This window comes from Coffea arabica, chromosome 11c (assembly GCF_036785885.1).
Source record: "Coffea arabica cultivar ET-39 chromosome 11c, Coffea Arabica ET-39 HiFi, whole genome shotgun sequence".
Classification (NCBI taxonomy): Eukaryota; Viridiplantae; Streptophyta; class Magnoliopsida; order Gentianales; family Rubiaceae; genus Coffea; species Coffea arabica.
This window is the reverse complement of record NC_092330.1, coordinates 39625936-39696499: the sequence shown is the minus strand read 5'-3', so window position 1 is coordinate 39696499 and position 70564 is coordinate 39625936. Positions and strand designations below refer to the sequence as shown.

Genomic DNA, 70564 nt, shown 5'->3' with positions numbered 1-70564 from the left:
ATCCAAACAAACCAATAATGAAATAGAAACACGTGATTAGTTCTTTCTTTTAAGGGAATATTTTGAAATATTCCATTGTGGCAACGACTATTGCCTCAGAAGTCACTTGTATGTACGTAGGGTTCTTTTATTGTTGGGATGTTTTGGGAAAATTTTCTTTTGCTAATCTAGATTAGGATGTGATATATCAACTTGTAATTATTCTAATTGAAAGAATAGTTAAATTGGATCCAACTTATGTAGTATATTATTATTCATAGTGTAAGAAAGTTTTTCTTATAAGAAAAAGACGTAATTAATGCGGTTCACTAGTGAAGTACCTAGTAAATTTATTACCTTGGCTCTGCTATTTAGTCAACCTACTCTTTTAGTTTCCTTATGCTTTATGCATGTATTTTTCTTTCCTTTAAGGATGGCAAAATTGACTTTTTGTAAGTGCGCACCATGCTCTTTCAGCTTTGTTTGGATTGTGATTTATTTGCCAAAATATATTTGTTTACATTATCATTACAATTTTCAACACACATTTTTATCTTCCCAATTACCTTTTTATCTCACATACATCACATCACAAAAAGTGCTACAGTAAAAATATCTCTAATAATTCACAATCCAAACAAAAGTATTAATTGGCTCTTGCTAATTGTTACTAGTGTGTGACAAGGGGAAAAAAAAAAAGGGACATCAAATGCTGAAGAAAATTAATCATACAACAATAAATCGAGTCATTTGAAAGAATTTCGCAAGGTAGTCTTTTCCTCTATTAGATTTTTTTACCACTTGCTTATTCCTTAATTGTATATGTAATCATCATGTTTACAGTCTCGTCTTTCCAAATATTTATATTGCATTTTCTTTGAAGGTTTTGGAAACAATCAAGAGACCAGTGTAATGTGGTGTTGTGTGCAAAGATTGGTCTTCTTCGAGTTTGGCACCACAATAAAAAGCTATTTCCAATTTTTGTAGAAACACTTCTTTTACAAAAAATAATTTGTAAATGAGCAGGCATTTTGTTTAGATTTAGATTTTTCTCTCCAAATTCATAAAATCCCTTCTTCACTGTTTATTTGTGCTGCACATTTATTGCCAATCTTGTTCAAAGCAAACTTTTGATGATATGTGCCTCTACCCCGTTATTTGCTTTGAAACTTGATCCCTTGAAAACATGACCCAGTATCTGGGGGCGTACTATAAAGGACTACCATGCAATAATAACATAATGCAGTACAAATCACAGGCATACAAATTTAAAGTTAGAAATTTTGATTTAACCAGATGAGTTTATGGCAATCAAACCAGATGAGTTTATGGCATCAAGAGATTTTCCTTCTAAAAATGTATACAGGCATATGATTTGCCAATTGTATATATGATAAGTTTGTTGGGTTGACTCGTACTTATAGAATTGGCATCTACTTTTAGACCATTTTAGCAAATATACAGTTGCATGTCAAATACTTATTATGGCTATCATGACATGTTACCTAAATATATAAATGATGTCATATTAAAGACTTTAGTTGTTAAAATACATTACGTATATAAACAGGTACTGGCAGATCAAAGATGTGGTTGCAGTGATACACTACTTAAGTAAACAAATAATGGCCTCTAAAGATTGTGATTGTTGTAATAAGCTAAGACATCGTAATTACTGTAATATGCTACGAGATTGTAATTGTTAATATATGCTAAGTAAGAGAGGGGAGAAAAATGTAAGAGATGAGAAATGGATCATTCTGATTAAAATCTTTCATGACATGCAAATCCAATTAAATGCACAATTACAACAACATCCATAAAAATTTACTAATGATAATACGGTCTATCTAACGAGTGTTTGTAGGGCATTCGTTAAAATATATTTCAAGTATTATATTTTTGAAAAAATATAAGATTAATTAGGTAGAATAAATAAATACAACAAATGGTAGGTAAGATTGAATAGGGAAATTATACAAATACAATAGAAGACAATAATGGTTAGTATGTGTATATGTATAATAGGTTAAATGAATGTTAGATATGTTAACAAGTGCTCTAAAACATTCATTAGAAAAACCCTTGATGATATATATGACAAGTTAGGTGAAAATTAATCGTGTTAACGAGTGTCCTAAGTATACTTGTTGAAAAACCCTTAATAATAGGTGAATACTATGTGTTGCTTTTATTTTTCCGATCATGATGATCTCCTTTTCACTTGTGTACCATTTTCCATGATATCTACTTAGACTTCAATATGAATTTTACACAATTGTGCTCATTAATATAACATTTACTTTTGAGTTTGAACAAATAATAGTGTTTTAAGAAGTGGAAGATACATTAATGAAAAACATGTAAAGTCCTACTTAAATCTATTAATTGAAGCTCGTGAGTTCACCGTTTTTCTTTGTATGTAAGCTACTAACGTTTGGATACCACAATTCGCAAAAAAAAAAAAAAAACTTAAATATATTATTTTACTCGTATTATAAGTATAATATATAATAATCTCTTTATCTCGTATATATCATATAATAAAAAATGTTATAATATTATTTCAGATACGTTTTTCAAATTATCTCCTGTCCAATTGTTTTCATTTGAGAAAGTACTGAGAATTAAAAAGAAAAATTTTAGTGGAAAGTTGTGGCAAGTTTGGAAACGAAAGAGGCAAATCACAAACCTTGCAGGAGGTGAATGTAATATCTAGTTTCATCTGTCCTTATCAGCATATTTTAATCTGTTCATGCAGGCGGTGCCTTCTGCGGGAGATCTCATCGGATTTCACACCAATCCTTAACCTAAAAAATTTCGGATTAGTTTAAATAAAAATCTACTATTTACATATCCTAGGCAAAACGACTAGTTCTAATCGTCAAAACCTCGAGCGGCTGAAATAGAGGGAAAGTTTTGTACGCGCCACAGAAACTCGAAACGTGGAGGGTTATCATGTGATTTGATTCACGCACCGACTTGGTTAGGTCGGCCGATCTTGGACCATGGGTTTAATGCGACTCTGTGCTGTTGCGCTTTCTATCTTTGTGCCTCCCAATGAGATATTTTTTTTGACCAACTGAGATTTAAAAAATAATAACAATAATCAACATCCAGGTACACTAGTGTCTTATGAGTTGTTTAATTTTAAGGGTATTTTTTAAACTATTAAGACTTTGTTTGGATTGTATTTTTTTGATTTTTTTGTACAAAAATTATTATAGTAATTGAATACATGTAAGGTAAGGTATAAAAATAATTTAAAAATATGTTAACGGAAAACAAAATAATTTATCTTTAAAAAAATTACAATCCAAACACATTCTAAACATCTTTTTACGTCTAGATGTAACATGAGATGAGATGCAAAGTTGATTGAAAAATATATTGTGTAAATTTTTCGTTGAATATATATTTATGAAAAGCATGTCCTAACATATAATGCCCGGTTTACAAGTGTGTGTAGTTAGTAAAATTATTTTTTATCCTTTTAATCACATTTTGATCCCACACACACATTAAATATCAAAAAGTGCTATAACAATCTCCTATCCAAACACGCTCGTCTCTCCTATTATTGTTTGTTACTTCAAAATATTACTAATTCTAGAGTTTGTCAAGAAAATGTGAGTTGTTTTTTCAATCATCATATTTTGTGTTTAGAACCAATACATAAATGATAAATATTATATCTACTGATACTCTATTCATTATCAATATTAAATGACAATCTGAATTTGAAATTGAAATTTTACGTATAAATTAATATTACTAATAATATATATATTTGTTAGTATATGTAAGATTAATCGATTAAAAATTGTGATAAAGAAATATTTGGAAGAATAAGTTGCTAAAAATAGGTTTCGATATATATATATCCATCGCCAACTTGTGCGTTATATGCAGGCAGATTGAAAAGAAACGTGTACGTCGAACAAGGATGTGAAAACAAATTCAGAGTAATAGCCTTTCTACATGTTATCAACTTGTGGGTGGTTGTAAATAATTTAATTGCCTTTCTAGCTGTTAATTCTTGTCGTACGTGGACGGTGAACTTGGCTCATGAATCAGAAACTACTCCTCTCTCTAAAGAGAATTAACAAGTTGCCTAATTGTGTATGCCACAAACACATAACCACAATTTGTTCAGTTGAATTACACAGGTCACAGAACACAGACTTGCTGTTGATGTACAAAATTAAAGCTCTTTAAGATGTACAAATATGAATTACTTAACACCAATACCCCATGGTAGATTTGATTTGCAGGCGAGTGCGTGTTTGGATAGTGGGTTATTTGAGATAATTTTTTAGAGAAAATATTATATCATATTTTTTATGTAATATACGTGAAATAAAAATATAATTAAAAAATATATTGATAATGTAAACACATAAATTGTTTAGTGTCATTGCAGGTGAAATGTGTAGAATTAGATGTATAAAGCCATGACCAACCTAAAAACATTTAAAACTTGAATTTCTTGAGCACAAAAGAGGTTAAGACCCTTAATATATTTGGCACTCTCCTTTAATATAATCCTCGGTCCAAAGCCTTTATTTTATTTCATTTTGCCTAAATGATGCAAAAATGGAATCCAGCTTTCTGAGTCCATCTTGACCCTGTTGATGAACAGACAATCAAATTCGATAAGCTTAAGGTTAAGTCAAGCTCATCTCTACGTTATAATCTGTAACGTGTCGAGTTTTAATTATTTGGCTGCAAAATTTTCCGTGCTCAGCAATATGATCGAAATGTACTCGGCAGTCCGGGGTCGATATGACTAGAAGCTTCGAAATGGATGATTTGAACGAATTTGAATCGGGTAAAATCCGTAATGAATGTAAGTGAATCAATTTATTTATATTAATTTAATTAGATAAATATAAATGAAAAAGTTAGAAAATAAATTGGGTAACCTAATTACTCATTTATAATTCATTTATTTTAATTTTTTGTAAATTCATTTTTACAAACTAAGTTATCAATTTATACAATCATTTGCATCTATCATTAGCTTTAAATATTTACTTATAATGCTCAATAAACCTAATTATCAATTTTTTCCATATATACTCTATGTCGCAAAATTACATACTATTTAATAATTAAGCAATAAGAACATAAAAATTTGAACTAAGTACTGTAAAAGTTAACATAAAAATTTAATCCAAAAAATTTGAACTTCTAACATGTTTTCTTGTAGGAGAAGTACGAAAAGAGGTTAAAACTTGTCATAAATTGATAATGCTGAAAAATGAGCAAACTAAGATAAAAAAAAAATGATAAGATAAAACCAACAAATAATAATAATAATGAAACAAAAGTAGTTAACATTATGACAAAACGAAAAATTTGAAAAAAAAAAAAGAATAGACGAAAATAGGAGGTTTGGAGGAAGGCAATTTTAAATGGGTTTGATGAGTTATCTAATAATACCCATTTATTAAATAAGTATTATTGAATAACTCATTTATATCCATATGCCAAAAATTTAAGATATTCATACCAATCTATTTATGGACGGATATGAGTAAATTTAGTTAAATGAATTTGTTTGACAGCTATAAGTATGACTGACAAGTTTATCAAGAACTGCCAGAATCTTGGTGAAATTGGAAAGCCCATACTGGAAAAGTTTCAAAAGAAAAGATCAATCATACTTGAACAACTCATTGATTTATTTTGTTTTAAAGCCAATTTTAGACATGAACAATTGATTTCAGCTTGGAAAGACGGACCTGAGAAACTGCCAATTGTTACGTTTTTGGCACGTCATAGCGCACTCCGTTTGCTTGTTTTTTTTTTTTTTTTTTTTTTTACTTTTCCAACTCCAATTAAGGCCCGTAACGTCCATCTATATTCATTCGCCCTGACATTAACGTAAACCGACTCTGTTGAAACCTCTCTTTTTTTCACCTTTGTTTCTTGACACTCTTGTAATGCTCGGACCTTATTATAATATTTCAATACTAGGGATCAGATATTTTTCAACCATCAGCTGCCATTGAAGTTCCAATGCTCCGTGTTAAAGTTTCTTGCATACCAAATACTAGTTGCTCACCATTTTCTACCTAAAATAGTAGAAGCAGGAAATTAAAAACAATCACTCGCCGTCTCCTCGGACTCTTTTCTTCCCTATTTTGGATATGTAACCATTCTCACTATTTTACCTTTCATACATCAAATCGTTACAGCATATTTTTTTTTTATAAAAACCCTAAAAAAAAAAAAAAAAATCCAAAACGGGTTCTTATACATAATAACCCTATAGACTGGTTAAAAATGCCAAACGTTTCATTAACATTTGCTTGTTTGGTTCGATGTCACATTGTGAACGTAGCATTAACCAATAAGAAGTGTATGGTTGAAACTTGAAAGCAATAGCAGTAGTTTTATGAAGAAGGCAACAACAAACTGTAACTTGTTTTCGGCGTCTTTTAATACATGCATACGGTCCAGCCGCTTGATATGTGAAGCAGCTGGCCGCGGTGCATTATTTATTTTTCTTCCAGCGTAGGTTGTTAAATAATTTAAATGTGCAATGAAATTATTTTTCATGTACAACCATAATTGTTTCTTATATTTCGTATGCGTCAATAACTAAAACCGTGCAAACATGTCTATATATGTCCACGGCAAAGTACAAACACAGCCACACACACAGTCTTCGCCAGCTTCATGCCGTACACTGGAGTAGAAGAGCAGACTCAATTGCGTCCTTTTATATTCTGGACCAGCTTGAGTATTTTTCTTCTGCCCTAGACCAAAACACACAGCAATATTGACTTTTGGCGGGAAAATTAGAGTCAAAGCGTGAGACGATTGGAACCTATATATATATCTATCATGATTTGGAACTTATATATTTTCTTCTCTTCACCTAATCATAGAAGTTGTTGCTTCAATTTTTGCTTCCTCTATAGGAGAAGGAGCTAGCACATGGCATTTATTACTTGGGTAAAAATTCTAATTTCCTCAGCTCAAGAATGTCCTTGTTACAAGAGTTATTAATTTAGTCTTTTCTATAAAGCACATGACAAGAGTTATTTTGTGTCTACATTTAAAAGTTCTTCCACTGGCAATGGAAATGAAGGCCCAAATTTGAAATGCTCAAAGTGATTTTCTTGAAATTCTTTGTTTGGATACCATATTATTTCTAATAATATTTTACGTGTATCATAAACACATTTCTCAACTCATCTTTTTATATTTTTAATCACTCTTTTTTTTAATCTCACATACATCGCATCACAAAAAGTGATACAGTAATTATTTCAAATAATATTTTAAATAACACTCTATCCAAATTGATTTGAGTAAAATCTGCTCTAAAAACATAACAATAATATGTCAACAACAAACTCAGAGAAAGAACAGCAATCTGTAATCTTTGCTCTTTTTTTTTTTTTTTCCTTTTGGGGTTTCGAAAAAGTATAAAAGTATACCACCAATGCATTAAACAACTCAAAGGCCTTGTTATTTTTGGCCAAGTTTATCTGTTACAAATTTTTAACAATTCTAACTATTATAATTTCAAAAAAATTTCTTAAAATTTTTAAACTATACACTTCAAAATATTCAAAAGTTTGCACACTCTAAAAAATTTTTCTACAACTTCTACAACAAGTTTAAGTAAAATTTTAGATTAACATTCAAAAAAAAAAAATTTGACTTAGTCAAACCAAACTAAAATATTTCTTACACATCGGCTGCTAACGTGCTTGAACTGACATGACAGCTGAGACTCAAAACGCTCCCAACACCCCCATTCGTTGACATAACTTTGTGTAAATCCAAGATCCCCTGATTCAATATAAGAGAGTTAGATTGGAACATGATGAGTATGCAAATATTATAGAGTTAAGATTGGAACATGATAAGTATTGGCTTATTCAACGCTAATCTAATCTAATTTTACAATGGGCGGGTGTCAAATTACGATCAAATCGGGTGCAGATCTGTTTCGGACCCCACCAAACACAAACGGTTTGGACTTGCTCGCTGGTGACCCGAAAGAACATGTCCTGCTGCCTTCCTTCCTGGAAAGTTCATATTGCCATTTGCCCAAAAGGCCACAAGACGTGGACTAGCAGCTAAATTGATAAGCCTCATTGGCACCAGCCAAGACTGAAGAGTCCTCAGGCAAATTGCATTCGCAGTAACTTCGTCAAGATTGATTGTTGTTTCTGACTTTTTTGTGGACCTTATGGAATTTAAAATGCCTTGAGGTCTTTTTCACCAGCTTTGGTCCCATACTTGTTACATCTGTTAGATAACTATCAGACTCTATATATATGTTGCTTACGACTCATGAGAAATTGTTTTTGAGTTTTCAAACATGCGTGTCATATTAATTGACCAAGTGTTTTTTTTTTTTTTTTTTTGCTTCTTGTATTTTCCGTTGTGCATGTGTGTAAAAGGAATGGGCGATTCTGAGCATGCTTGCGTGGTAGCCGTGCTGCCGTGAATGTAAAAGGGTTTTTATCTACACGTACTTGAGGGATTTGAAAATTCCCTGCTCAATTAGGAATAATGATAATAATAGTCCCTTAAAAATAGACATGAGTTTTGAGAAGGACAAAAATTATTGTGCAGACGGATTAAGATACTTCTCATTTGATTGCTATTTTTATGAGTTTTTTTTAATATAGAAAAAATATACTGTAGCAATTTGATATATGTAAGATAAAAAGGTGATTGAGAAATGTGTTAGTGAAAAATGTAAAAATTTTTTTTACAGAAAATCACAATCAAAATATTACAGTAGTACTACTTGACTAGGGAAAAGATTGATTTCAAAATACTGATTGAAGTGGGTCCTGGAAATTGTTTTTGGAGGAAAATGCTTGAAAGAGCATAAATCTTGCTCTCCGTTGCTCTAGATTTGACAAAATTTGATTATAGAGAATAATTAGAATCAATAAAAGTTATTTTTTGGGTGATTATAAATTTTATTTTATTTTTTGGTTATTAAAAAAAATCTACAATTAGAATACAAAAATAATTCAACACATCGGAAAAATCGATTAACCAAACTCAAAATATATAATCAATTAAAATAATTAATCGAGAACAAGCCCAAAGTCTCACATGTCTTGTAATTGTATTGGGCAACTAATTGTGTTTTACTCCCAAACCTCATCACGAACTTTTGAGGTGGAAAAGAAAATACAGTATTATTCTAAAAGTAGCATTCTCTTGCGTTTTGTTGCTTTCAGCAGAAGAGGAGGGAAAATCGAGTGCAAAGGTGCAAGTGAAATTGTCTTTAGCTAAGTTTCAACCTTTCACTTATTAAGAAAAAAAGATCTTGGAAGGGTTGAGTTGGATGTTCCTGTAAGTTTCAAGATCATTCACTTATTAAAAAAAAAAAAAACCTTCGTAATAGATCTAAGTTTGTTTTGGATGATGAAATCTTTAAAGCTTTTTTTTTTTTTTTTAATATAAAAGTTCGTATACTCGTTTATGGTGATACAATTTCTCTATTTTCTAAACAACCTTTTTAAGATATCCGGCATCTCTCCTAACTTATTACTATTTTTTTTTGTGGAATGGTTTATCATCTTGGAACCTGTTACTTGTTCCCTCGTAAATATAAGAAAGCACATGAGATTCATGAAAGAGCAATCGAAACCAGCATTCTTGACACACGCAAGACTTGTACGTGTCAGCTTAATCGAAAACAGGTAGTGTGTTTGGATTGTAAGTTATTTAAGATAATTTTGTGAAAAAGTATCTTAATATTTTTTGATATGATGTATGTGAGATAAAAAGGTGACTGAAAAATGTGTTGATTATGCAAACAAATTAATGTGTGTAAATAAGATGTAAATAAAGTGAAATAATTGGCAATCCAAACACATAGTTGGTGAAATTTTTGAAGAAAGTTAATGGTATTGAATGTTACGGGACAGGAAAAAAAAATTGAATGTTTCAAATTGCAAATCCATGGCTCTTGACTTGATATACTCTAAGCGACATTTACCTACTCTGGTAGGTTGCGCCTTGTGAATCTCAAAATTGAAATCCTTTGTCTACTTGAAGGGAAAACTTTTTTTTGTTTTGTTTTGTTCTCAAATATTCCAATGATTTTCCTCAAATTTGACATGGTAGGTAGTTTGTGGACTAATATTTGTAGTTGGAAGCAGTAGTTTGCACTGAAAGAGTGCACAAGCACGTAACAATTTCGCAATGGATTTATTTGAAAGAAACTTTTTGTGCAACTTGTTTCTGATTCGAGCTAGTTTAGGTCGGAATTTTTGAGGGTTTTTTTTAAAAAATAAAAATATTGTAATAACGTAATATATATGAAGTGAAAAGATAATTAAAAAAAAATGCATCAAGAGAATATTTTAAAATTTTTTTCCAGAAAAAAAAGGAGTTATCCAAATGAGCACCTTTCTTTCAGCTGAATTGATGCGGAGGATGTGCAAGAGAGAGTTTTAAATGGGCATAGAACATATTCCTAGACCAATCAGCAAGAAAACAGAGGAATAATTGGCGGATTATTTCATTGGAGGTCTTGCAATTAGCTAACCACCGGTCAATTTGTTGCTAAATACTTGTCTCGGAATAGTACGTAGATTCATTTGTTCACAGTCTTTGTCATTTTTGCTGTTAACACGTTTTTCTTTTATTTTGGTTTGCTTAATGACTACTACTACTACTATGACTCTGGGATGATTTTTGACCATACAAGGTTGAACCTTATTATACACTACTATCCTCTCCCTCCTTTGATATTTATACAAAATTTATGGGTCCGTTTGGATTAGCTGTTTTTGGGGTTGTTTTTCAAAAACAATACTGTAGCATTTCGTTTTTGAAATACAAGTCCGTTTGGATTAGTTGTTTTTGGGGTTGTTTTTCAAAAACTATATGACAAACTTTTACTGTAGATGTTTTTTGGATTATTTTTAGAGGTATTTTTAAAACATATTTTTGAGTATTTTATAATTTATAATTTATATATTTTTATATTTATATACATTTATGCATTTATAATACATTTATAAATAAATATATTTATATATTTATATAAAAATATATCAATATATTATAAATGTATTATATTATACATAATACATAATATAAATATATTTATAAATATATAAATGTATATTATTATAAATGTATAAATTATAAATGAATATTATATAAATGTAAAAATTATAAATTATAAATTTTATATAAATATATATTTATGCATTTATAATACATTTATAAATATTTATAATTAAATATATTTATATATTTATATAAAAATATATAAATGTATTATATTATATCTAATACATAATATAAATATATTTAGAAATGTATAAGTGTATATTATTATAAATATATAAATTATAAATGAATATTATATAAATGTATAAATTAATATATCATAAATATATATTAATATTATGTATAAATGTATTAATATAATTAATATAAATATATAAATGTATTAATATTATGTATAAATGTAAAATTAATATAATGTATATTAATATAAATGTGTAAATGTATTATATTATATATAATACATAATATAAATGTAAATTATAAATATACATAAATATATATATTATGTATAAATGTACATTTATATAAATGTATAATCTATATAATATATATTATATTATATTATATATAATTTTGTAATATATATTTTTTGTATAAATATATTATAAATATATAAACATATACATTAAATAAATAAATTATATATAATTTGAATATATAAATATATTATTTATAAATATTTAATATATATAATATACATTAATATTAATTATAAATATTTGAATATTAATAAATATGGTGTTTATATAATATTTCAATTTGTAATATTTATTGTATATTTCATTATATAAATATTTATATAATATATAAATATATAATATAAAATTTTGCAATTTGTATAATATACATAATATTGTATATATATAATATAATATACATAATATACATTTATACATTATTACATATTATGTATATTATATATTATACATAACTTTATTATACATTATTATACACAATAATGTACATAATAATGAAAGTACATTAATAATATATATATTATAATATAATGTACATAATATATTATGTATAAATATTTATACATTTATGTATACAATATTACATATTATGTATATTATATTATATTATGTATAATATTAATGTATGTAAATATTTATATAATATATAATATATAACATATATAACATATAAATATATAATTTTCAATTTGTATATTTCAATTTATATATTCAATTTACATATTTCAATTTATATATTTCAATTTATATTATATTAATATAAATTGAAATATACATATTAAATTTGTATATTTGGAGTTGTTTTTGATATAATGTTTGGATATGGGTGTTTTTGGAATTATTTTTGAAATACACATTTACTGTAGCATTTGGAATGTGAAAAACAGTTTTTCAAAAACAGGTGCAAAAACAAGGAATCCAAACGAACCCTATGTTGTTGAACCAGATAATATAATAATATTACTACTTCATACACTTACCTGACCTCCCTTATTGTCATCTTCAAATTAGAAATGGCTTTGTTTGGATATCAAATTTTTTTAAATAATATTTCGCTTGCACCATCATAAACATATTTCCTGATTCATCATTTTATATTCTCAATTTACGTTTTTATCTCACATACATCATATCGGAGAAAGTGTTACAGTAATTATTTCAAATAATCTTTCAAATAATGCAAAGAACAGCAAATATAGAGGTATCTATCGGCAAATTGAGAGGAGCAACAATGCATATCCCAAAAACAATGAACAAACTTTTTTTTTTTTTTTTTTCTGGTTTTATGTTTGAAGTGCAATTATTATTAGTTTTCAAGGAATGCATGAGTTCATCACGGTAGTGTAAAATCAAGAATTGGTAGGTTGCTTGCAGATTTGACAAAAGATATTATTGCGGCATGTTATAGTACCATCTGTCTATAATTAGACATGGGATGACTGTAATCATGCCGGGCAGTGATTAATTTTGATTTGCGTCCCTGCTGTTGCTTTCGTTGAATCTGTCTAGGCATTTTCAAAGCTTTCCGAACCGTCCTCCTCCTTTTTTTTTTTTTTAATCTTTTGCTGATTTCTCAAAATGGGGCCATGAGCTCCATCTTTAGTAAAAGCTCAAATGGGCATCTTTCTTTTGTGAAAAAGAAAAATTTGCTTGCATAGACCAAAAAGAAAAATCCATTCGTCAAATCCAAACCAAATGGTAACCAACTAGCTCTTGCCAGTTGCCAGTTGCCACTTGATCCGGTTGTCAATTTTGTCATGCTGACACGACTTAATATTATACTAATTCATCACATGACTCAGCCCCTAGTCGTCGTTGTTCCGGTCTTTCTAGTTTTTTTTCTTGAACTGAAAATGAAAAGTCCACCACCAGAGCTTGGCAATGGTATTTGATTGATTGAGGGCGCCAGGCGGGGATGGATGAGGGCGTCAAGGGTTAGGCCTTATTACAGTACATAATACGACAAGCACATGTTTTGGTGGGGGGGATGATCGCAGAGTTTTACTAACAAACTTCTTCATCTGGAAAGAGACCTCCTCCTCCTCAACTCAGTCATCCTTAATTTGCGTAAGCACCACCCTTCATTGAATACAAATGACTTGTTCCTTTTCCGAGAATAGTTTGGGACAAAACCACTCGAATTTGAATGGTCAAGGAAGGCCTATTAAGATCTTTCTTTCTATGAGATTCAGAGTTTAAATCCATCATGCGTTTAATAATTAAAAAAAAAAGCGATCAAAACGTTACTTAAAAAATAACTGAAAAAAAAAATATAGGAGGCGAGGAGTCATCTTTCACTTCATTTCTATCAAATATGGTTGAGCGCGGTATAGTCTCTAAAATCTTTTTTTTTTTTTTTCTTTCAAAATATGAGAATCAGCAGTGAACTTCACTGACTTCTTGAATAAAAATACTATCATCGTTTTTTATGATTTATGTTTTTGTTACCTTTTGGTCCATAATTTTGGAGCCCAGAATGGTTGATACAGAGTTCAACGTTATTCTGCCTGAAAGACTTGTCCAAATTCTCAACTGTTTATTTACGATGATAAATAAATTATTGATTGCTGGAAAAATCCCTATTGATCAAAGGTGACAGGATAGGGGATGAAGGGAGTCATTTTTTAGGCTTTAAACTTGACCCAACATGATTCGAACGTCTGTGGCTCCGATAGCCAGTAGGATTCCTCAGCAATGGCCGCCTCTGGGCCAGGAAGCAGGTAACAGCCCAAATCAGTTGACAAGCAAAGAGAAGTTTCACACCCATTTCCTTTGTCACGGCTCCTCAATCACTTCCATCCATAGCAGTATGACGTTTTCCCATTAAAATGGAATTCATATGGCTTCTCTAGAAGAAAAGCAGCACGTGCATTGAACCTAACCATGATAAATGTTGCGTTAATAAGGAGGATAATGAATGTTTATTAGTGCTGCAAGAATTACACAATAGTCTATTCCCTGCTGACTTATCTTTATCCTCTTAAAAGGCGAAAACTTTCAATATTCCAATACCTACAACTTGGACCACAACAAGCTTTGAAGGAATCAACAAAATTACCCCTATTGGACTCGATGGGAGACAGCTGATGCAAGAAATTATATTCTGACGATTTTTAGTAAAGAAAGAGTAAATAAGACAGCAAGATTCTAAATGTCTTGAATGTTGCTTTACATCCCTTTCAAAAGGTGACACCACCCCATTTTCTGGGTACTAACAAAATGGTGATCAAGAAGAAGGGTCAGCTGACTCAGCTGCAGCTGCATTTTTCTTTGCAAAATATTCCGCAGCACGAGCTAGGTTCTTGGCAACTGATGGTTTCACCCACTTCTTTCTGCCAGGGAGAACCATTAAAGAACAGCCAGCAGCTTCAAGCTTCCCTTTTGCCGATGCTGAAAAGGCGCGTGCTTTGAAGCTCAGCTTCACGCTAAGCTCTCCATCACCCAAGATCTGAAACAAGGACATGTATTAGCAAATGATATACTTCAAAGGTTCCCACAGCGCTCAAGACATTGTCACAAACAGGGTCACATTCCTTTTGCTAGCAGCTAATGAAAATCAATCTGCAACTATTAAAGTCTGCTGCTTTTCATACCAAGAAGTCCACTTATAGTCTCCACTCTCATAAATAGGAAGGCTAAACATAAATTTTCTTATCTCATTCCACATTTATACAGATTATGACATGTAAGGATTAAGGCCTCTTTAAATGGTATTACAACCATGGTTCAAAGGCGCGGTCGCAGTTGCGGTCGCGGCTTGGACCGTTCCACATCGGTCTCGACATATCGGTCGCGGTCTCGGCGAGACGCGAATTTGTGAAATATTTAATATTCTAAAAATTGTAAAAAATATGATAAACAAAAATAATTAAAAAATTAGTAAAAATAATAAAAATTTAAGTTGACTCGGGATGACTCGGTGTGATTCGGCCATTTCAACCCTTCATGGTGACGTCTCGGCCTGTTACGTATCTCGGAAACATTTCGTCGCGGTCTCGTCTCGGACTAGGCCGAGACGGAGACGACTCGGCCGAGTCGTCGAACCATGATTACAACAGATGGTCAAAGGTTAATTAGAATCAAGGCCTCTTCGAAATTTATGGCTACATAATTCTTCCCAAAGCAGTCCAATCATAGGGCCAACTCTCACGATCATGAAAGAAACAAACAAGCGTAAGATCAATTTTGATGCAATATTTATTGCCAAATATCAACGACTTCATGTTTGTGACTTTGCTCCTTTCTCAATTGTTCAGAACGTGCATTAAACACTAGGGTATGGTAAGAAGAGAAAATTCTAAATAATGAACCAACACTTCAAGACCTTGCAGTATATATGTCGCAAATATAACGGAGCATTCGAATTACTATCTGATAGGTGTGTCAACTGTCTTTGCAAACTCCAGCTGAAACTCAATTTATTCTAATGTGTGACCAATTGCCTAACCAAGTTCGTTTGCCCAGGACAAGAATCTGCTCCAAAATTTGCAAATTCAGCATACAACAAATAAGGCATCCTAAGTACGCAAATTTCGAACTCAGAAGAATCTAAAGAAGGTTAACATGACAGGAGCTGCTAGTCCTTAAGTTTTTACAAGTTGAACTAATCATCAAGGTACAACTTGAATGTTTCTTTTGGTGTGTAAATGTAAACCAGAATTCCCTAGCTCAAAAGGCAAACGCTTTTGAGTTAATAAATGCATTAATGCAACAACAGTAGCCATTTTGCCAGAATCTCAGATCCAAAAAAGCAAGGAAACCTACCATGTTATGATATTTTTTGTGCAACATTTTATGATTTCTCCCATTTAGCAAAGACAATCAAAATACTGGGTAACAACACTTCACGTGACATGTACAATCACCTTATTGCTCTGAACTAGTATTTTGCCAGTTATTCAGGACATTTAGATTGTTGTGACCTACACATAAGCTGACTCATGGGCTGCATGTCGAAATTAAGTGGCCATTCGGAAGAAAACAACTCTTCTAGAATCTCTTTCTTACATGCAATCTTTTTTGCCAATTAATTTGCTGGGTCAAGTTTCCAAAAGCCTCATCTAAAGAAAACATATCCACAAAATGTCGCTAAACTAAATTGTGGTATTTAAGTATTATCGTACCTTCAAAGGAAGCCTCCTTTCTCTTCCTGATGGGTTGATTAGACCCTTCTTCTTCAATGACTCTAGGGATACCTCTTCTCCCTCTTGGAATCCTGCATCCTCTATGTCTTTCAGATTTACTGGGACATATTTTGGTAGTCCAGCATGCATACCTTCATTTAGGTGAAAATTACAAACCTTAGTAATAAAACTGGAAGCAGTACAACAAGGCACATAGAAGGACAAGAAGAAGAAGAACCTAATTAAAGATCAAGCATCCAATGACCTGTTTCTTGATCTCAACACCAAAAAGAATAGAAAACTATGCATCAAACATACAAAAGTTGAAAGGTGATGCCAAAAAGATGAAAGGTGAAACTAAACATCATAAAGATGATGCCAAAAACACATGCAAGTTCAGTTTGGTTACCAAGCATGAAAGGTTCAAGTAAGATGACTTCCCAACTCTCATTTCATTACAACATAAAAAAAATCTTCTGCTTCTGCCAAGCTATTGAACATCAGTTACAAGCTGTGATCCTACACTAGTTAGAGATGAAGTTTTTACGAGCATGAAGCTTAACCTAAATAACCCACTCGCTACATTAAGTTTTGAAGTATTTAAACCTTGTCCAGATTCAGGATCTACAGTTGTAAGTCCACTAACACTAATATTTGTTGCATTCATGCCCACAGAAGAATAACAAGTACAGGATTAACCACATGAATCCCATTTTTGCACTCTGTTTGACGTACAGAATCTATCAGGTTAATCAGTTTGAAGTTCTATAACTCAATTCTCAGACCAAGCCAAGTCCTTGTCAAGCAAATATACATGACATCTATACTTGAACTCCATGGATAAATTCTACAAAAGTCATGCTGCTGAATAAGACAAATATGATCGAGTAAAACACATTTTCACAAACACAGAATATACAAATTGCTTCCGAAAAGGTGAACTCCATCCATAGTCTCCTGCAAAAGTAAACATGAAGCTAAAGTTCACAAAATCATTCAAAAGCTTCCAACTTTACAAATGGCCATCAAATAACCGATATGAAACTACAAGATAAACCTTTCTTGGTAACATTAATAAAAAAAAAAAAAGAAACAAGAAACTTCAATGAATCACCTCCAGCAATGCCTCTAAGCTTAGGAATCCTTCGGTACAACGGCATTTGACCGCCTTCGAACCCCTTTCGGACACCTGGACCAGACCTTGATTTCTGACCCCTCATCCCAAATCCACAGCTACCCCCTTGCCCAGCAGAGTGACCTCTACCCTTTCTCTTCGCTTTCTTTGTAGACCCAGGTTGAGGACCTAAATTATTCAACCGAAATCGAAAGCTAGAGATACCAGAAGCAGCTTGAATTGAAGAAGAAGAAGAGTCCGCATAAGCTTTGTTCAACACTATCAATGGTGCTCTTTGCTTAGTCCCAGTTTTATCAGTAATTCTTACACTAGACGGAAAAACAAAACTTGGGTTTGCCTTAAAATTTCTCACATTCCCCTGTAAATATTTCAAAATGAGCAACAAGAAGAAAAAAGGGATTCTTGATTTTTGTCTAAAGTACTAAAGAAATTGACAAGAAGTACAATTTTGATTAGGAATTGTCTTAGAAAGGATGAATACGAATTGAGATATATGGGGGGCAGAGTATTGTTTACCTTGAATGGCGAAGAGGGATGGTGGTGGACGGCTGATGAAGTTCTTGTAGGAGTTGGGGAGGAGAGGGAGAGGAGAGCAGCCATGGAGAGGCTTGTTTTAGCTCAGTTTATCCTAAATGTTTTCCTAGCGGATAGGGGTCAATGTCTTTTCACTCCGGCTCCGGCTGAGAAAGGTTAGCCATTTTGTATTTTGACCTTTTTGAGTTTTGTGTAATTAAACTTGTTTAATTTTGTTTTGGGAAAATTGCACAAATCATCCCTCACATATTAACAATGTAAAAATTTAGTCCCTAAGAATGAAAACAAGCATTTTTAGTCCATTATAAACAAAAAATGATCAATTTTGATCCCTGTTAGCTTTTTCGTGTGAATTCTTGACGGACCCAGTCATGTGAACATCACGTGACCAACTTTTGAGGGACAAAAAGGGCAAGTCACTCGGATCTTGACCAAAATGTAGAGGACCAGTATCTTTCTTCCTTCAAAGCATTTCAAATCCCTAAATTTCTTTGAAATTGTCATGGGAGAACCACCAAACTGTAGCTGCGGTATACCAGCCACAGTGAAGATTTCGTGGACAGCTAAGAATCCAGGAAAGAAATTCTATGGATGTGCCTATTATGAAGTAAGTTTTTAATTCAGAATATTTTGTTTTCCTTTTTTGGAGAATCTGAGCTCCGTTCTCCATGACTAGCATAATAATGGCGGAGGCGGCCGTGGGTACTTCAAATGGCATGAAACCAGCGGCTATGAGAGGTGCAATAAACTGGTGAGGCACACATAAAGGTTAACAAAGAAGGTGAAAGATTTGGAGATTGATGTGGAGAAAAGAAAACTCAAAGAGCGCAGAATGAATATGATACTATTTATGGTCATTGTTGCTGTAATCTATCAATGGCTTTAGAAGAGTAATTTGGACGAAATTGACATGCCTAATGCTGGCAATGACCTCAACCTCGTGCATGAAAGTGGCATCCCCGAAAGCAGAACAATTCTTGAACCTCTTCAATGCCGCTTCAGAGCCATCAGGCAATACACCCTTGTACACATTCCCATACCCTCCTCTTCCAATTATGTTCTTCCTCGAAAAATTCTTGGTGGCAGCCTTAATTTTATCAAGTGTGAACCTAACTAAATTAGTGCTCCCACTTATTGAATCCAACCTAGAAGCGGCGGGGCCAGAACCTGAGTTTGCCTGGCTTAATTTCCATCTTTCGCTGGCTTTTATTTTCCTTTTCCTTCTTTGACGGCAGAACCAAAGCCCAGAGTAATTTGGCACTAGCAATGCCCCTTTTATCCCTCAAAAGTTGGTCACATAATGTTCACATGACTGGGTCCGTCAAGAATTCACACGAAAAAGCTAACAGGGACCAAATTTGATCATTTTTTGTTTGTAATGGACTAAAAATGCTCGTTTTCGTTCTCAGGGACTAAATTTTCACATCGTTAATATGTGAGGAATGATTTGTACAATTTTCCCTTTTGTTTTGATTATGAATGAGAAAAAAAGATGATACCAGCATATGGTTAGAATTTTTGTCATATTGAAAAAATTTGAGTCATGTGACGAGATATAACAAACTTTATCAAAGTGATAATCCACTATAAAATTAAGGTGTTAACTGTTTAAATACCCAATTTTGATATGAATTTGAAGTATGAAATACACACACACATATTAGCTTATATTTTTTTCTTCATAGATAAATGTAAGAAGTACATCCAATATATATGATCCTTGTGTTGAAAAAAAAATGATCCTTGTGTTGAATGTCAAAAATAAAATGAAGATAAATTTGAGTTATGATTTTCTGGTGCTTTAAACTACTTTTAAGAATCATACTTAATTGTCTCTAATCTGAACAAGTTAAGCCAAGTGTAACGGGAAGGGTAAAACAACAAAGGATAATAATTAACAATTTTTTTGTAATAAAAAATCAATTTCAAATTACCAATTATAATATAGCCATTGCACATCCTGCTTAGAGATACATTTATGTTGTGATATATTGCACTAATATCTCATTTCCTCTTAAATTTTTTAATTGAAATGACTGCTCTAAATTTTGTTTAAAGATTTGATCCTCAAGTAATTAATAGTAAAAGAGGAACTCAATGTTTGCATGCTGAGTTGAGGTGATCCAAATGGTGTGGATGCATGTGAGATTCACCCAACTCTTGGGGTAAGTGATAAATATTGACATCTTTCACTTCTATTTCTTGGCTGCTATATTAGGATATAGTGTAAATGGTACAAATTGTTTGTCTCTCTATGCTTGAGATTTTTTTTTTAAAAGAATTTATTCTTGAGTTAATTATAGAGCAATCAGCTGAACAGAAGAATTCGTATTCAACGATAATTTGCAATTCAAAGTAAAGGGTAGAAAATCAAGATGCAATCTTGCAAGAACATAAAATGAAATTAAAATTCTATCCCACAGAAATTATGTTCTGTGTGCACAGTCTATTACCTATACACAACAGATGTGATACATGAGAGTCGATCTATGGCTAACAATGGCGATAATGCTTTGCCAGCTACGACCGTGCCGAAAGGAAAAATCACCATGAGGCAAAAATCGTTGTCTGTTTATTTCTTCTTGTGATTTCTGAACCTTGAATCTTGGTTTTTGATTAACAAATGTTTTATGGTCAGTTACAGGGATTTTTCTTTTTTGATCAGAAGTCTACAGTTCTTTAAAGATGCAGAGGAGCTTCAATATAAGAGCAGCAGTTATCCAGAAGTTATTGAGCCAGCAGCTGTTGGTGTAGTGACTGGCAAGGCGTGGTTGCAATCTCCAACTTTTTCAAGAGCATTCTTGTGATCAGTGTTTGCTTCCTTGCTCTTTCCCCATAGAAGAATATACATACCAATTATAACAAGAATGGATCCCAAAATGCTGTCCAAAAACACGTACCAAAATCATTAGCAAAGAATAAAAATTGCCATGATTCTGAGGATTTATCACTAGTATGACATGGTCCTCCTAGGTATATTAGCCTGGTTCCATGTAAATAATGCTTCTTTAGGATGTCCATTTACATTCTTTTTTAGTATGATACACTCAATAGATTTTCAAGATCATATCTTTTCTTCCTTTTTTAGTATGATACAATCAATAGGCTTTCAAGATTATATCTTTTCTTTCACAGAGAGAGAAAGAGAGAGAGAGAGAGAATGAAAAAAGAAAAAAAGGAAAAGAAGTGGTGAAAATGTTAATTTGTTTGACCGTTAGTTTTAACGGGAACACTTTGATTCAAATTATGAGGGGTTATATGTAGCTTTTAAACTTGGAGGGGACAAGTGATAAAGTGCCAAACTACTAGGGGTAAAAGGTAATTTTTAGTAATACTAATGGCTAATGTTTGGTAAACTACCGGGGGTTATATATTGGTTTTACTTTTGGTAATACTAATGGCTTTTCTTTTTCCCCTTTTATGTATGATAATACAAGAACCACTTTTGAGAACTGATACAATGGTATATTGATCTGGAAATTCTTGACAAGAAAAAAAAGGGAGAAATGGGACTTGAGACCGATTTACCTTCCAAGATTTATCTGTTCATGAAGTAAGGAGACATCAAAGATAGCAACAAAGATTTGTAGGAAAGGACTAAATGCTGCAGTGAAAACAGGCCCCCTTTGTTTTACACACCATGACATGCTTACGTAGCCCAGACCTGATCCCACGATTCCCTGTATAGAATTAACAGCGATTGGCTTGTTTAGTTCTGCAATTCCTTCCTGATAGTTACATAAAGCTCAAAGAATGAATCAATAAGCAAAGAAACGAAAGTAACTAGAGGGTTCTTCAGAAATCAGAAGTTTGATAGTACATAACTTGCTTTTACCCCCTGCTTAAAACTACATGTTGATTAAAAACTACAAGATATGTTGATTAAAAACAGGTTCAATGCATGCTTACAGCATAAATGATAGTAAAAATCTGTAATGGTCCTTTGAGGGTCCAAGAATTGGGTCTTTCGACGGCAACACATAAGAGGGCTGATTGGATAGCACTGAAGAAACACAAAAGAGCTGTGCTGCAATACTGATAGGGGTAAGATTTTCCAATCCAAGACTGAATGAGAAACCATGAAGCCCACACGATGCCACCCAACGCAAGAAATATGGAACCAATAACCCAATTTTCGGTATCATGCTTGGCTTTCTGGAGCATTGCAGGGGATGATTTAGGCGCATTGATCACTGGCATTCCTTTGTACAGGATTAGAACTAAGGCTCCTCCAACACAAACTATTGTGCCCAGCACCTTTGCTCTTCCACTTGAAATTTTCAAGTTAACTTTCTCCTGCCTGCAAGATTTTGTGTAATTGATACATAATTCATAATTGGAGAGCCATCTAAAAGATTTGCTTACAAGTTACCTAAGTGGCAGGGCCAACATAAATGTAATCACTGGCACCACGTTAATGAAAGCGCAAGTGTATGTTGGTGACGTATATTTAAGCCCAACAAGGAAGAAGTATTGAGTAAGGGTTGCCCTGCAAACAACTCATTTCAATAACTGTCTGACATGAATTATACATAGGTAATTTTATCGTAAGCTATGGTGCCAAAATCGAGTAATTATGGCACAATACTTAAAACAGACTATGGCACTAACCCGAGTAGTCCACTGAAAAAAAGGCTGCATAATATGCCACAAGTGAGATGTTTCCAGCATTTCCTGCGATAAGAGTACTATATTTTACAACACATCGTACTTCTGTTGGAATAAAAAGTATATTTATTCTCAAGTCTAATTTGGATTGAGCTCAGCCAAATTTGGCGTGAGAAAAAGGCATTACTGCTCTAAACAGAAATATATTCAGTACTTGTCTCTGTACCTTTCCCAGAAACAGACAATGGGGATCAAGAAAATAGCAGAGATGGATTGCCTGTAAGTGATAAAGAGCAAATGGCTCATTCCCTGATTCAGGGCCTTCTTGAGTGATATGTTAACAATGGCCGAGGCAAAACTAACGCCCACCATCGCAACCACCGGTTTCCACTGATCAAAACAATCCCTTTTGGCCATTGCATAGATTAACTCTTGTCAATACTGAGAATATTATTTACTTAACAAGCTAATATAATGAAGTTCCCTGAAACATTTAGAATATGAAAATCAAATTCTCCTTATCAGATCAAATCTTGGAAACCTACTGTGCAATTTTATACTATTTTTAGCAACTATTCCCCCCCTTGGATTGGATCATTCCCATTTGATGGACATATGGAATCACAGAAGCTCATATTCCATCCGTCATCTACTCATGTCCTTACAGATGTTTCGTGCATTTTTTCACGTTTAGTTCTAATTTGTCCATCATGATTGAGAAGACTCTCGAGTCTGTCAAGTTCTTTTTTACACCGATTAATTATAGTGAATGGCAAGTACACTTTTCTTATGCATGGCATCTAATGCTCTTGGCCATGCAGACTAGTTCACTGTTTCTGCATATTTTTGGAAAGAACAATATGTCTAATCTCAAAACGCCAGGAGCTTCATTTCCCCCATATGAAATTAGCGGTGCCACTAAACGTAGCAAGGAAAAAGTGATTAAAAACATATTATCTTGTGGTGATGTTGACGAATATGGTGATTCCAAAACTATAGAAGCACATTAAACATGCAGCAGTATAACAATAACAATGGCGAGAACAGAAAGTGAGTTATTAATGAAATGGACAGTATATTTACATAATTAACAATTACAGCGGATTTTTGAAAATGGTTGACAGAATATTCTAATAAAATGGAAATAAATTAAGAGCAAGGAAGGAATATGGGAGATAAGCCATTTTTCAAAAAGTAGAGAAAATATTGGCAAAATTTGATAAGAATCTCGTGTCATTGGAGCTAGAGGTGCGAGCTCGAGGTCTAATTCGATTTGATTTGCCTTGCTCAAACTCAATCAAATCTAGCTCAAATGGATCTCAAGTGATATAAATTAGCTCTTTTTCAAAATGTAAAGAATATATTGGCAGAATTTGAAAAGAATCTCAAGTTAGTGGAGCTAGAGGTGTCAGCTTGAGCTCGAGATTGATTTGATTTGCCTAGCTCAAACTCGATCAAATCTAGCTCAAATGGATTTCAAGTAATGTAAATTTATATACATATTTATGTATATATTCTCTCCTCCATAAAAAATGTCATGTTTCTTTATTTTGGAATATCCTAAAATGCTTGTTATATTTAGGATTAATTTTTTTTATACTGACAGATAGACGCTGTCAGCGTTGAATAAATGACAACTATGCAAAACTTGAGTATGAAATTTAACTTTTGAACATATGTTAATGTCATGGATTCAAAGGTGATAGTATATATACAGTCAATATATATGGAATTTACTAATTACTAAAGTCAAAGTTATTTTTGATATTTTCTTCCAATCTTATCTTCTATTTTTTCTACATTTCATATTAAATTTAAACTTGAAATTTGAATTTTTGAGAGCAACTTTGGGAATAAATCCACAAATCTCCCCATCAAACCAATGTTTTTAAAAAATTGAAATCCCGAAATGTGATAAATAATTTGGGATAGAGGAAGTACACACACAAAAAATTAGTCTTACATATACTAATAATGTACGCATTAGCGGATATAGACACACGCATATTTTACAATCTTTCATGCTACATATGTTAAACTCAAATTCAAACTAGTCAAGCTACTTAAGCTGTTCGAATTTGGATAAAAAATTAGTCAACCTGTGTTTGATTTCAAACTTTGACGAGAAAACTCTTGAGTAACTCGATTTAGTTTCACTCATTCACACCCCAAACTCGAGGTCAAATACGGCATGCCCCAACTCCCACCCTTGGAGCGCGAGAACACTCTTTAGCTACGCTCCAGCTTGGGCTCAGTAACTTGTGAAGCATGGGCTCAAACATGTGGGCCCAGTGAGGAATTGTTCAGCACTTTTGTTGCCTTGACATGGCGAACGGTGGTTTGGGCTTGTATGGGAAGCCTGAGTTGTCTCTCGGTGCGATCTCTCAGCCCTCAGGCTTTCTGCCTTTGAACCGAAAACGAATTTTCCAAGGAAACTGGAGCTTTTGCTGATTCGTTAGACCAATTAAAGAGGGAAAAGAATCCCAGATTTCCTTTTTGTGGAAATTGGTGCACTCGAACCTTTAAAAAATTTTAAAAATTTTCTTTGGTTGTTCAAAGCTAGTGATACTGCCAGAGCAGAAATTTTGCTGCCAGAACTGTTTGACACAAAAACCTCAAATTGCCTTAAACTGGTCAATAGTCATATCTCCCTAGCTAGCCATATTGATCTCTGTCTTGTTTTATTCAATTGTGAAGTTTGATACCAAATGAACATGACCAAAATATCCCAAAAGGAATATCCACAGCAATTTATCCATCTCATCCATTTGCTTCGAATTTTATCATGGCAGTAAACATTTCCATTGTCGTTTGTTTCTAAAAAATTCTTAAATTAGAGAATGGCAATTCTAGCAACATATGTCGTGTACCCTCGACCAGGTTTTCTTGCCCAAACAAATTCATCATTCATTTATAAAGCCATAGATCCAGCAATGGTTGGAGAATTGGTTTTACTATTTTGGGACCAAAGTGTTTGATATCGTCCGATAAACTGTTTATAGTTGTAAGAAATCAAATATCATCAATGTATGCACTTCGTGTGTAACGTTCTCCTTTCTTGAACCCTTAACTAAAACTTGTAAGGAGAAGTCAAAGATGGCAACAAAAACTTAGCACGGTGAATAAAAATGGTCCTCTTTGTTTGGCACACCATGACATGCCCACGTAGCACAGACCTGCTCCCACAATTCCCCGAGATTTAATCAAAAGCTGCTTGTTTGATTCTGAAATTTATTCATCTTTCTTTACATAAAAGGGAAAAAAAAAAAGAATGCAAAAGTAAAGAAAAATTTCTCCTTTTCTTTGTCTCTCTTCCACATTTTTACACTAGTTATCTAATTATCTGCAACTATGAAAGCAGCAAAAGAAAAAAAATAGAAGAAAAACAGTTTGAAGGGTTAATCACAAAAACTCCCTTTAAGGTTTGGTCAAAATTGTAGTTTACCCGGTAACATTTATTTCTTCTCATTTCATCTTTATTTCAATCCACATCATCAAGTTGACTATTGAAGCATTTGAATTGACAAAATATCACTCATTGTAACCATTTAAAATTTGTGATGAAAATGCCCTTCTACATGATTTATAAGGAAAGACCCCATAACATTTTTTGGATGTTCAAATTATAAGTTTTTGTTTTTACTATAGAACAATTATTTTTTAATCTTTTAAATAAAACAAATTAAAGTAGTAATATTCTTTTTCTGCTTAGAATCGTCATGCATATAATTACTTTAAGTAGGTAGATGCCGAACTTTGTGAAAAAGGAATAGAAATATGTGTTGTACTGTAATCAAGGAAGAAAAGTACGTGATATGTTGCAAAATTTATCTTCATATATAAGATATAATGCATATGTGTGACTAGATTTGGTCGTGACCAGATCATGGGAGAGAGGAAATATGAGTGTGGGATGAGGGAAAGAGAGAATAGGAGGATGGTGGGGTAGAGAAGAAGAGAGCAAAAAAGAAGAGGGGAAGAGAAAGGAGAAGGATGTGGGAGAAAAGAGGGGAAGTGAAGCAAGGGGTGGAAGGAGAAAGTGGAAAAGAGAAAAGGAGGAGGGAGGGGATGGTGGAAGAGTAGGGGTGGCAATGAGACCGGTTACCCGCCCTGCGGGGGACTATTAGGGCGGGGGCCGGGGGGGAATTTTTCCCCCCCGTTTAGAAACCTTCCTCCGTCCCGCCACTCGTTTGAAACAAAAAATATATATATATATATGTATATAATTATATATATCATGATATTATCAATTATACTACTAATTATGCATGTTTATTAATAAAAATTATTAATTATTTATACTAAATTTATTAATACATTTATATTAAATTCCTAACTACACTTAATACAATAACACTTTTTTTCTAAAAAAATACAATAATAATTTAGTGATTGTATTTGTATCAAAAGTAAAAACTTGATTATTTTAATTATATTTTTTATCATATTAGATTGTATTCAAATAACTTTTGTTTAATTATTTTTATAAGTTTCAATTGTGAAGTTACAATGAATAATAATTTGGTGATGTGTTGATATTTTAGTACTTGATTATTTGCTCAAATTTAATTATAATAAATTATATAATAATTTTTTTTAACCCCACGGGGAAAACGGGGCGGGGTAATTAATAGGCAATGGGGCGGAGAACGAGGGGAAGGATCCCCCGTCCCACCCCACCCTACCCTACCCCATTGCCACCCCTATGGAAGAGGTACTAGGAAATAAGAGGAAGGGTGGTGCGAGTGTGCATAGCAGCTGCAATGGAAGTAGAAAGGATGAGGAAGAGTGGTGGTGAAAAAAGAAAGACATGTGTGTCTTTGGGTATTTTGAAAGTTTTAAAAATAGAACTTAGACTGTTTTAACAAATAAATGTAGATAGAATTTTAACAAAACTTTGTCTTCTAAAAACAGGCCTAAAATCATGTGCCAAATAGACCTTACACTTTTCTTAAAAACTAGTAATTGAGAACCCTCTAAATGAATGCTTATTGAGCACCAATTAGCTAAACTGTTTAATAATTTTCTTATCAAAAAGCATTTTCAAAGGGTTAATTACATTTACCTCCCATGAGGTTTAACCAAATTACCATTTACTCCCTGAAATTTAGACAAACTACAAAAAGGTCCCTCAAATTGAAAGATGTATAACAGATACACCCCTCCTGTTAGTCTGTTGCTGTTGATTGTTAAGATTATAATGATGCCATCATACAAATTTAATGAAATGCGTAGATTGCCCCTAAACCCATAACCTTCCCCTTCCCTTCGTTGCTTTTCTTCAAAACCTAACCTACTCCATTTACCACCGTTGACATAACTATGGCAACAAAATCATCGACATATATTATCGATACCCACTTTCATGATCATTTTCTTGGTGAGCACGTTTTCACTGTCAAAATCATAATAAATTTATAGAAATTTAATTGCCTTCATCTCTATTATTCCCATAACAACCATCCTTTTAACTCCGTTATAAGCAGAGAAAAAACGCATTTGATAATATCAAACCCAATGACCAACTACAGATATAACCTAGAGTTGAAAAAATGATTATTTGGAACTCTAAATACCCGCATGAATCAAGTCAGATCCTGGTTGATAACCGTTAATTCCTCACTGCCAATTTGAGTGAGTTTGAGATTTTACTCGTCTCTGGATTGGTCGATGTGATTGTGGTAGTTGTAGAGAAGGGAAATACAAAAAACAAGATTATTGGCCGACAAAGGGTTACAGACTTGTAGAGACTCTTTTGTGGTGGATTGAGTGAACCTTTACATAGCTTCTATAAATTTTCTTTCATCGCTCAATTGTCGGTTTCCTTTTGTCACTCTACTTTTTTTTTTCATTCCTTTCTTTGCTTTTCACATTTTAATTTCTTTTTTGTTTTCTAGGCTTTCCTTCTTTCTTCATTTTCTTTCTTTTGTTCCTTTATGCACATATTTTTATCAAATTTGATTATTACATGCTTGGTTTTATTTTTTTCTTTTATACTGGTTAAAAATTGTTTTATTTAAGTAGCAAACTCTTAGTTTAATTTGTTATTATTGAAACCATCTTCGATTTTTTAACGGTAAGTTTTCTCTAACTACAAGTTTTTACAGAGAGGGTAAATATGACATTTTACTGCTTCTATTTAAGTGTCTTTGACGAGGTTACTTAAAAAGGAGGTACTTGTAATATTACCACACCACAGACATTTAATGGTAGTTTGGTCAAACCACAAAGGAGGTAGATGTAATTAACCCTTAAAAATTTGATGGAAATCAATAAGGGTTATTCAGACTTTAGGCTATTTCCATTACTTATAAGTGACAGAAGTTAGTGTGGGGGAGGAATCTGTTATTTGGTCAAATCTCAGGGATCGATTCGTTATTTGGTCAAACCTTAAGGGAGGTGAATGTAATTAACCCTTATAATTTAGCAACTAAAATCATGCTTAGAGGACAGCTATTTTCGTGGGATATATTCTTTGATCGAATTATATACACTTGTGATATATTGCACTAAGATCTTCATTTTCTGCTAACTTCCTTATTCAAATAACTGCTCTTGATTTTTTTTTTTTGAAAAAAAATTGATCATCAATTAATTAATGATGAAAGAGGAATTAAAAAGTTAATCTTTTCATGCCAAGTTGAGGGTTGATCCAAATTGTGTGGATGCATTTGAAATTCATTTATTTTATATCTGGGGTCCGATAAATATTCATATTTTTCTCTTCTATTTCATGGGTGCTGTTTAAGGAAATAGTAGTGTAATACAACGATCCATATTGTTTCTTTGTTTTAGAAGGGATTTAGACACCAAATCCGCAAATTCTCCGTGGTTGATTTAATTCTAGAGAAATTAAAAATGAATGCAAGAACTTTTGTGGTGGAGCCACAATTTGCATTTCAAAGTAGTGTGCAGAAAATTAGAGATATGCAATCTTCCAAGAGTATAATATGGAAATTGGTCTTGTTTGAATTGCTATTTTCTAAGACAATTTTTACATTTTTTTAAACACATTTCTCAATCATCTTTCTATTTTACATATATCAAACCGTTATAGTACATTTTTCTACCAAAACTCCAAAAAAAATTCTGTCCCACAAGTATTCTTTTTAGAGAATCTATTACATGCATACAACAGATGCAAAGTATCAAAGGCAATCTACGGCCAACAATGGAGATAATTCTTTGGCAGCTATAGTCTTGCCCAAAAAAAGAAAAAAAAAAGGAAAAAACACGATGGTGAAAAAATCATTATTGTTTCTTTATTTCTTCTTGTGATTTCTGAACCTTGAATCTTGGTTTCTGATCAAGAAATCTTTTGTATCCACGTAGATTTCCTCCTTTGATGGAAAATACCAAAATATACTGTCTCTTTACCAAATGTTGTCAGTTACTGGGATTTTTTTTTGGGGGTAAAAATTTCATGAGAAACCTACAATTCTTCAAAGATGCAGAGGAGCTTCAATATAAGACTTTAGTTATACAGAAGTTGTTGATCCGGCATCTATCGGCGTAGTGACTGACAAGGCGTGGTTGGTATCTCCAACTTTTTCTTGAACATTCCTGTTATCAGGCTCAAGGTCTCCTTCCTTGCTTTTTCCCCACAGGAGTACATACATACCAACGACAACAAGAACGGATCCCAGAATGCTGTCCAAAAACAAATGTTAAAATCATTAGCAAAGATCAAAATTATATTACGCTTCTTTTTAGCATATTATGCTTCTTTATGATTCCGAGGATGCATCACTAGCATGATATGATCCTTTGCAGGTACTTTAGCGTTGTTCCATATAAATTGTGCTTCTTTTTAGCATGTCGACTTATGCTCATGATTCAACTTTTTTGTTTTTCGGTTTTCTTCTTGTAATACTTTTGTGTTTCTTTATGTGTGATATTACATGATCCACTTTTCAGAACTGATACAATGGCATATATTGATCTGGAAATTCGTGACAAGGAAAAAGGAGTAATGAAACTTCAGACACAGGATTACCTTCCAAGATTTATCTGTTCATGAAGTAATGAGACATCGAAGATAGCAGCAAAAATTTGTATGAAAGGGCTAAATGCTGCAGTGAAAACAGGCCCCCGTTGTTTGACGCACCATGACATGCATACATAGCACAGACCTGATCCTACAGCTCCCTGTGCAGAATCACAACAACTAGTTTAGTTTCGTCTCAAATTCCTTTACTTTTGATTACATAAAGCGAAACTTAGTAGGCAAAGAAATGAAACTAGCTAGAGCGTTCTCCTCAGAAATCAACAGTTGATGTGAAAATCTCATAGCTGGACATTCTTTCTTTGAAGAGTTAAATGATCGCAACAGCAGGAGGATGGGTATTACTGTTTCTCCCCTGTTTAAAATCACAAATAGTGTTGATGAAGAACAGCTTGAATGTTCACTTACAGCGTAAACGATACTAGAAATCTGTAATGGTCCTTTGAGGGTCCAAGAATTCGGTCTTTCGATGATAGCACATAAGATGGCTGATTGGACAGCACTGCAGAAAGACAGCATGGCTGTGCTAGAATACTGATAAGGGTAATACTTTCCAATCCTAGCTTGAATTAGAAACCATGAAGCCCATAGAATGCCACCCAAAGCAAGAATTATCGAACCAATAACCCATTTTGCTGTGTCATGCTTGGCTTTCTGGAGCATTACAGGGGATGATTTAGGCGCGTTAATCACTGGCAATCCTTTGTACAGAATTAGAACTAAGGCTCCTCCAACACAAATTAGTGTGCCCAACACCTTTGCTCTTCCACTCGTGTTTTTCAAGTTAACTTTTTCCTGCCTGCAAGATTTTGCATAATAGATAAATTGTTCACTGTTGGAGAGCGATCCAAATGATGTGCTTAAAACTTACCTAAGTGGCAGGGCCAGGATGAATGTAAAAACTGGCGCCATATTAATGAAAGCACAAGTGTATGTTGCTGATGTATATTTAAGCCCGACAAGGAAGAAATATTGAGTAAGCGTGGCCCTGAGAAGTGCAAACAAGTTATTTCAAGAACTCATTCTTAGATGAATTATAAAAAGATTCACTTTATCCTAGAGCCAAAATCAAATAATTATACATGGCAAGATACTAAAGAAATGGGAGTGCGGGACACATATTATGGCACTAACCCAAGTAGTCCACCGAAAAAAAGACGACATAATATGCCACCTGTGAGATTGTTCCAGCATTTCCTGCAATAAGAGTACAATATTTCCGTATGTGATAATTCTGATGGAAGAAAAGTTTCTGGGTTCTAAAGTCTAATTTGAATTGAGCTCAGCCAATTTTGGCAAGAGAAAAAGCATTAATATTCTAAACACAGATATACTCGAGTTTTTTCCTCAGTACCTTTCCCAGAAATGGGCAAGGGGGGTCAAGAAAATGGTGGAGATGGACTGCCTGTAAGTGACGATGAGCAAATGGCTCATTCCCTGATTCAGAGCTTTCTTGAGACATATGTTAACAATAGCCAAAGCAAAACAAACGCCAAACATTGCAGCCACTGGTTTCCATTGATCAACACAATCCCTTTTGTCCATCGCCTCTGGTAAATGCTAAGAAGATTATTTGCTTGACAAACTTTTATAATGGTGTTCCCTGAAACATTTAGAATACGAAAATCTAATTCCCCTTATCAGATCAAATCTTGGATCAATTGACGGTGCAACGTTTTGCTTTTGCCCCTTTTAGTTGGATCATTTCCATTTACTAGATATATGGAACCACTGGATCTCATATTCCATGCATCATCATCCTATGACCTCACAGTCTTTTGCGCATTTTTTCCACATTTAATTCTGAGTTGTCTACAATGATTGATAAGACTCTCGATTCCTTCCATTTTTTTTTTCAATTAAAATTTGGAAATGACCAATCAGGCATACCTTTTCTTATGCAGGGCATCTAATGCTCTTTGGCCATGCAGACCAGTTCTCTGTTTCTGCACATTTCTGGAACCGGAATTAAGAATAATATGCCTTATCTCAAAAGTTGCAATTATCAGCGCTAGGAGCTTCTTGCCACATATAAATATCAGCGCTACTAATCCAAGCAAGGGAACAATGATTAAAATTACAGGATTGCACTAAACATGCAATAGCACATCAAATAACAATGGCGCCGTGAACAGAAAGTGAGGAGTATATTTGCCTTAGTGACAATTACAGCGGCTTTTTGAAAATGGTTGACAGAATAGTCTAGTAAAATGTAAATCGATTAAGAGCAAGGAAGGATCATGGGAGATAAGTTCATATTTGAAAAAGCAGAGGAAATACTTTTTATTCAGGTTTGTGGCCTGTGGAAGACAAAAACAATGGCCAAGCTGGAGCTTTTGTTCATTCGTAGACCGTTTGAGAGGGAAATGAAGATGGTTTGAAGGAATTCCTGATTTTCTTTTTGTTCAATTGGTGTATTCAGCCTTTAAGAAATTCAAAAAAAAAAAAAAATCTTTAAGATAGTTCGAGCATATGCCAATCAGAGGTGTGATGCCAAATAAACATGACCCAAAAAAAATTCCGGCAACAATATATGGTACACTAAAATTTCTGGCCGAAACAAATTCATCATTCATGGCCCAGTAACGGTTTGCAGTTGTAAAAAATCCAATATCATCAATGTATGCATTTCGTCTGTAACATTCTCCTTTCTTGAACCCTTAACCAGGACCGTGCGAACTGGATATAAATGGAAAGTTTTATCATAGCTGCCTGTTGAAAAGCTTCTAAAATCTCATGCTTGTACAATTTTTATATAAATTACAAACTCACAATCTGTATCTACACAAAACTTTCCTTTTCTACCAAGATATCATCACATGGTAGAAGTAGCAATCCTGTATTTTTTTCCACCCAAAAGTTCTGTATTTTCCACTTCTTTTTTTTTTTAATCGACAAATATCTGCTGCATTCTGTAGTTTTCACTTGTACATTCAACACCGTTGCTGTAGTATGCAGAGGATATTTTTCTAACAAAAACAGAGTCCTTTCATTTCATGCAGAATTTGTTGAGCTGACAGCAGTTGGTGTAGTGACTGGCACAGAATTTGTTGGGCTGACAGCAGTTGGTGCAGTGACTGGCAAGGTGCGATCGCAATCTCCGTCTTTTTCTTGATTTGCTGGCGGAACATTCTTGTGAAGGTCTATTTCATTGCCTTTTCCCCACAGAAGAGTATACATTCCAATAACAACCAAAATGGATCCCAGAATGCTGTTCAAAACAAGTATGACGAATTATATGAGAGAAGAAAAAAAAATTGCCGGTGATCGCGAGGGAAAATCTCGATGTGACATGCTGCTGGCAGGTATGATTAACCTATATGTTAAATTTTTCGTGCAAATTAGGCCTTCTGATTTCGGAATGTTCTTGTGTCTGTTTGTGTTTGAGATTGAAAAATCACAAGTAGAACAAACAATTCAGGAGATGTAGATTACCTTCCGAGGCCTATCTGTTCATGAAGCAAGGGGGCATCAAAGATGATCACAAAAACTTGTATGAGAGGGCTAAATGCTGATGTAAAAACAGGTCCTCTTTCTTTCACACACCATGACATTCCCACATAGCCTAGACCTGATCCCACGATTCCCTGAGGATTCAGAAAAAATAGCTTGATTGATTCTGAAATTTATCTGTGTTTGTTTACATGCAAGAAGGAAAAGAAAGAATGCAAAGGCCAAGAAAAAGAACCTATGTTTCTGTGTCTCTCTTCCTTGTTTTACTAGTTGTTTTTAACGGTGAAAACAGCTAAAAAACATTGAAGGAAAAAAGAAAAAAGAAAGAAAGAGTTGAATCTACTTACCGCGAATATGAGACTCGATATCTGAATTGATCCTTTGAGAGCCCATGAAATGTGTCTGTCAATGACAAGACACAGAATGCCTGACTGGATGGCGCTGAAGAAGGAAAACATGGCCGTGCTAGAATATTGATAGGGGTACATGTTGCCAATCCGAGCTTGCATCACAAACCATGAAGCCCACAAAAAATTACCTATAGGTGGAAATGTGGAACCAATTATGCTAGCCCAATTTATCCTCCCATTCTTTGCTTTCTCAAGCAAAATGGGTGGTGATTTAGGAGCATTCAATACAATCCTTCCTTTGTATAGTATCAGAACTAAAGCTCCTCCAACACAGATTAGTGTGCCTAACACCTTAACCCTTCCACTTTTCTTTTTCATGTCCAATTTCTCCTGCCTGCAAGAGATTAATCTTAGTGACATATGCAGTTGAGAGATTAGGGGTACAAAAAATTGTAGTCTTGTGAATTTTGTGCTTGAACTCACCGAAGCAGCAGTGCCAAAACAAATGTAAATACAGGGATCATATTGCTGAAAGCAGCAGAATATGTTGCTGATGTATATTTGAGTCCAGTGAGGAAGACATATTGAGTAAGTGTGACCCTGCAAACAACTTGATCAATTCAAAAATTGATTCTTTTGCTTGAATGGTAACAAATTATAGAAAAAAAAAAAGTAAATTTATCCAATTTTGTCTGTAAAAGATTGGCCTGAGATATATAGCTAGGACAACTGATACAAATTATTAATGCCACTTACCCTACCAGTGCATTGCAAAATAGACCACACAATATGACAGCTGTGATATTCTTCCAGTATTTCCTGCAACAAAGTAAATTAGGATTTATCAGCTCACCCAAATTTGGCGATAGAAATGAAAATAGTGGAACTTGAAATAGAGAAAAATGTTATATTCATATTGGTACCTCTCCCGGAAATAGGCAATGGGGACCAAGAAAATAAGGGAGATGGATTGCCTGTAAGTGACAATTAGCAAATTGCTCATGCCCTCAGTCAGTACCTTCTTCATAGCTACATTAACGACTGCAAAAGCAAAATAAACTCCCAGCATTGCAGCCACAGGTTTCCACTCATTAAACACCATTTTAGTCATTGATGAAAATGACAAAGAAGAATCAGTATCGCTAGCTTATATGACTGACTTCCCTGGAACGCGATGAATTTAAATATCAAATTGCCCTTATCAGATGTGCAATATTACTTTTTAATCCCTTTTGCTGGATCATAATGAACCAGCGAGTTCATATTCCATGCATCATCCTTTTGTAACGCAACAGTTTTGATGCGTTCTTTTCACATTCCATTGTTCCCTTTCCATGATATTTGAGCGGTTCCCTAGCCTTCTTTGTACATTAACAATTTACTTAAGAATAATTTGCGTCAATGTGGGAATTTCTTGAAAGTATATTGGAATTGACCAAACGAAAATAACTTTTTGTTGCGCATGGCATCTAATACTACTTCTTTTGGAAATTGGGACCTCTTCTGTTCTTCTGCGCCCATTTTCTTTTTCGATATTGGAAATAAAGAACATTGTGTCTAATCTCAAAAGTTCCTTACAACTACCATGTGTTGGAGCTCCAGCAAAAGGAAAATAGTAAAATACATGTGTGGGTTCCGTCTGTAACAGTTGGAGAATATGGGCTATAGCTTCAGGATTCTGTAGGAGCCTGAGCTGTGTCTTTTGGTCTGAGGAGACAGCATCCATTGTTACGAAAATTCGGTCAGAGGACATGTAATGGGCTTGGCCTGATGTGTTATAGTTTACTGAGGTTCAGTTAGAGGCTGTTGCACTGGGCTTGGCCTGATTTAGAACCGTAATGTTGAAAGCCCAAATGGAAAAGAAAGAAAGCGGGGAAAAGTAAAAACCAAAAAAGAGCAAAGAAATAAAAGAAATTCAGCGTGAAGAGATTAAAATGAGTAAAAAGAAAAACTCAAGCGATGCTCTGTTTAAACAGTTGAGCGTAGTTAGACGCTCTGTCAAATTTTGTAGCAAAACCGCACTTTTGCTCATTTGATGGATCTTTTTTTTTGGAGGCAGGTAAAGTGAAAGAATTCCCGAAGAGAGATGATCCATTGACCTTTAAAGAAATTGAACGGTTCCCTTTCATCGCCCAAAAGGAAATACCAACATGAAGTTTGAATACCAAATAAAGTTGGTCCTTCAAAACTCTTTATTTTTTTTTGGAAACTAATTATGAAGAAATGGTCGTTATGAAAATCATCGAAGAATTCTCCACATATGCATTAAATCTTATGAAGAAATATTGCTTAGAGAATAATTTGCTAATTTCAAAGAAAAATGTAGGGTACATACGTATAACAAATTTGGAATTCTACCAATTTCGTCGTCATCAAGATCTGCATTTGTTTTCTGATGATTAAATAAGGGATCGTGCTGCAGTGACGACAAGTCGCCTCACGAAATACTGAAATAATGCTAGTTAATTACTGGTAGTTGTCTAAATTACCCACCTTTAGCAACAATTTTGGTCCTTTAGCGTCTTTTCTGATTCCATTAAAATAATGATTATAAATTCTATGTAAGTTTTTTTTTTTTTAACTAAAATGGCTGGTTTGTTCACTAAGCTAGTAACTTTAATCATTCATCAAATTTACCAGTTTATTTATAAAACTTACCATTTTTCAACAAAAACTTACCATAATTTGAATCAAACTTACTAATTATAATTGTTCTAACTTTCTTAAGTAAAATGGTAAGTTTGTGAAATAAAGTAGTAAGTTTGGACAATTCACCAATTTACCATTTTATTTGTAAAACTGATGGCTCCGCTTGGATTAGCTGTTTTTGGAGGTGTTTTTTAAAAACTTTATTGTAGTTTTGTATATGAAAAACTTTTACTATAGATGGCTCCGTTTGGATTTGAGAGCTTTTCAAAAACTTATTTTTCATCTACAATGTTACAGTAAAAATTTTACAAAAATAACTTCAAAAACTTTTTCAACAAATGCTTACTATTATTGAATTAAACTTACTAATTATAAAGTAGTAAGTTTCGTTGAAGAAGTAGTAACGTTTGATATTTAAAGAGTAAATTAATTTCAGATCACACTTATAATATACCAATTTTATTACCAAAGTTACCATATTACCACCTGATGTTACTTTGAATATTGGAAACCTAAATGAACAGTAGTGCAATTGTTACTGCGGATACCAATTTTGGATGTAGAAACCACTATTAACCGGTTGTACCAGTATTTTAATGTAAAATATTCACAAGTTATTGTAACGATGGGCACTATAGCATCATCCCAGTACTTCTCCTTGTGTTTTCTAGCTCTTCTTCTAACTTGTAGCGTGCTCAATTCTCCCCCACCATCCCCCTCCTCCCCCAACGGGCGACCGGCTGCATTATTCCCCCCCACCACACAAACCCCCAGTCCAATCGATCAAGTCATTCCACAACGTTACATTTAGGAATACAAGTTCAGTTTAGGTTCGCCTATTTGATCCGTTTGCGATATATGTTACTATTTCGAGTTGGGGAACCTGAAATTCTGATTCCACCATTCAACATAAGAAAACGACTCCTTTTTGAGAGCAGTTAATATTGTCTTTATTTTTCTTATAAGTTGCAACTGTACTGAAATGAAAATCCTTGACAAGATTCATATGTATCCTTGTGATGGAAACACTTCAATGATAAATGGGAAAGTCAGGATACTGCATTTGATACCAAGAGGCCCTAGGCTTCCTGTACGCATCATAGTATCTATTCTGCAGCATGCATGCTCGATCTCCTACAAATGATGCCAGTTTATTATGACTAGACAGCATGAGTTAGAGGCAAGGCTTCCGGCCCCCCTCCTCTTTTTGTCTTGACTGCCTCCAGAGTATGAATGTCATCTTCTGCAGCCGAGGACCCTTGTGATTTGTGAAGTTAGACCGACTGATTAATTTAAGAAACGAAAATTGATGTTTATTCCATCTTGTCTTGTACGATATAGGATTTTTTGTTGATAGATTTAGCTCTTTAAACCGGACCATGAAAATCATTATCATTTCAAAAGTTGTTAAAACTATTGAAGGTACATCTCTTTTTCTAAACGTTTGAAATGCCAAAAGTTGTACTTAAAAAGCACTTCAAGGTCACTTAAATTAGCTTTTTTTTTTGGTTTTTTGTAAAGTAGTTTTTAACTTCAAACCTTGACTATAATCGAGAGATTATATGCCATTTTCACATTTTGGGGTTCAACAATTAGAAGTACTAATTGCATGAGAAAATCGAGATACAATGGCATTTAGTGTAGAAACTAAAAGACTAGACTGTTGAAATCGATGTTCTTCACTGCAGTATCTACCATATTTTAAAACCTTTTCCAACTTTCACTCTTTACCGCACAAAATTCAAATGAGAAAATCTCAACAATGGATTTTTTAAAAAAAATTTTCCAAACAACTCTTGATAAACACTCCCCCGACTATACACGAAGTATAAATGCAAGTTGGCTTATACACATGCAACAATTCACTATATCATTGGACATGAGACTAGTAAAGATCCTCCAGCTAGGGCAATAAACCTAGCAGGTAAGGCCAACACTTCCACCTTAGAATGCACACAAATACTTGAGAGGCCACGTCCCTCTCAATATCTCTCTCCCGCTCAGTCCTAACCAAATGACAGCACCAGCCCCAAGCCTTGCTGATCCCTCCTCTCAATCCTATTCCTCTATCCATCTCCCACACTCCTTTTTAAAGTCACGAGACTCTCTGTTCCTCTCTCTCACTCTCTCTCTCTCACATATCTATATGCTTTTTCAATTGGAAAGAAATGTATCAAGAAAGGGTGGCAGTAGAACTGCGAGAGAGATTTTTATAAGCTCCTTTCTTCATCATCACTCAACAACTCAACTACCCCTTCTCTCTACATTTCAGTCCCAAACTGAAGTCTTATAATTCCCCAAGTTTTAGTTATTATCCCTTCATCTGTAGAACAATTTTTTAACCTCATATTTCCTTCTGTCCTTCTCTGTCGGTCGGTGCCATGTAGGTTTCCAACACACACACTCACACTCACACACAAGAACAACAACATTCACACATACATACTTTTTTCCGTTTATCTTCTTCCTTATGTCTTGTTTCTTTAAGCAAATTTTGCATTTTTGTTATTTCTTGCCCTTTATTTGTATTTTCCAGGAGATCAGAAGAAAACCCGCTAGACCTCAACAACTTACCAGAGGATTATAGTAAAGATGGCAAGCAAGTCATAGAAGACAGCTCTTCATATGCTGCTGGTACATCACTTTGTCTAGTGTACTATTTGAATGTCCCTCACTCATGAGTTCATATATCATCATCTTTTCCTCCCCCAACTCAAAAATAAAGATGGTTGTCAAAGAGAATAAGATCTTTCCGTGATTTTAACTTGAAGTAATCAACGAGAATCAGCTAAACCTTTTCCTTTCCCTTCTGTTACATTTAAAACAAAATATTACACTTTTGGATTTCCTTAAACCATTCCTGACTTCTTTGCTTTTGTGTAAAAAGAGTCTAAAGACATGATAAATTTTTTTTTTAATGGAATGCCCTTTTTTCCCTACTGCGATTCAAGACTTCTTTTTTCTTACTACTTTCTTCTATCTGTTGATGATTTTGGACTTGATCGCAGAGCCTAGCTAGCTAGGTGGAAGTTTTTTCTTTCTGTTGTTCTTTTTTTTTTTTGGTTTTTTTTTTCTTTTCAATTAATAGTTGAATTCATCTTGTGCTGCTTAGTGGCCTTAGGGTTGTCTATGGTGGTTTAGTAAGGTACAAAAGAATGGTCTCATCAAGGTTTCTTGAATTGGCATTTTTGCAGCAGGCTATAGGAGAAAGAAAAGCGGCGCTAAGGATGGAAAAGATGACAGTGGGAAGGTCTACGAATGTAGGTTTTGCTCCCTCAAGTTCTGCAAGTCTCAAGCTCTTGGGGGACACATGAATCGTCACCGCCAGGGCAAGTCTTTTCAATTTATTCCCACTTAATTTTTTTTTATATCTAATTGCCAGTAATAAGTTCCATATATAAGAAGTATATTTATTTATCCGTTTGTTCCAAATTCCAACCAAGACTGATGGAGTAAGAATTAAAGTGAAGTCTTGAGTCAGTTGACATTATTAAATTTGTTTAACTTGGACAGAGTAAATTCCTCCAATGATTTTCCATGAAACGAAGTCATGTCAATCTTGTTTTCCACGAAAAAACAGAAAATTTTAAGAGGGAATTTTTTTTGCTGAAATTCTTGGTGGGGTTTGGGTTTGTTTCATTCAGCAAAATTTTGATCTGATATGATTTGATGTTTTGTTGTATATTTGTTCGTCAGAGAGGGAGACAGAAACACTGAACCGGGCTCGTCAGCTGGTCTTCAATAACGATCCCTTATTAGGACAAGGACCTCATCACCACCACCACCACCACCTAGGGTATGTATGCTCTTCTTGCTGTGCCACTGCCATCTGTCTAGTCTTTTCTTTTCTCCTCAGTTTTCCCTAAGATTACTTTCATTGATAGACACAGATTTTGATGAGGTTATGTATACCACCTAAAAATTGCAAGTTTTAATGTTTTTGGCACCAAAACATTTGATCCTTTTAGGCCCTCATGATAAATCCCACTTTCATAGTCAAATGGTGTCTTTCTTTCTTTTTTTCCATTTTTTACTAGGGCTTTTAGTCCACCTAGTATAAAAAAGTTTTCAGCTGATGCAACTACTTTTCTTGGCACCAAAACCTTTCTAGGCAAAGGGGCTATTTTTATAATTTACTTCTTTGAGACGGACTCTTGATAGCTTTAGCGTTGTTCTATTCTTGATCATTTTCATCATACATGTACGAATGAGCGTGTAATATATAATAAGCAGCCAGCCAATGCAACAAGGAGGCTTTCATCAAACCGCGAATTTAAGTGATCCAACAATGCCATTTCGATCAGTCTACCCAACAAGGCTATTCTCGGGTTCCACCCCCACCTTGCTTCCACAAGGGCAACCATCACCTCAGTCACCCTACATGTATTCATCGCCTTCCCGGCTCGTTCCCTTTCCATCCCAGTTTCCAGCCGTGAACGACTACTTCGTCGGCCATGTCGTCCAGGGGGGAAACGCTGCTTACTCAAGCTGCAGTCCTAACCAAGCAGAAATTACTGGTAACAACTACACTTGCATTGGTGCACCGGTTATAGGGCACGCATTTAATGGAAGCATCACCCGAGGGAGTAGTACTACTGATCATCATGCCTCAGGAGGAGGAGGAGTTGGTGCTGATGATGTTGGTGGGGGTCGTAGTAGAGAAATGACACTGTATAATAATCATGACGAAGGATTAAATTGGGGACGGAGCGGCAGCTGCACAGGAGGAGCAGGAGGGACGACACAGAAACGTTTGGATCCTTCATTGATCAATCGGTTTCAAGATGGATTCTAGTAGTAATTAGTATTAGCTAGAGTTGTTATTGGTATCGGTTTTTTTTTTTTTTTTTTTTTTGGGGTGAAGTGACAGTGGTCTGGCTGACAAACCACTCAGACAAGAGCGAAGGAGAATCCCAACAAACTGACAATGGAGGGGTCGGGGAGAAAGAGAGAAGTTTTGGTTTTTCTACAGGTCTGGAAACAGCTTTAAAAGAGCTAGGACTTATGCTCGCAAGATGGTTTGGCTGGAAGCTAGGTGGGACTTGGGGAGGGATTGGCTGGATGAGAGACTTTGGGAGGATTGTCTTGGAATGTAAGGTTAGACCATACTAGAACGAATTGTCTGTAGAATGGGAACTAGACATGAGGAGAATTGCTCGTGCAAATGAGACTGGGACTTGGATTTGAACTGAAAGTAAACAAAAACCCTTTTGCTTTTCGTTCCATGCATGAGATTTGTTCTTGCTTAAACACAGACTCTCTCTCTCTCTCATGTTTAGTGGCTTTCATCATCTATGTGGATCTTCTATTGACGGTAATTAGTAATTACTAGCATTTAAACATGAAGCCCTATCTGAAATCCACAATATGCAATTCAAGTTCTCATGATATAAATTTCATTCATTTCTAAAGCAATTTGGTGCTAATTATCATTCCATTATTAAGTCTAGCTTTTTGCAAATGATTGTGAAGATGTCCCAGGGAATTTTTTTTCCAATATCTTTCTCCATTTTACCTCTTCATTTTTAACATTAAAGAGTTTTATTTCTATGCTTAATTGGAGCTCAAGTCAAGAGCTATAACTTTTGGAAGTATGAATTCTTTTTGAAAACTCACTTGCCGATTCTACAGAAACATTTACGTTAATATATGATCATAATCGAAATCTTTAAAAGAGATAGCAAGTATCCAAAGAAAATAAACCATGCTATTCACAAGGTTGTAACGGCAGTAAGGCGTTTCTATCAAAGAGTTTAAAATTAACATTTTGGATAACTGTTTTTAACATTTTCGGATGTGACTTCTTGATAATAATTCTCCAAGAATTTTCGATTGAGTTGACTAAATGATGAAAAAAACACAATGCATACTTAATTCATATCTAGGATTTTTTTTCAGTCCTTATTGTGATTTAACATATCACATGAACTTGTAAGAGAAATATATTTTTACACCAACAAGTATATACACTATTCAATGATTGTTTTTGTTTAGAAACTTGTAGAAGCAATTTTGACCAAGCAATTTTCTTGATCTTGTATAATAGATCAATTACGATGGGAAGGGATATTAGCCTCATTAACAACTAATTCTAAGAGGGCTTATTTATATTAATTTATTCCCATTTATAGGGTGTGTTCACTTATGCATATACGGTTTATAGTATATGTACCCCTCCCATTTGAGATGAAGAAAATTATTATTTAGCTTAAGAAACTGCAAATAAATCAAATATCACCAAGAAAGTAAATATATGACTAAAAGCTCAGTTACGACGGACAATTATTCTATCTCTTGGGAAAAGCATTTCTAAGTGCCCAAGTACAATTTCTATTACATTATAAAATCTCAAATACAAGTGTTCAAAAGATGACCAAGAGAAAAACTAATGAGTTATAATGAGCTGTTACTGTAACATTTCCCGAAACTCCACTATTCCATATAAAGTGATGCAAAGGTTCCTTAAAGCTTATAAAGGTAGTTTAATTCGCTAATAAGGCCCCAGTTTTCTAGTAATGTTAGAGAAAAAGGATATGATGGACAATGCTAGATTTTGGGTTGCAGCTACACACCACAGAAGTGTAGTTTATGATCTAACAATACATTTGTTCCTGTGTTACTTTTTGTATACTAATCACTATGGCTCTTACAGAAAATGGAGAAAGATTATTGAATATGGTTTAACTCGGAAGAAAAGCAGATGAAAAGGTATGATTCTTCTCTTTTCTCCAATGAAGCATTGTAATTTGCGTTTCTTGATAGCAGTCCCTTGGTTTTACACCCTCTATTAAACTCTTCATAGTCTCATTTGGCAAGTGAGGATGTTTATGATTTTTTTTTTATTCTCAAATTTCTAATGTTTTAAATACTTTCAGAGGTTTATGATCAGTTTACAGAAATCGTCGTCGGACCAAATAAAAAAAATTAAATGGGGGTATAACAATTAAGACAACTGACCTAGCTATTCACCCTTTGCTCTTGTGTTTGATGAAACCAAAAATCAATAACAGTACTGCTGAACGATGTCCATGTCGATGTCTTCTAACCCAGAGTTCACTCCAGGCCTAGCTAGCTTGATGCTTTAAAGTTTAAACCGCAGTCATCAGACTCCATTGGTTGGTCATTGATATAATCAAACAAAGACCCGGATACATTTGCGGACAAATATTTTTCGGCTAAAAGCTGCATCAGTTTTTTTTTTTTCCCCTTGGTTAATGAGAATCAATCACTGAGAACAGCTATCTAGCTAGAAGTGCCAAAACTAGGATCCAAGTGTGCTTGAGCCCAGAAGATGGACTCTAATTGGCAGGTCAACTCTTATAGAGCTGTTAATTAACAAAGACATATGGAAGTAAAAACCTAACACTAGCTCTAACATGACTTGTGAACTCATACACTGCACTAGGTTATCCTGGACTACACTTAACCAGCATCGCTGTGTGCATGTGTGTGTGTGTTTGTGATTATTTTTAAAAATCAGTGCTATCCATAATATTGATTTGGGTAATGACCAAGGTCAAGTGAAAGGAAAGAAAAAGAAGAGACCAATTTTGCATGAATTTCTTCCGCAATTGTTCGGTCTCTTCTTTTTCTTCCCTCTGATTTTACCATTATGTTTTTTTTTTTTTTTGGGGAGCTTATGCAATAGCAAGCACAAACATAGAAATGAGCGCATGATGATCCTCGTGCTAATTGGTTTGATTTATGAAACATTATTTTACATTTTATCGAGGATCCTCTCAAATTTAGAAGTGTAATATCAAAATAATCGTACAAAATGTTAAAGCTATTATGTGAAACAAACTTAGAAAATTGCTAATTTTTCATGCTATGGTTAGTTCTCTGCAAGATAAACAAATGAACTTTTTTTTTTTAGACACTACAAATGGTGTTGCACATTTATTCACAAAATATTCATGAAGCATTATACAGTGACAATAATGCCACATATTCCTTCAAAGTATTTGATCAGTTCAGTTTTGGGATAAAGATTGATCAAGACGTGGGAAGCAACAATTAAAAACCTAACCCTCTTATACTCTCCCGAGGCTTAAAATGTAACTCGTCGTCGCCCTGAGCTAACATTCTATCAGGTCTCTAGCTATATATATGTACAAATTGAATTACAATTTGCAGGATGCGCCTGCAATCCTCGCAGTTATTACGCTTTACCACTAACTTTAACTAAAGGTGACAACCCTTCCTTGTCCATTAGTTGTTTGACATGGTTCAACTTGGTTGGGTCCCAAATCCGATTGTAAGTATGCTAAAAACTTAGAGTTAGGGACCCTTTTGCAACTTGTCCCCACATGATATATTATAGTGAAATGTTTTGCTCATTACTGTTGCACTACAAGAGAGCTACAGAAGCACTACGTGTTGCGTCTCTCTCCAGGCCGGCTGAGATCCCGAGATTTTGTTTTAAAGTAAGGTACAAAACTGTTGATTGACAAACATCTCCTTGGCCATCATCCAATGCTAAGATGATGGAAGGGATCAGGGAGAGATTGTGGACCGAAATAAGCAGTGTTACAAATAGGTCAGAAACTACACTAAAAAAGTTGCACCTCTGCTTCTCCATATATATTGAATCTGAAAGAGAGTGCAATTTGCAAATTGGCAGCAGCAAAAGTCGACGGCTACACCGCTACTAAAGAAAAAGACTATATAGACACTGAGCTCCTTCCTCCCTCCCTCCAATTACACCAAGTCCAATATTTATAGTATAGTAGTAGTAGTGTTAGGGATGTTTAAAGCTGCTGCATTGGCATGAGGCTTGAACCCTTCTAGCTTTAAGCTTAATTTTAAAGTATAGGAACACTGGTTGTGATCTTTTCTTCTCCAGATTCTGACATTCATACCTCATTCAGGCTTAGCAGCCTTTGCAGCAGTTTCTTACTCTCTTTCACACATTGCACTAGTGGTATACATCTAGCTAATTAAACATGCATGGCTGGTGATTATGTGATCATATTCATTCGCATGAAGATAAGTCTTAAAGTCTTTATACCGCAATAGGAGAATATATCCGTATTATTACATATTGCCATAATCATCTTCATAGAAACCCTAAACTCTAGACTAATAGTATCTACTATTTTAATCCAAATAGATAGGGATACATGAAAGAGGGGCAACAACAGTAATCGTTCTAAATAATTATTTGAAGTAGGAGAGATGCTCGCATGTAGGATTTTAATGGCAATTGGGGGTAGTTCAACTGGTAAGATTGTTTAGCTTGTGTAAGGGAAGTTTGAGTTTGAGTCCTGCTGCTAGCAAACCGTCTACGTCACTTATAAAATATGCTCGTTACTTGGTCTAACTTTGGAAATGGCTAACCTTTTCCTCTGATAACATTTTTTGTTCCATTTATTACCAAAGAAAAAAAAAAAGAAAAAAGATTGGAAAGGTTGAATTGATTATGTGTATATAATAGAGACTACTATACTAATGTGATAGTAGTTCAAGTTTTTCATGTCCTGCTACGTTTTTCATGTAGAGATGCTCCTTAATAATATGTGCTCCGTTCTGTATATGTTCGGTTCTCGAGCTCAACCTACTTTTGCTCGTGCTTTAATATCTTTCTCTGTCTCAGTCTGAGTTTAAGTAATTGTCTTACTTTTATCACTTGATTTCAAGTTCGTACAGGGAACTAATGTTCGGATCAGAGATGCATGACACTGAGATGAATGTCTTCCTGGGGCGGCATAATAAAATTATGGTCGTACATTTCTTAAAAGTAATGAAAAGCAAAGTGAACATGGGGATAGCCGAGGAGATGAGATGGCATCCCTGTCGCAAAGAGTTCAGCAAATAGTCTGCTGGTCTCTCTTTAAACATTGATACTACTTCAACTTGATAAAATCATTTGCATATTGTTAAAGAAATACAGGAAAATTCCTCAACTTGTATTAATTTCTCAATAAACATAATGCTTTACATTTTAAAATCTTTGGAATAATTATAATTTAAGGTTCAAGAACACTTATTTCACTATACAATGATTAATTCAATTTGAAAATATGATACAACGATACTTAATTTAATTTGATTTGAAGGTTACGATACTTGAAAAAGAAGGGTTAAATACCAAAAACCCCCCTGTGATTTGCCTAATGTTCACTTTACCTCCCTATGATTTGGAAACCTACAATTTGACTCCCTGTCGTTTCAACTAAAGTAAAAGTCTAACGGAAAACATCTAAACTAACGTCTGAAAGGAAAATGTCAAAATTGCCCCTTTATAAGGGTTTTGCGTTAAGTACCAAAAACCCCCCCCGTGGTTTGTCAAATGTACACTTTATCTCCCTATGGTTTGAAAATATACAATTTAACTCCCTGTCGTTTCACTTAAAGTGAAAATCTAACAGAAATTCCGTTAAATACACTTTAGTTGAAATGACAGGGAGTCAAATTGTAGGTTTCCGAACCATAGGGAGGTAAAGTGAACATTAGGCAAACCACAGGGAGGTTTTTGGTATTTAACCCAAAAAAGAACTATATAATCTCTCAGAAGTATACAGTTCCTGTGCCATAAATTTTATTCTCCTAGTTCAATCTTGAAATACCATAGGATAGTATGAGCAACTACAAGTGGTTGTTTTTGAAATGCCTTAAGATAAAACTTCAGAACTTCAACTGTCACAGAAAAATCTTCAGTTGGGTGTTTCATCATGTTAGTAGATAACATCAATAGACAACTATTGCAACAAAAAGGTTATATGATTTTTAAAATTGATCTGGATATATTTCAACCTAGTCATCAAAAAAGGCAGGTTCCATTTTAATTTGTCCATTACTATAAAAACCACCTATCACCATCTCTTAGTACCATCACCAATTTCTTTCCTCTCTTAGCGAAGAATTTCGGGACATAAATGGGATTCCTCCTTGAAAACGAAAACCCATTGCCTTCCCGTTAACCATCCTCACCAGAATTAATGAATCCCTTTTTAAATCTCTACTTTTGGTATAAATCGTAGAGGCCAAGACCAAGGATCTCATTATCACGCATTCACTCAAGAATTCAATCGATATCTTCTTCCACTAGAAGTTTGAAGTTAAAAGTTTTCGTGGAAAGCTCATTAATTGTCTTCCCTAAAATGAGAATGGAAAGAAAGTAAAGCAGAAGATCTTCATCTTGACCAATGGAAATATGTCCGCATTAGTAAAAAAAACGAAATTCAAGACGAAAACGACTGTTCATTTCAATAAAATCAAATGTAGTTTCAAAGTCGATCTCTCTCAGCACGGGGTTGGTTGAGTCCCACATGATCAAATATCATTATATATATATATATATCAGTCATTATCGTCCAAATGAAATGGCTCTAGCTTCTCCCTTTATTGAATTTTGTTTACTTGTGAAGTTGCGACCTTAGTTTCTCCTGCTAACTATTGTTACATCTCTTTCATTCACTACGATACACACATGTGTGTAGGTTTCTTGAATTTTCATCTAAGAGGATGTCCTTTTCGAAGAGGACGTGGGGGTTTAAAATTGCATGGGAATAAGGTTAAAGAAAGGTGGAAATTGACATAAATTGAGATAGACAAGAATAACTGTCCCAATGCTGCATTCTTGTGCAAAGTGTGGGATGCAACATGACCAGACGAGGTATCAATGAAAATTCAGGTATCCTTGCATATATAACCTCGAGGGAGTCCGTAGAATTTTGCAATCAGTGTGTGTAGTGCGTGCAGATGATATATATATATATATATATCTGTGTGTGTGTAGATAAGAGGCACATAGAAAAGCAGCCACAGGTGATTTTTGGGTAATGGTTGTGACTGATGGGATCATGGGGCTGGCTTTGTTGTGTGGACGGGTTTGTTCAGCTGTTTACTCAGCTTCTTGTTCCATCGCTTTATCATGCAGCACTTTGTCATGTTGTTGGACTTTTATGTCTCTTCCAGAAGATGATGCAGCATAGGACAAAAAGATTTCAAACAAGTTTTTGTTGTCCTCGTCAGAAAGAAACAAGGAACAAATTTTGGAGCATTGTTTATATAAAATAATAATAATAATAGCAGTCGCAGCAAAAATTTGAAAAATGAAAAGTTCTCATTTCATATATTTGTACGAGTCATATACTTTTTTATTGTTGTTATGGCTTTATGCTCTATAGTTGTCCCCTCCGTGTATATACTTAGGTCAATTTTCCCTTCCCCAAACATAATCTTTTCCTCTTATTCATTGAGAGATTAATTCCTGTTTTCTTTGTAATTCTAAGTTACTGGCTTCACTCCCTCTTGGACAACAAAGTTCTGATTGATCTTCCTGTGATCATTTCTGATTGAGAATTTGATAGAATGGAGTATTCATGTGTATCTTAGAACATAATTATTTTTTTCAGGAAAAAAAACTCCGATTCCCTTTATGTTTCACAAATACACTATCCAAATTATATTTCTGTACTCATCAAAGTACAGAAATTAAGGCAAAAACCTGAAACATCATATAAGCTTCTTCCACTGGTCTTTAACCATTCAACTTTGGTTCAATGGCTAGGGATAACCTTTTTAGTGCATTACAAGAAATTCAAAGCCAGCGCACTTGTCTGATTTGAAAGCTCATCCTCAAACTCCCATACAAGTTCAGATGGGCTCCCTCTCCCCCATAGGATAGGAGTAGTGTAGATTAGTATCGGAAGACGCAAAAAAAAAAAAAAAAAAAAAAATTTGCACTGGTCTTTTTCCTAATAATATTACTTCTCTTTATTGCATCCGTTAAATGTCCGAGTATTGTTTGTGGGAAGTGCAATTCTAGTATGCTGCTGGAAGAACTTCTTATACCCAATTTCTTTCGATCTTTAATGAGATTTGCGCAGTTCTGCATTTCACCATCAATATTGAAACATATGGGTAATCAGCTTTGTACGATAGAATAGGCCCAGTCCAATTACTTAGACCCAGGCTTTTAAAATTTCAGCCCACCCAAAGATCCTAAAATCCAATGTCAACCGACTAGGAAATTGCAGGAGTAGAAGTAACAAGAAAGACAAGGAGTCGAGGACAATCTTTGTTGCATTGAATGACAGGCCTGTACATATTCAATACGGACTATTCATTCCAAATTAAGTGCCAGGGCAGAGTATGGCAAATGGCACACTTCCAATGTAATCTATCCCCACAATCTTTGCAAAGCATATCATTTCCCTGAAAATGTTCATAAGTAGGAAAATGTTATAGTTTTTGACAAATTTAAAGGAGGATGGAAATTGTCAGTGAGCTCTGAAAATTCATTCCATTGAAAACATATTGGAGCATCCAACAGAAAGGGAAATTAGAAGTAACAGGTGTTACTGGAGGATAATAAAAATATATACACGCATATTCCTGTAGGACTTGTCCAATATTTCCTCTTCCTTAACTCAGGACCACCATTTCAGCCTGTGATACCCTTGTTTTTAACAACACAAAGGCATTCAACCGTCTCAACCTCCTCTCCAGTCCTCAAGCCAATCAAAAGGAAAATATGAAATGGGTATTAGTTAAATCAACTCTTAGCTAGCTCGAGCTTCACTGCTAAAGTTGAAATTTACCAACTCAGCAGCAGCACGAGCAGCAGCTGATGCACGCTCTGCTGCAGCTATAGCAGCTCGAGCTTTCTCCAATGGATCAGATGATTGCGACCTTGTTTCTTTGCTTTCAGTCTTTGGTTCCACGCTTTGATCCTTAAGAGAGGGTGGTTTAGGCTTGTTGGTGGCCAACCGGGGTATATTGTTGACTGCAACTGCAGATTGATTGGAATGCCCTTGTTGACCATTTAAAGATGTATTTGAATGCTCCAGAATAGGTGGACTGTGGACAGCGCTTGATTGAGAAACAGACAAAGAAGGTGCAGCTATGTGCTTTGGTCCGTTCTACAAATGTACATCACAAACCAAAAGAAGCACTATTATGTACAGATGAAGAAAAAGAAGGTAAATGTTTTGAAGGCAAAACTGGTGCATATGTTAATATCAGCCAACCACACAGACTTAGGAGTGAAACATATAGATAATTCACAAGCAGGGATGACAATGCTATCGAATACTTCAGATGATATAAAATTTACCATTGGTATCTCTGAATAGAGAATGATGATTCATGTGGTTGAGAGTCTCTACACCACAACTCATCATCACTTAGGATTAATAGCAGGAACTCTTGGGTAGATCCGGGTCCATATAAACCATAGCTTCAAGTGCTTATATCATGTGAACCAAATTTGTACCTTTTAGAACAGTACAAGCACTTAAAACTATAGTCCACTCCTAAAGCAGGTATATCCAAGATTTTTGTAATAGTTAGCTACTAGCCCGAATAAGCTATATAAGTGGATTGCTTATCTGTTTGCCTATCTCTCTTTCCATTCACCAGCTTGAACGTGATCAGATTATCAAGTTCTGTAGATGCTTCAAACTTGGGATTATGAGAGAGTAATCCAATCATCAACAGGGAAGGAAAGAAGAGTTTTCTTCCCCCACCGCCCCCCCCCCTCTCTCTTTCTCTCTTCCGGAAAAAGTATCTGACTGTCTAGACAGATAGGAAAATAGACATCTCATTGTTCTTTTCTATTATAACCTCTTACATTCAGCATTGATTCCACTTGTTCTGGCTTAGTCTGTAGCAATCTACAAAACAGATTCAAGTCACTTCCAATTCCTTCAGACCATAAGTCTTAGGACCTTTCAATAGTTTCCCCAGCTACCTCTCCCTTTGAACCTTTTGTTTATTCTCTCAATTTGAGTAAGAAAATCCAGTTAAATTCTGCTAGCATAAGAATAATTGAGCAGAAGGTTGATGATGGGACACAAACTATTGGTTAGAATCACAATTGTTCAGTATTAAAGCATCAATAGACCCAACTATGAACGAGATGAACTTTTTCACCTCCCCCCTCCCCATCCACCCTTCCTTGGCCCCAACTCAAAGTAAAACAAAAGATGTGTAAAAGCAAAGAGCACCTAGGAGTCTAAAAATCAGGGTCCAACATCCCCTAAGTGACTGCAAGCCCTTAAGCAGTTTGATTTGAAGAGCAACTGATTCTAGAGATCGAGTCAATAGTACCAGCAAAGAAATTCATATTAAGTCATTACCAGAAGGTCCTCAGGTTTTTTAGAAAATTCTGCTTCAGTTTTGGAAGAATTCCAGTTTACATTGTATTCTCGTGCAATTTCCTTCAGAATATTCATCTTCACTTCTGCAGATGGTGCACTAACTGAAAGTTTCTCAATAATCTGACAATTCAGAGAAAAGAAAATGAAATTAAGAAAAGGGAATCTACAAAATACATCTAGAACTTTAGTGAAAGATAAAAGATAAAGCAAATTAACTGTACGGTAGACACTAGTGTCAGGCCGAAGCTCAGAAGCAGCAGCAATGAACTCCTTTCCATATTTTGCAGCAAATAAATTACGAACATGTACTAAATCGGGTAAATCCGAACATCTAGGAGCAGCAAAGATTATGCTGGCCACAGCTTCACGCAATTCAGAAGGACACTCCCTATTTCATAAAATTAAAAAAAAAAAAAAAAACAGAAAGTGCAAAGTTAACCATAGCAATCTTTAATGTCTAGAAGTAAAGGGATCAATAAGTTAGAGATTAGTCAACCACAATGACTGTATCCCAATGGCCAGATAAAGTTTGCATGATCCTGTCCAAGTATTATGGAAAAAACTTGTAATTTAGTGGTTTTCTGTCTTTCACTAACTCTCATCACATCTAACAATAGGTGCCAGGATAGCCATGAGAACATTACAGTGAAAAATCTCGTCACTGAATCATTGATATGCAGGCTAAACACAGATGATGCAAGCTTCCATGGAGTAAGGCAGAAGAATATAACTCTTTTTCGTAAAAGCATAAAGGAAACATAACCTAGAAAAGATCACTAAGGTCAACTGTAACAGACCAACAGCTGCAAGTGAGCACAAACAGTACTTATTTAAAATACAAGAGTAGACATACTCAGCCAAGTTTCAACCTACTTACCTTTGGCTTTCAAGAATGGGAACACGGGCAAGAACAAATTCACAGAACATTTCCAAGATCTCGTATGCATCCCAGATATTTCGCTCTCGTATAACATGCTCCACCTAACCAACAAATACATACGTTAAATACAAGTAAGCTTTGCATTAGAATGGCAAAAAAGAAGAGCCAATACACGAGCAATAACAACAGAATTATACCCTTATTCGCGCAATTGATTCTTGGCCAGCTTGGAGAAATTGGGCAATCTCCTTCCGCATAATCTTGAGCTGCCCATCTCTCTTGTTTTGCAGCAATTTTATACGGGAAATAGTCAATGTCAAGCATGTTTTACTACAAAAACACTGATCAAGATTAATTTTTACCCAAAAAGAAACATAACAATCAACTTACTACAGCAATTCAGAAAGATATGAGTTAACAATGATGCTCTTGCATATGATATCTGGATAAGTCAAAGCTCTAAATAAATACAAAGCTGCAAAAATCTAGCTTTGCATCCAACACCAAAATTCATATTTATTTAAGCATAAAACACGATTACTTTCCTAGAATAAATCAAGCATGCATTGGTAAACAATTTTTCCAACGCATCATAACACCTGTATAGGAATATATTACATGATTAAGGATGAGTATGACGAAAGGATTAATAAGCAAAATAAAAACATGGTTTTTCTCAGAAAACAAAAACTCATAAAAAAAAAGTAAATTTGGCTTAAAGATACACAAGAAAAAAAATCCCCAATAAAGAATAAAGGTTGCTAAATTGATTCGAGAAGGAAACAAACGGGAATATCTAAAAGATATAGTAAATTGCGAATAAAAAGGATAAGTGGAGCTGTGAACTAACCATTTTTGGCCGAGGAGTCCTCTGTTGAAGAGTTGATTCAATAGCGACATCAATCAAGATTTGAGATTCTTGTAGATTAGATTTATGTCAATTAAGAGTTCAATTACTAAGAAAAATTTAGAGGGCTCCGACTTATGATCATCGATCAGCGAGAGGTGGCAACTAAGATTAGGAGGCCCGAGCTCTGTTTGGTGCTTGGTAAAACCTCAAATTTACAGATGGGTCCTTGAAGTTATCGGTTAATATTAATTTTGCCCTCGAAGTTTGGGGAATCATAGATTGTCCCGGAGAGTTGAATGAAGTCTATATTAGTCTCATTATTTCAAAATTCTCGGCCGATGATTTTAGTTTTATAATTCGCAATTGATATATGTGTTGGTGATGTGTACAAAAGTTGAGGTATAGGGTTTGTTTTCCAGTACAAGCACATTCTTGTGTTAATTGAATAAGATAAACTTAACAAATAGGTGTACGAACCTTGTAGGGTGATTCGTGTATTTAGAAATTACTTTCATTTAATAATCTTACCTTTCTTTCTGTTTAGAAATTGAAAAATGGCATCATTAATTGGTTACTACATGCCTAGCCATCTTAAAAGACACATTTGAAAGTAGGATTACTTTCAAAGTTCTTGGATAATGATTTATTGGTCTTTCTAACACCGTTTGCATCTTTTCATGGCTTTCGTGTATTTGTTACAACTGGGTAAATGGAATTGTTTGCTTTGATAGACTACAGGAGGAGCACGCCAGAAGACTACTAGTTTCGAGACAATCAGATCCCTTAGGCCGTCTAGGGTCTTTTTGCTTCATAAATGGTGCTGTGGAAATGGTTGAGAAGTCACAGTTGCTTGAAATGCCCAACACAGATCAGGCCCTTTTGTTCTTAGAGTGCCTTGCTGTGCTACAAGGAGTACCAATGGCTTACCATTATTTCTAAATGAAATTCTTGGGGGTTTCTTTCCCCAGTTAGGAACTGTTTTATGTGATGATTCCAGGGGTGTTTCTTTTCCCACACAAATATGTGATGTACTGACTTAATTATTTTTATTTTATGCAATCCTTTTATTACCAAAAAAAGAAATTCTTAGGGGCTTCTATGTTTTATACTTCTCATTCCGTAAGGGGAACTGAGATGATTTATTAATCTTATCTCCATGGAAAAGCACAAGTATGATACACCACTTTCACAGAGTTACAGGAGAAGGCCTGACTTTGTGCATGTAAACCCATCGTCTAATATCCCCCTCAAACTTAGCTAAGAAATACTAAAATTCACATAAAAAAGTCAGAACAATAGAGCTACAAAGCTGTCTGTTTTCATATTCTCAATCATTCATCCTTATAGGTCCTCATAAGTTGGCTGCTGATGTAAAAACATGGTTCTTGATCAGAGGCATTCTTTTTAATCAAACTGATGCAACCTCTCCTTTACGGAAAGCTATATCCCAGAACTTATCGTTTCTGAATGCTACTGCTTTATATCTTGTGATGAAGAATCTTGTTTCTTTTCTCCGAAGTTTGTAGCATCAACTTTCATTTTCCTAAACTACATAGCTGTTGGGCATTGAATACTTTGTTACCGAGGAAACAAATGATCTCTTTCTCCTGGTTGCAGAACAGTCGCAAGCTGTGACTTAGGAAAGAATGAAACTGATGGCTGCAAGATGACAGCGAAACAAATAGAACAGCTTGAATAATTCAATGCTGAAGAAAAGGATTAAACTAGTTCTTCATGGAGCATCGAGAATCAAGCCAGGATATTATGTCACTGAGTACTTCTAAAATTCTATCATCAGGTTCCCCTTCCAGAATGGAGTGATATGCACCTTCATAAAGCTTCAGAGTTTTGTCCTTGCTAGATGCCCTCTCGTATAGAAATTTGCTAACTTGAGGATCAGTTACTTTATCAGCAGCACCATGAAGAATCAGCATTGGAGATGCAACCTGCATGATACCAAAGACAGTTTAATTCAGAATTAAGACTCAAAACTTCATTCGGTATTTCATGTAGTCTATGTGTAATAGCATATTGAAATGAGATCAGGCTCTCAAAGAAGCAATGGATACTAACCTTATCTACTTGTGACTCTATATATCTTGTTGCGTTCAGAAGCTCGACAGCAGTCTTTAATCGCGTTTGATCAGAGTAGCAAATTACATTGTAGTCAGCCTTTGAAAGAAGGAAAGGAAAGAAAGTCTCTTCAGCACATATTTTCCATCAAGCATATAAATAAAGTCACAGAAACTTTGCAAGCCAAGATATTTAATTGGCTGACTTCAAGGAAACCATTGGCTATCAGGCTGCTACACTAATATGAACCAGCTCATGATGTTGGGTACATCTTTATTTATTGTTGTAGAGAATTCACTAATACACGATAATAAGATCCCATACAGAGATCACCACGTACTTCAGCAAGATTGCAAATTTTAGCAAAACAAGAGAATGTGAATTAAGGCCCCAAATGCAAGATATCAGAATAAATAGTCAACTTTGATGTTACAAATATTTCTTGTTTGAACTCTAATTATGGTAGAACTGCAAGATTTGAAGGCTTTTTTTAAAGTCAAAATTTTCAATTTATGCCGTTTTAGCACCAGCTTTGTTTTTCCCTGTTCATATTCTAACATCTTACATTAATTAAAACGATTTCTCCATGATGTGAAATCAATCCACAGAATCATGTCAGTGTAACACGCCAGGCACTATCATAGTTTCTGATTAGTGTAGAGTAGAATGTAAATCATCCACTATATGGAAAGAAACTTTAGTTGGATGTGTTCACAAAACTTAAAAATGTTTCATCTTGTTCGCTGAAGACATATGACAAACAACATAAGCTTCAAGGCTTACATGTTCTGATAGAGATATGTTTCACCACATGATATCCCATTATACAGAAACCACAGATTGTCATAAGTTTTCCACTATAATGTATTATTAGTATCTTTGACCGTGTAAAGCATGATTTAGTTTTTTACATTTCTCCTATTTCATATTAACTACAAGTTTATCATCCAGCAGCTGTTAAGCCAATGGTGGGAAGTATCAGTCCATAAATGTTGTAGTTTTCAAAGTTTAACAGACATTAATACAGAAAGGAGAGAACAAACCATTTTTCTCTTCTTCAACTCTCTGAATGCTAGCTCTGCTAAATCTTTCTGGGGAACAAGCTTTGCTGTTGGCATAACCTTAGATAAAAGAATCAAGATTTTCTGAAGGGGAACTGGAGGAGTCATTTCCTCTGCAATCTAAGTAGCAGCTCAAGGTCAGCAAATAATTTTGTAGGAAAATTAAAATGCTTGATTTATAATATTTAAACTTTGATTATAGTGCCTTTTAAAGGATTGTGGATGATCGTCAATACAGAATAACTTTTCCTCAGTTACAATAGTGAAAAGCAAACCCCCCCCCTCCCCCCCAACAACAAAATAAAAAGCTTTTCCCTTCACAATTTGTACAAGTTTTTTGTGAGGATATTGGATGCTGAAGTTTGGGAATGTGCAAAGATTATAGGTTGAGAATCAATTCAATACCAATGAGCAATAGGCATATAGTAATGCAGAATTTCATTACTCTCCTAACTGCAAAGAAAATCAGCAGGGCCGATCTGGAGATATTATGACATTTCACAAATACACTGTCATAAGACTACAATTCAAACATCTCCGAAAGTACAAACAGCATTTGACAGAAAGAGAGCAGAAACTATAAAAGACTGCACTTCTGTGAATGAATTTTATCATTGCATATGAATCCCGTAGTCCTGGAGTTAAGTATTGTTTATTTACTACCCAAGAAAATTGTGTGAAAGGTTCTTCACTTTAATGGTACAGTTTACATTACAATCATATTGTCATAAGGAATCCAGAACTAGAAAAGCTTACCTAACTCCCTTCCTATCATCTTCTTATTCTTTTCTTTTTCTGGGGGCAGGGGAGGACATGTTTGCTTCAGTTAAGTGGTTGAAACATTTACTTCGAGAAGATTGGCCAAATAAAGTAGTCAAACTGTGCAAGTTTGAAACCACAAATTATCATGAAGTTCAAGCTGGTAAAGCACGAAGGCTTTAGAGTGCATTACCTTACACATTGGTGCTACAAGAATTATGCCATCCCATTCATTTGGATCCTTCAGCAGAGCTTTTAGGGCAATTGCTCCCCCCATCGACTGACCAAATACAAAGCGTGGAAGCCCTACTATCTCTGGCCTTCCTGCCACATTGTTCCAAACTAGCTTCGGTGATGTTACATTGAAATATTCTCAACAGAGTTATATGAACTGCATAATTAAACAGGTCAATAATGTGAATGCAGTATACTCTAGGCAAGCAGAATGTTGAAAATATCTGATTGCTTTCGGATTATTATTGCAGTTTTGGAGAGCAGCATCAGTTCAATTTAGATAAAAGGGATGATTTTCAAGGTCTCCGATTCTTTGATTGTCCCAGTGATTGAGACAGCAAAAAGAAGCAATTTACAGCAGACCTTTGATTATATTGTATAACTCGAGTGCATTATTCACTATGCCATCAAAGCTTGGGACATAACCATGCAATCCTTCAGATAGACCAAAACCTGGGTGGTCAATCGCATAAACACCATAGCCAGAAGCAGCAATGTACTTAGCTATACCTGAAACACCAAATTTTGAGTAGATGAGATACATATCCAATTCCCAAACGCATCAAAGATGGACTTCAAAGCAGATTAATGGCTTGAAGCAATGGATTCTATGGAAGATCCTATTACATACCTTCAAAGAAAAAAGTACAAGTATCCCCATATCCATGGCAAAAACATAAAGCACCTTTAATTCGTACACCAGGCTTTGGCAACCAACTTTTACAGAAAATTTCTTGGCCCTTTGAATTTATTTCATACCACTGCAAAACCCATAATTTTTTACAGCTAAGGAAAGAGTTAAAATAACAAAGTAACAAAACGCATTAAGTTTGCATTTTGTAAAAAAGGATACAATTTTGAGCAGCCTGATCTAATCAATCAGAAGTTCTATTCTTTTTTAATATTCAACTGTCTATATTTTTGGTTTTATCCAGCACGTTCATTAAGTTATTTGGAAATGTCAGTAAGTCACAATCAATTCAATTGAAGTGCATTACAGCTGTAATATGCAACAACTGGAAATTCATTAATCTTCTCTAGAAATCAAAAGCTAAAGCTGCTAAATATGGAACTAAATTTTAGACATAATACATTTCTATGCAATACATGTTCTGTTCTCAAAGCAGCATGATTACTTACCTCATCTGTTCTGATCCCACTTGAAGCCATCTTGCAAACATTTCAACAGTTCAAGAAAAAAAAAAAAGGAACAACAATAATCAAAATTCAAGACAAAGAAAATACCATATTGACTTCAACTATAGCTCAAACAGTAAAAAGCGATGTAATTTTCAATACATAAAAATATACCTTAAACAAGACATGATCAAGCTGCTGCTGAACATTACTGAAAGCCAATCTGACCCTTCTTCGAGCAGGAGCAAAATCCAGGTTCTGGGAAGCAATTGAGTTCAGCTCATCACTGACACCTTCGATCTTTGGCTTCTTTTTCTGGGCCATCATGATCACAGTCTCCCTCATTCTTGGAGTTAATGTAACACTTGGCCGGAAAATCATATTGGATGAAGCAAGATTTTGGTCAAAAGGGGACAATTTTGGCGGCACCAGTGGCCGGAAAGTTGAAGTCAGAGCAAGTTTCATGTTGGATCAGAGTTGAAAAGTGCAGCATACAATAGTCCACGGGAAAAAGGGGAAAGAAACAGATGTGAAGTTATTTGAAATAGTCCACGAGTAGCGTATTGGAGCACTAAACTATTTAAAGGCGGCATGTGCTACCAACAACGTGTTAAATTATCACCGGATAGCTGACACCACTAACCTAAACTATCGGCTGAGAGGCCAATTGGTTAGATGGATCGGATCTTTTTTAAAAATTAATTAACGTTTGTATGACGTTATAATTATTTTATATTTTTATAAATTTTAAAAATAGTAAAATTAAGTTTTTAGATATATTTGGTCAATCATACAAAATGTTACAAAAAAAAAAAAAATTAGGCTTGCAGTCAAATATACACCTAAAAATTATATATAAAAATGTGAATTTATGTCTAAAATATGTATATTCTCCAAAATTACTTAAAAAACTAAATTCAAACAAATCATATCCAATTCGAGATCCTTTTGTTTAGAATATGGCTTTTTAATGCAAGTTAGGATTGTTGATAATAAATTGATAAGATGATAGGGATGGGAATTTCTTGATTTAGAGATTATTTAGAGAAGGGAATGATTTTGATTTTTACATTAAGTGAATGGCACTTTTTTTTTTATTAACAAATGAAAATTTTATAATTTAGATAATTCAAATTATGTTTCAAAAAAAAGAAAATTTTGAAAATCGAGTCAAATAGTTGAATCGAATTATTAGTTTGACCCATTTTTGTGTAATTTTAACTGATTTTTGACTGCCGTGATTTTATGTTCCTAACCAATTCAAAAAAAAAGATCAGTTCACGATTGAATTAGTTGGACAGTTCAGTCCGAGCCGAATCTAGCAGCACTGGCGACCACCACTTACCGATCAGTGTCAAATTGGCAATTTTTTTTTCTGGTTGAGTTTAATTAATAGTACACCATTTTGTGGAAAACGTGGATCGACACCATAGCCAACTACCGCTACTACTCCTGGTGTAGAATCGCACAAGGGTCCACAGACGTCATCATCGTTGATGCGTTTAGTGGCATTTGTTAGTCTGCTCCACAAAGTCGTAATTGTAACGTTTATCAGACATATTTTAATTAATGAGAACTAATATTGCAGCAGTAATTAGTTATCTTTGCTTTAGCGTTTTAATTGACAAACTTGTCAATCAAATTAGTTACCTCTATTTCCTTTAGATTGATTACAGTGGTATTATTTTGACAGAGAAGTAGCTGAACAAGTTGTGCAGCGTAAATAGCTTACATATAATTTTGGCTTGAAAGAAAAACCATGATAATTAGATTTATCTATTATTTTTTTTAAATGTTTTTAGCTAAAACGAAAAACAATCAACAGTAAGACTCTAATTAGCCTCTTGGTGACTTAATTGAGACGTATAGATTAATAAATGAATCGTCTTACTAACTAAATTTCTTGTTGGTGCAGGATTAATACTAGAATATTGTTCATTCTATGTTTGTACTTTGTAGTCCCTTCTTATTGATCCGGTAGTCTTTTTTTTTCGGAAACGATAAATCTAATCTATCCTACATTAAAGGAAAATTGGCGGACCTAAAAAGGCTCAGGAATAACTCGGAGAGATTAAATCACCACCGGACCAGACGGGTGCACAGCATATATGAAAGATTGATAAGACTGTTGAATTAGAGCTTACCACTATTCCATGCACATGGATTGCGATGCAGAGTTTTGCCATCCTTGTTCACTCTCAATGGCCCAATTTCTGTCATTGCTCCAACTCCAGAGGAAGAGCAACCTTGTAATATATATATGAATTAAAATCCATATATATATATATATATATTATAGGCTATTTTGTTGCATCTTTTCGTCAGGATTTGGTTATAATTCTGCAGTAGTTATATTTTCCCCCTCTAAAATCTAGCTATTAACTTTTCCCCAGCATGTTAGCTTTAACAAGCTAAACTAAATCTCTAGTCGACAAAAATTCAGAAAATGTGCATGCAATGTCTTTTACTTGCAACTCAGTAGTGGAGTATATTTTGTTTGACTTGAATTTTTTTTTCCCGTTTGGTTCAATCGGCTATACTATTTACAGGATGACGAATTGATGGAAGTTGCATGTATCTATAACAAAAAATCTTGTTTCGTGTCTCAACTTGATTTGATTAGTTTGTAACCCTACTCTTAAGTGTTAGTATATAATATGCGTGTCCCTATTTGACTTTCAATGAAGGACAGCTAATCATATGTCAATATATGATGCAACAAACAATGTAAGGTTTGCTGTGCAATAGAGAACCCAAAACTTAACAAAGTAGATAAGTCCTGATAACTTAGTAGGGATTATTAACTGTACTTAATAATATTTCCTCTATTTTATTTTATTATTTTTATCAAGAGACTGTATGAAAGAGATAATGGTGGGTATGTCATTATGCATAAGTAGAGTGCCATTAATGATTATTTAACTTCAGATTTATCTAATAGATTAATCAATGATAGCTTTATTAATTTAGTAATAAAATATTTGTTGAGTAATTCGTGCTGGAGGATTTTTAACAAATTTAAAAATGAAATCTTCTTTATTTTCTATACATTGTATATAAGAAGGAAAGGAGGTTTAGTTCTTTGCCTCTCTTGTTGCCACTTGACTTTCCAATAATTTGATAAGTGGCATAAGCCTAATGTTTCTATTCCACATCGAAAGATCGTGGGGTCTTTATCCTAGGTTTAAGGTCCATGGGAGCATCTCCTGTCACCAATTGATTGGATGGATGTTTTTCGTGGGTCCCACCTTAGATTGCTCGTTTGGGCTGGTGTGTTCGGTGTTACCTCTGCGTTCGTGTTAAATTAAGTGTGCGTGTGTTTCTTCTGTCTATGGAAAAAACAAACCATTACTGGTAAGGCTCCCATGGGGGGGGGGATGGGAGAGTTTCTATCCCACATCGAAAGATCGTAGGGTCTTTATCCTGGGTTTAAGGTCCATGGAGGCATCCTCCTGTTATCAATTAGCTGGATGGATGTTCCTCGTGGGTCCCACCTTAGATTGCGCGTTTGGACCGGTGTGTTCGGTGTTACCTCTGCGTTCGTGTTAAATTAAATGTGCGTGTGTTTCTTCTGTCTATGGAAAAAAAAAACCATAAGTCTAATATTTTTCTTGCCTCTTGCATATCCCTTTTTTTTTTTTTGCTTTTTTTTCATGCCAGACTGAGCAAGTTTGGCTCCTTTATTCTCCTTTTGAGCCCAACGAATTTTTTTAACCTTAATTATTTGACTAAGTGAGTCTATTGTTTAATTCATCACCGTTAGATTAGTTTTAATACAATAACACTACATTACAACCCTTGGATTAATTTTCATTCGTTCTAATTGTCTACCTATTATATAAGAGACATGGGAATTTAATGTAGCACTCTCATTTATTGACATGTAATGTAACTCTCCTTTGAGAAATCTACGATTTTTCTCCCATTTTTAATTTCCCTACTTCTATCGTGATGAAGCAAGACAAAAGATGTATCATACACGATAAGACAAAAGATTTCAATTGCAAGTCATGTTATATAACGACAAGAACTTCTACCGTTTTTGTATATTGTCTAATATATGACTATAGGATCAAGCTTTATAGATTAATGAAAAAAATTATAATCCTTGGATATTGATTAATTATGTTTGATTAGTAGCTAACCAACTAATACATTTTAAACAACTCTTTTATGTAATCGATTAAAGTCTCTTTTTCTATTTCTTTATAAATCGTTTCTCAATGTTGCATAGAAAAAATCAGATTTCTTCCTTCCCAATTGTATTCAACTATGCACTTGTTCATTAATCTCAAGATTAGTGATGGATTTAATAGATGCTATGTTTATTGTCTCCTTGATTGAGAAGAGTTAACTTCATAGATGGAATTTCTTCTGATGCTCAATTTTTCTCGTGTTTTTGTCTATTATGTATCAAAAAGTTTTGCTGTTATATGTTCAATTAAGTTATTAGGGACCACAGCCGAGGTACCTCTAGTATAACTAACTATTATATAAGATCGAGTTGATTTTTGCTATAACAACTTCAATAGCTGCCATGTGGCACAAATGAGAAGCGTGAGAAGCTTTCTTTGTTTTCTTCTTTTACTTTCAATACTTTTGGGTGAATGCTGATATATAAACTTTTCTTCTCCCCTCTAATTATTTTGTAGACCAAATGAACCAACCTATTCAATGATCATTTAGGTCTGTAATAGTTGATTATTTATTACCTCTTTAGTCAAGAATAAATAATTAACTGAGAAATATTTGATATTAATATATTTAATTCAAAAAATAAATTTATCAATTATTGCTTTGAATAAATGTATAAGCATAACAAATTTAAGTGTAAATGCAAGGTTAATATTTAGAATGCAACGTTATTTTTCTATAGATTTTTAAAATTATTTGACTTTGAGGGAAAATAAAATACCAAAATTAATATTTTTTTCTAATGAGAGTAGACACATAATGACAAGGGTTTTAAATGCTAGATTAATTATTTACAAAGCATATATAAGTGCATCGCCTACTTCAATTTATAATTTTATTTAATTTTATAAACACTCTCCTTATTCTTTAGGATTAGTGGCAATAAGAGATACAAAAATTGATAAATTTTTCATATGACGAAGAAATTGGGTAAGAGATGATTTAACTGATGGCATAAAAATAAAAACAAATATGCCAGTTATGAGCTTTATTCATTTAGAAAGAAATTTTTTAGGTTTTTATTTGTCCGGGATTTATTGGAAAAACTATGATAAAACACATATTTTTATGGTGTGGGAAAAATATTAAGATGTATAAATCACATCTCTAATAAATATTTAAAAAGGAATATGGAAAAAATGATATTTTTTGCAATAAGACTATAAAGCGTTGTGCTAGGGAAGATGTATATAATCTATTTTACATAATTAAAATGAAACAGTCAATCTAAGAATTATTTTAGCCAAGCCATATTTAAATCACAAAGCAAATTTTAAGGTTTTTTTTTATTTATTTGAGGTTTTTCGCTTTTTTTTTAAAATAATTTTGATATCCTGCTTAACTTTGGACCATTAGATTTGTAGTGGTTGATTGCTTTCCTTTTGTAATCGTTAGATCGTTCAATAGTCAGACAACATACTCATCTATTTTGGTAAAATTCAAAATAGTTGGCTGCTCTTTTGTTTATATCGTTCTTGGTTTCCATTTTCTTCTTGTACAAACAATCTTTACAAAATCATAGGCCATTGTTCTACTTTCTTCAATGACTTGTTACGGTTAGATGTTTACCATTTACCTAAGAGTTGGTTTGTTCTTTGTATAAATCATAGGCTGCTGGTTTCCAGTTGAATAATTGTTCTTTGTACTTTCATCATACATTCACCATTATATTGGGCCATAAATCAATGGAGTGGTTTATTTATCATTGACTACATTTTTAGATGAAAATTTTGACAACAATAAATCAAGAGGCTACATTTGACAAAGTAGATTAAAGCGTAGAAGCTTTTATTCATTTTTTTTGTTCTCATAGCTTTCTTCCTGATAATTTTCGTAAAACAAAGATCACAAGTGTGTAGCTTGTCCTTCAATAACTTATCACCAATACAACATAATTAAAACCAAAAATATTCTAAAGTTTACAGAAATCAATATATTTTTTCAACAATACACATTTGTATTTACAAGTTAAACAAAAAGAAACAAATGTGAATTTACTTCTACACAATGCAATTACTAATAAATTCAACAAAACAACTTATTATTTCTTGTGAAAAATATAACTAAACTGCAACAAAGCTAGTTTCATCAATTACTACCAATGAATTTATTCCAATGGGCACTGGCTATGCGCAGCATAGCCCACCCCTACTAGTTATATATTAAAAAAATCAATGATACCTTAAGGAGACCGAAATATTCGTACAAATGGCATACACGAACAGACGGTCTATCAAATGACCAAGGGCAAACAAGGCAGCGCCATGCCTGGTGGTCCAAATTGGGAATTGCTTTATCTAATTATTAACGAACATAACCTCAGAAAATTGATCGACTTAAAATGCCATTAAAAAAGCCAACAATAGTTATTTCAATAAATAAAAGGAGCTCTAAGTTTGATACTTGATCAATTAATCTCAATGTTTGGGTTCGAACCAAGGTAATTTTAATTACTAAGGTTTGAGTTGGCCAAAATGATAGAGTTGGTGTCATACCTTTCTATCAATTCCGATTTGAAAGGTTCGATCCTCTTCTAAGACATCTGTCCGTCGCACAGGGCTTGCCTAGTGCGTCTTATCTTTTCGTGTGATTGTCGGTTTATATAGTATGGAGTAAGATTTACTCAGTATGCACTTTCAAGTAGCGGTAATTAATTTAAACTCAAGTAGAGTTATGTTTGTGCTTGATCTTTTTAAAGCTGTGTTAAGTGGACAATATGACTAAAGAAATATAAAGAATTTCATTTAGGCTACGTTTGGTTCTACAGAATTAGAATTGAATTAGAATTGAAATTCTATAGAATTGGAATTCTATGAATTGGAATTCCAAATCATTTCAATTCTTTCGTTTGGGAAATGTATAGAATTGATACGGAATTTATTTGAAATTCCAAATTCTTTGTTTGTATGAGAGAAGAATTCATTAGGAATTAGAATTGTTTTCATGAAACATTTGCTTACATAAAATTTTTCTTTTTTATATAATAATTTCTTTTTTTCTTACATTTAGCTAATTTTTACTAAAGATTTAAAAGAAAGAACCAATTTGTGCCTTTAATAATTTATTTTTTCCCACTCTCATATCAATTTCTTTGGTGAACATTTTCAGATGGTATAGATATTGGCATCCAACCAAAATTGGACCTCATCCCCTTAAAAGTAAATCCCCAATGACACTAGCATATTTCTTAAAACATGGTAGAATATTGGACAGTGAATTAGTCACTAATTAACTCAAATAGTACGTTTGTAAAACAATTTAATTAACATTCTCAACAAATAAATTCAGTTTACTTGACAGACAAAGGAAACAATCTCAATTACTTTCCAGAAGCAACAAAAAAGGAAGACCCCAAAGCATACAGCTCTGCTCCCCAACTAAAGACCCTACAGCAAGCTCCATGGTATGACACATCCAGCACTTAGAATGCTGGTCCATAAGTCAATACCTTAAGTACCTAGATATGAAGAACATCAGATATTGGTGAATACCATGGATAATGCAAACAAATTTCAGCATCTCAACAGCAAGCTACGTCTCACACAAGTAGGTTTATTCTTCCAAAGGCACAGGACTGACTCACAAATAAAGATCTCAGACATTCTTAGCAGAGTTTATGAATTCAACTAAGCAGGACGGCGAAAATCAATCAAGAACTTTTCCTATTTGTTCCATATGTTCTTCATTTTCTTAAAAATAAATGACAAGAAAATGACAAAAGAACTCATCAGAATTTAAAAAGTCATGGATACACGATGGAGTAGTAACAACTTTTACTTGCTCTACTTGGGCTTCCAGCAATCAGCTCAACTTCTTCTACAAAAACAACTTCAATTGGAGATTACCCAAAAAAAAATCAATTACCAATGTGCATCAATAGCCAATCCTTTTTTAAGTCATCTCCGAGACCAGAAAAAGTGTCATACTTTGTCCTGTCATTCATAAGTAAGTCAATACCCTTCAACAATTGAAATCTATCCAATTCAATTTTAGATAACTCGTCTTCCACCATTTTTGTTGTAACTTTTGAGCATTCTGAATTTAAGTACTTATCCAGTGAATCTGCCATTCGTCCCAACACTTTGTAAAGTACTTGAGAGCTCGTTAGTTTTCTCTTTGTGCCACGATCATTTGTTGAAGATGAAGCTTTTGATTTTGACCGTTGTCGAGCTAGCAGTGCATTCATAACTTCATCTTCTAAAGATCGTGAATCAGTCTCAAATGATTCCTCTACATTAGCAGACTCTTCAACTTCAGTTTCAACATTAGCCTCAAAAACAGTTTGGGCACCCTCTCCATTTGCACGATCTTGTGAAAACAGTGTACATATATCCTCCCAATTTTCAACCACAATTTTTTTTCTATAAGGAAGAATTTTTGGATTCTCACTTACTCGAGCATTCCATACATCCTCATCACGAACATCAATTCTACCTCTAGAGTAGTCCCATATTATCGCAGACCCAGAGTTACATGACTGGAGCAGTGGGTATAGGATGTCATAGTGTTTCTCCCATGTCTTGAAACGAGATAAAATATTAGCCTTTGTCACAGATATATTGAGCTTATCGAATAAAGCATTCATTACTACGGTGTAGGCTGCTGTCTTCCATGCACATTTACCATTCAATTTGTTTCCTTGGTTCATTTGGTCAATAAAACAGGTGCCCATTACACGATCCATTTCAGGAGTCCAAGTGAAATACCCTTTGCCTTTCCCTTTTGACTGAGATGTTGCTTCAGATGCCATATCTAAGGCAAATATGCACCAGAAAAACATCACAATGTCATGTTCTTAAGAATAGATTCAACAGCCACTGCATTATAGAACTAAAAGTGAGAGGCAAATATGCACCAGAAAAATCCATACATATGTTAAATGAAGAACTTATGATGACTTATTTGGACGGAACCTTTTTGCAAAAGCAATTTGGAGATGTTGCTAAGATCATCACTTATGTGCACAAAATAGTTTGGAGATGTCCTAAACTTATTCTGGTGACTTAAAGCTTCTACTGGTAAGGATTTTCCAGCACACTGCAACAAAAGAAAGAAACAGAAAAGTCCCGACAAAGCTTTCTTTCTAGAAACAAGACTACATTGTGGAGCCTCCGGTTCCAATTTCTGTCACCAATCAAACTGGAAGTCAGTAATGACCCCTGTATTTTGAATTCCATATCCATTCAAGCAGTAGTATGATGTCGTTCATTTTCCCCCAAAAAGAGACCATATATATCAAAGAGCTCAAGTGAACATTGACAGAAAGAGAGATTACTAAATCACTCAAAATGCAGAAGACAAAGGATAAGTCAGTAGAAAGTGGATTTAAGTGCTCAAAGCATGCCAAACATCCAAGCTGCAGGCAAAAATTAAATTTTTACTTAATGACCTTCATGCATATGTGAATTAACAACTTCAAAGAAGTCTCAAGCACCAGTTAAAACATAAAAGACCTTGGTAATTGCTGGTAAAACTATTTTAGCATACATCTATATATCAAACTCTAGTTGAATAACTGCGACAACGTACATACACAGGACTTATCTATTGACTGGAAGCCAAGGTTCTCCAAATTCACTACATTATCTAACATGTACAATAAACGATAACAGTAATCTATGCGTCCTCAGCATCACTCATGCTTGGACGAGTATCAATATAGAATTCTGAGTCCAAACCATCCATGATCCTTCCTCTGTTTACCAACATGTAGATGTACCGGCTTTGTCAAATTGGGCACCAAATTTGACAACATTGTGGAGCCTCCGGTTCCAATTTCTTTCCTTTAATGTTTAAATGGTTGAGGGAGTAATGACAAAATTTCAGTAACCTAATGCCAATTCCTAAAAGTACATGGTAAACTGAATCTGATTTTTTGTATTTTCCACACCTTCTTCCTATCTTCCATTTTGGACCCAAAGCATTTGGTTCGATGTAAGTTTTTAAGTTTATATATGTGACCATGTAACATAAGAAGTTCTCAACAAAATTTTCGATGAGGTAGGCCTCCCTTACAGAATGAAATCATAAAACAGTCTAGTCTAAATGTTAGAAAATACTCTTGTTGCAGGCAGCATAAAAGTGATTTGATCAGTTTCTGGACCAATTTCCTTCTTCTTTTTCTTCCAAGTAAGATAAAATACTAATCTACTCCTCCTCTTACACTCTGTGCATCCAAGTAAGTTATGAAAAACCTAGCGAAGGGCAAACTTACCACCGAAACCATGCACTAATAAACTAAACTTTATGAATGGCAGAGGCAAACATCAAGGCAAGACTCGAGCCATTGAAATCATGCAAGGCCATCAAAAACAAAAATGCCATCCCAGGGACTTCCACCCCATCCAAATTACCAAAGCAGGTAGTAAATACTGAAGTAAGGTGAGAGGGCCGATTCACTGGTATGATCTGAGAGACATCAAATCACTGGCCATCAGAGCACGAAAGGGGCATAGCCGTTAGAGTCAAAGAAATTCAGAATTCAATATTCAATGCTGCAAAGTTAAAAATCGAAGGCAAAGGAGAGCTTTTAGTTGTTACCTTCCGGACTGAAGAACCCAGTTCGGAGCAGTCTTGCGATTGCTGAAGTGATGGGTAGATGCGTGGCAGAGCGATGCCGGAGACGGTGGTGGAAGAGACAAAATGTTAGGGTGGCAGTGAAGGGGATGACGCACAGAAGAAGCACTTGCGGTTGAGGAAAAGTGACTAATTAGATCGCGAGAGAGGGCTGCTCACATAGTTGACCCGATTTTAATTTTTTACCCATTAGGATCCGCGTACTAACCCGAATAGGAGGTGAAATTATGGAATTGGAATTGTAATTCTTAGGTCTTACCAAAGAATTGAATTTGTGGAATTGATGGCTCGTAGAATTCAAATTG

General features: G+C 34.3%; 7 protein-coding genes and 1 long non-coding RNA gene across 13 annotated transcripts; 2 read left to right on the top strand and 6 right to left on the bottom strand.

The window, feature by feature from the left end:
• Window positions 1-14424: 14424 nt before the first annotated feature.
• Window positions 14425-18492, bottom strand: LOC113717192 (large ribosomal subunit protein uL15c). The gene is made up of 4 exons (XM_027241895.2): window positions 18306-18492; window positions 17769-18147; window positions 16655-16806; window positions 14425-14979 (listed from the first exon to the last, which is right to left on the bottom strand). Exons 1-4 carry the CDS (start codon window positions 18387-18389, stop codon window positions 14758-14760), a joined length of 837 nt encoding a protein of 278 aa, XP_027097696.1. The 5' UTR covers window positions 18390-18492; the 3' UTR covers window positions 14425-14757.
• A 160-nt stretch (window positions 18493-18652) lies between these two features.
• On the top strand, window positions 18653-19847 carry LOC140016800 (uncharacterized). Its single transcript, XR_011823034.1, has 2 exons — window positions 18653-18930; window positions 19000-19847. It is a non-coding gene; the product is annotated as an uncharacterized lncRNA (long non-coding RNA).
• A 1192-nt stretch (window positions 19848-21039) lies between these two features.
• On the bottom strand, window positions 21040-23384 carry LOC113715402 (WAT1-related protein At3g30340-like). Its single transcript, XM_027239584.2, has 6 exons — window positions 23158-23384; window positions 22935-22997; window positions 22696-22812; window positions 22233-22623; window positions 21852-22003; window positions 21040-21205 (listed from the first exon to the last, which is right to left on the bottom strand). The coding sequence occupies exons 1-6, from the start codon at window positions 23346-23348 to the stop codon at window positions 21040-21042; spliced, it is 1080 nt and encodes a 359-aa protein (XP_027095385.1). The 5' UTR covers window positions 23349-23384.
• A 6634-nt stretch (window positions 23385-30018) lies between these two features.
• Window positions 30019-32613, bottom strand: LOC113716437 (WAT1-related protein At3g30340-like). The gene is made up of 6 exons (XM_027240764.2): window positions 32291-32613; window positions 32071-32133; window positions 31808-31924; window positions 31345-31735; window positions 30928-31079; window positions 30019-30581 (listed from the first exon to the last, which is right to left on the bottom strand). Exons 1-6 carry the CDS (start codon window positions 32479-32481, stop codon window positions 30410-30412), a joined length of 1086 nt encoding a protein of 361 aa, XP_027096565.1. The 5' UTR covers window positions 32482-32613; the 3' UTR covers window positions 30019-30409.
• A 1038-nt stretch (window positions 32614-33651) lies between these two features.
• On the bottom strand, window positions 33652-35899 carry LOC113716501 (WAT1-related protein At3g30340-like). Its single transcript, XM_027240867.2, has 6 exons — window positions 35663-35899; window positions 35496-35558; window positions 35223-35339; window positions 34737-35133; window positions 34372-34523; window positions 33652-34147 (listed from the first exon to the last, which is right to left on the bottom strand). Exons 1-6 carry the CDS (start codon window positions 35848-35850, stop codon window positions 33931-33933), a joined length of 1134 nt encoding a protein of 377 aa, XP_027096668.2. The 5' UTR covers window positions 35851-35899; the 3' UTR covers window positions 33652-33930.
• A 3581-nt stretch (window positions 35900-39480) lies between these two features.
• LOC113715480 (zinc finger protein JAGGED-like) lies at window positions 39481-42293 on the top strand. The gene is made up of 5 exons (XM_027239688.2): window positions 39481-39771; window positions 39925-40022; window positions 40583-40717; window positions 41085-41184; window positions 41622-42293. Coding segments are annotated over exons 1-5 (897 nt in total). The 5' UTR covers window positions 39481-39769; the 3' UTR covers window positions 42184-42293.
• Window positions 42294-50618: 8325 nt separating this feature from the next.
• On the bottom strand, window positions 50619-54400 carry LOC113717280 (uncharacterized). Of its 3 annotated transcripts, none has more exons than XM_027242046.2 (6): window positions 54226-54400; window positions 53573-53705; window positions 53373-53476; window positions 52712-52883; window positions 52475-52615; window positions 50619-51256 (listed from the first exon to the last, which is right to left on the bottom strand). In XM_027242046.2, the coding sequence occupies exons 1-6, from the start codon at window positions 54273-54275 to the stop codon at window positions 50897-50899; spliced, it is 960 nt and encodes a 319-aa protein (XP_027097847.1). In that variant the 5' UTR covers window positions 54276-54400; the 3' UTR covers window positions 50619-50896. The 3 variants fall into 3 exon arrangements, with proteins under 3 accessions (XP_027097847.1, XP_027097848.1, XP_027097849.1); XM_027242047.2 differs by having other exon boundaries at window positions 53573-53716; window positions 54226-54397; XM_027242048.2 differs by having other exon boundaries at window positions 53573-53653; window positions 54226-54380.
• Window positions 54401-55345: 945 nt separating this feature from the next.
• Window positions 55346-60058, bottom strand: LOC113717269 (caffeoylshikimate esterase-like). 4 transcript variants are annotated; one of them, XM_072071200.1, is made up of 9 exons: window positions 59664-60058; window positions 59445-59522; window positions 58984-59113; window positions 58716-58862; window positions 58312-58442; window positions 57342-57479; window positions 56299-56397; window positions 56054-56171; window positions 55346-55884 (listed from the first exon to the last, which is right to left on the bottom strand). In XM_072071200.1, the coding sequence occupies exons 1-9, from the start codon at window positions 59952-59954 to the stop codon at window positions 55862-55864; spliced, it is 1155 nt and encodes a 384-aa protein (XP_071927301.1). In that variant the 5' UTR covers window positions 59955-60058; the 3' UTR covers window positions 55346-55861. The 4 variants fall into 4 exon arrangements, with proteins under 4 accessions (XP_071927301.1, XP_027097822.1, XP_027097824.1 ...); XM_027242021.2 differs by having other exon boundaries at window positions 55346-56171; window positions 59664-60054; XM_027242023.2 differs by having other exon boundaries at window positions 55346-56171; window positions 59493-59522; window positions 59664-60053.
• Window positions 60059-70564: the final 10506 nt, after the last annotated feature.

Coding starts and splice junctions, on each gene's coding strand:
- LOC113717192 (XM_027241895.2), bottom strand. CDS start 18,389: ATGGCTGCTCTCCTCTCCCTCTCCTCCCCAACTCCTACAAGAACTTCA. Junction 16,807..17,768: donor GCTTAGAGGCATTGCTGGAG/GTGATTCATTGA, acceptor ACCTAAATGAAG/GTATGCATGCTGGACTACCA. Junction 14,980..16,654: donor AAAGGAGGCTTCCTTTGAAG/GTACGATAATAC, acceptor TCCTTGTTTCAG/ATCTTGGGTGATGGAGAGCT.
- LOC113715402 (XM_027239584.2), bottom strand. CDS start 23,348: ATGGCCAAAAGGGATTGTTTTGATCAGTGGAAACCGGTGGTTGCGATG. Junction 22,998..23,157: donor ATTGTCTGTTTCTGGGAAAG/GTACAGAGACAA, acceptor CTCTTATCGCAG/GAAATGCTGGAAACATCTCA. Junction 22,004..22,232: donor TTTTTACTATCATTTATGCT/GTAAGCATGCAT, acceptor AATTCTATACAG/GGAATCGTGGGATCAGGTCT.
- LOC113716437 (XM_027240764.2), bottom strand. CDS start 32,481: ATGGACAAAAGGGATTGTGTTGATCAATGGAAACCAGTGGCTGCAATG. Junction 32,134..32,290: donor CTTGCCCATTTCTGGGAAAG/GTACTGAGGAAA, acceptor CTCTTATTGCAG/GAAATGCTGGAACAATCTCA. Junction 31,925..32,070: donor TTTTTCGGTGGACTACTTGG/GTTAGTGCCATA, acceptor TGCACTTCTCAG/GGCCACGCTTACTCAATATT.
- LOC113716501 (XM_027240867.2), bottom strand. CDS start 35,850: ATGACTAAAATGGTGTTTAATGAGTGGAAACCTGTGGCTGCAATGCTG. Junction 35,559..35,662: donor ATTGCCTATTTCCGGGAGAG/GTACCAATATGA, acceptor ACTTTGTTGCAG/GAAATACTGGAAGAATATCA. Junction 34,148..34,371: donor GAACAGATAGGCCTCGGAAG/GTAATCTACATC, acceptor TGTTTTGAACAG/CATTCTGGGATCCATTTTGG.
- LOC113715480 (XM_027239688.2), top strand. Junction 40,023..40,582: donor CAGCTCTTCATATGCTGCTG/GTACATCACTTT, acceptor GCATTTTTGCAG/CAGGCTATAGGAGAAAGAAA. Junction 41,185..41,621: donor CACCACCACCACCACCTAGG/GTATGTATGCTC, acceptor TATAATAAGCAG/CCAGCCAATGCAACAAGGAG.
- LOC113717280 (XM_027242046.2), bottom strand. CDS start 54,275: ATGTCGCTATTGAATCAACTCTTCAACAGAGGACTCCTCGGCCAAAAA. Junction 53,706..54,225: donor GGACTCCTCGGCCAAAAATG/GTTAGTTCACAG, acceptor GTGTTTTTGTAG/TAAAACATGCTTGACATTGA. Junction 52,616..52,711: donor ACACTAGTGTCTACCGTACA/GTTAATTTGCTT, acceptor CTGAATTGTCAG/ATTATTGAGAAACTTTCAGT.
- LOC113717269 (XM_027242021.2), bottom strand. CDS start 59,954: ATGAAACTTGCTCTGACTTCAACTTTCCGGCCACTGGTGCCGCCAAAA. Junction 59,523..59,663: donor TTGATCATGTCTTGTTTAAG/GTATATTTTTAT, acceptor AATGTTTGCAAG/ATGGCTTCAAGTGGGATCAG. Junction 59,114..59,444: donor AACATGTATTGCATAGAAAT/GTATTATGTCTA, acceptor TGGGTTTTGCAG/TGGTATGAAATAAATTCAAA.